This window comes from Acinonyx jubatus, chromosome C1, assembly GCF_027475565.1.
Source record: "Acinonyx jubatus isolate Ajub_Pintada_27869175 chromosome C1, VMU_Ajub_asm_v1.0, whole genome shotgun sequence".
Lineage (NCBI taxonomy): Eukaryota > Metazoa > Chordata > Mammalia > Carnivora > Felidae > Acinonyx > Acinonyx jubatus.
In genome coordinates, this window is record NC_069381.1 from 92,492,272 (window position 1) to 92,562,227 (window position 69,956).

Genomic DNA, 69,956 nt, shown 5'->3' on the forward strand with positions numbered 1-69,956 from the left:
GGAAAGGATGCTGGCTCCTTGACCTGGGCCTCAGGGAGGAAGGGTCAGTCCCTGGCCAGAGCTGGAATGCCAAAAGGGGGTCATGTGAGTATCATTGGAGAGATCCTTGCTTGACAGCAGTGGGACTTGCTCCTAGGCCTGGAACCCTTCAACACAAGTGGAGTCCAAAGCAAGAAGACAGAGAGGATATTGGATGGCTCCTGTCACCCCACGGTGACTGAGCCCCACTCCAAGCCGCAGTAGGGAAAGGGGAAGGGCAAAGGGCTTTGATGTCAGGCTCTCCAGCTTTGGGTTGGCGGGGTCAGCCTCAGCTCTCAGAGACCAAGGGCCTTATTTGAAGGGCTATAGAAAGGCTTGCCAGCCCTCATCAGTGTCACCCTGGAAGCAGACATTGCCCTGTTTTCCTACACTTTTGCCACACCCTTTATTGCTGGTGAGGGAAGCCCACTGTGGCTGCCACTTTCGTGTGAACTAGCACCCAGATGGGTGCTCTTTTCTGACTGCTAGAAGAAACCACAGGGCCCAGGGAAGGAAGGTGGAGAAAAGGTGACACTAGAGGGAACTAGGCTTGTAGAATTAGGAATTTCCAAGCTATTTCAATCTTGCTTCAGCCTGCTGGTTATAGAGGTCTTGGAGGAATGGGAAAAGGCAAGAGAATGCAGGGTCCCCGATGGGAAACTGGAATTGACCAGAAGCCCAGAATCTGTCTTCACCCCAAGCCTTTAAACCCCTTTTCTCCTCATCCCCACAGGCCAGAGGTGCAATCAGGAGCAGGGACTCCTAGTACCACCAGGGGGTAGCACCCACCCATCCAGAGTAGGCCGTCACAGGGCCGGCTGGGGAGGGGGCTCTCATCTATCCTGGGCTCTGTACTTTGGGGAAACAGCATGAGCTCATGCACACAGAACCAACGGAGACAAGCCAGCTGCAACGTACTGAATCCCCCAGAAAATTCCAGAAAGGCTAGGTAACAGGTTAGCCCAGAGCTCTGGGATAAAACCTTCAGCAAAGTGGTGAGGACTGCTCTTCGGGGCCTCTGGCCTGAGGCTCAGTTCCCATCTTCAGGAGCTGGTCAGCGCGCTGAGTCAGGGACGCTACCCCCAGTGCACATTTACTCACTGCCTCTCCCAGGCTGGGCCCTCTGTCTTACCTGGCTCTTCCTGGGTTTCCCTACCCCTACGCCAGCTTCTTGACCTCCCCTCCAGGCCTTTTATTTCCCTGGCAGCTTTCTCCCTCCACCCGTCTCCCCACATGCTTATTACTGTCCACAAACATTGCAGAAGCCCCAAGAGGGCAGAGATTTGCTGGGATGAGGTTGGGGGCAGGGGCAGGTAGGGCTCTGTTTTATTCGTTGATTTCCATTGCCTGAACAGCTTCTGGCACACAGTAGGTACTCAAGAAATATTTACTGGATAAACAAATGACTCAGCTGTGGGATGCTAGGATGTTCGTTTGTTTGTTTTTCATTCCCCCCCCACCCCACTCCCACCAATTTCTCACTCTTTCTGGAATGACTGAGTTCAGCCAGCCTGAAAAATGCAAAGTGGGGGAGACCCCAAGGGAGTCTGCCAGGACACAACCAGATAGCACTTGAAAGCTATTCATCAGTCAATTCTTTAACATCCTTGCTATGGCTCTCCAGCTTCTGGACAGTCCCAGGTCTTCTCTTCCCAGTCACATTTGGGATATTTCTTCGTTGCTGCAGCAAACCCAAAGCCAGCCAAACTCTGAAATGCAGATATTAAGGACTGGACACAAAAGAGGTACCAGCAAATGTGTGTTTCTGGCTACAGTCCAGGATGGTACCCACCTCCTCTGCATATTAGTACGAATCACCAAAGACCACAGTTCCTTTGTTTTTCTGCCCTCATTAATGAGACTTTTGCTGACAATCCCTTGCATTTGCACTGAGCTTTTAACATTTCTTTGGAGCACACCAGGACGTTGTCTTGTTTTCCCACCGTAGCCAGGTACTACCTGATCTGGAAGTTGGATGGTACACAGGTATCCGAAGCAGGTGTCATCCCCTTGTATTTCTGCCTTAAAACCCTCCTTATATCATCCCGGTGGACATGGAGGCAGCCTGAAGCTGTAAAAAATGAGGATTAACTTAAAGATGTAGAAGAGGCTCTGGACTTAAAAACAAATAAAAACAAACGAATCTGGAAATTGCTCTTGGGATGAGGCCAGTAAGATCAGGTTGGTGCCTAATGTTTTGGGTATGGCAGCTTCTCAGTCACTTAGCAAACAGGTTCTCCAGGCAGGCAGTGTGGGAGGTATCAAGATGAAAAAGCAGTGCAGGCTGGAAAGACCTCAGGGTCAGAGAGGGGAGAGGAGACAAATTGCAATGAGTGAAACAACACTGAACCAGGAAGGAGTCACACGGCAGGACGGCAGGCTGCGGCCACTTTCTATGTGCTTTCAGGGCAACAAGGAGCCATGGCTTTAACCTAATGATCTTTCAGGACCACCCACTCCACACCCACAATAGTGCCAGAACTCTGGTTTTCTTCCACCCAGACCAGGAGTCAATTCTGCGCAAGGCCGCCAGGTCCCCCATTCCACCGCAGGCAGGGTCTTTGTTGACTGTGATAGAGGCTGGTATCGAGATCACAGTCATCTTGGGCCTAGTTGGGCCTCACAGGCGCAAGATGGGGGCGGGGTGGTCAGGAAGCCCCAACACGGTGTCTGGGACAGGAGGGGGCAGCCTCCTCCGCTCGACACTGTCTCTCCACCCCCTCTATTCCCCGTCCTCCAGTCCGCCGCAATGAAACCGCAACAAGGAGGGGGAGTTGACTAGAGCGGCCAGAAGGGGCGGGCGGAGGTTAGAGGTCAGGGGTCGCGAGCCCTTCGGTGTCCCAGGGGCTGCAGTGGGAGGAGCTGCGGGCTCGGGGAAGGCGGGGAGCCGGGCCGAAGGGGCGGAGGGGACGGTGGCGGACGCGCGCAGGGGCGGCGCGCTGGGCTGGGCGCTGGCGGTGAGGGGGTTACGCGCCTCGGCTCGGCTCGGCTCGGCTCAGCGGAGGAAGGCTGAGCCCCGCCGCCCGGGCCCTGCAGCGAGTCCGGTCGGCCCCGCGCCGCGCCCCGCCCACCCCGCCCAACGGAGGGCGCGCCCGGGCGAGGCGGGGCCGAGAAGAAAAGGCGCCACCAGAGAGTGGCATCAGCTACCAACGCCGGAGGGAGATCGAGAACCCCCTGGGCCCCAGCCCACCGGCGCCCAGGCTCCCCCGCCCTTAGGCCACCTTTCGCCCGCCTCCTGCCGCGAGCCAAGGCCGGCGCCCCGCCCGGAGATGGGCAGACGCGCGGATGGCGTGGTTCCCAGTGCCGCCAGATCGCTGGAGCCCGGCGCCGGGGCGCTGCGCTGAAGCTCTCGATCCGCGCTGCCTGGGAAGCCTGCAGGTGTCCTTGGCCGCTCGGCCGCCGGAGCCCAGAGCCCCGCGCCCCGGAGCGGCTCCGCCCCCCAGGCTCGGCGCTGCGCAGGACGCCCCGTCTGAGGCCCCCCCGCCCCAGCACGGCCCCCGCTGCGCAGCGCCAGCCCCGCGCCGCTCCTAGCCGCTGCCGAGCCGCGGACGCAGGACGGGAGGCTCGCTCCTGCGGGCGCGCTTGTTTTTCTGCGGCCGCCTCGCCCTGCGCAGCCCCCGCCCGCCTGAACGCCGCGCTCCGCTCAGCCCCGCCCGCCATCCGAGCCCTGAGCTGGATTTATGAATGGGGGGAAGAGGCCACATGCCGCCGCCGCCGCCTCGTGTTGACCGCAAGCAGCCCGGGCCCGCGGAGCTCCGCCGGCTGCCGTAAGAGCGTCGGCCCGGCCCCGGCAGCCGCTCCGAGGACTTGTTGCTGCTGCGCTGCCGCCGCCGCGGGGAAGCCGGCCGCTCCCGGGACTCGGGAGCCGGAGGGTGGCCCCTGTGAGTGAGTGTGAGCGCGCGCGCGCCCCAGACCTTCGCAGTGAGCCTGGACTGTGCGCTAACTCGCCTTTTGAGGGTGAAAGGGGGGGGCGTGTCCGGGGGCCCGAGCATCTGAGTGTCCAGTCCTAGCCGGGGAGCGTGAGGGCTTGTTCCTGCTTCCCCGGGCCCCTCGCTTGGGTCCTCGGCTCGCCTTTTCCCTCCTGCCTCCCTCGCCGGAGCTGCCTGCCCAAACCCCAACCACCTGTGCACCGGAGAAACCCAACTCCTCCTGCTCCGCGCCCCGGGGGGAGGCAGGGGCAGGGCCAAGCCGCAGAGGGGGCCGCCGCCGCCTCCTGCCTCCTCCTCGTCTCCTCCCCCTCCCCCGTCTGACGCTGCCTCCTTGGGAAGGGTGTTTGGAGGGCAGCGGCCGCCCCAAGCCGAAGCCCCGCAGCGCTTCTTATGATCAGCTCGGTGTGTGTCTCCTCCTACCGTGGGCGCAAGTCGGGGAACAAGCCTCCGTCCAAAACATGTCTGAAGGAGGAGATGGCCAAGGGCGAGGCGTCGGAGAAGATCATCATCAACGTGGGCGGCACGCGACATGAGACCTACCGCAGCACCCTGCGCACCCTACCGGGCACCCGCCTCGCCTGGCTGGCGGATCCCGACGGCGGGGGCCGGCCCGAGTCCGATGGCGGCGGTGCAGGCAGCAGCGGCAGCAGCGGCGGCGGCAGCGGCGGCGGGAGCTGCGAGTTCTTCTTCGACCGGCACCCGGGCGTCTTTGCTTACGTGCTCAACTACTACCGCACCGGCAAGCTGCACTGCCCCGCCGACGTGTGTGGGCCGCTCTTCGAGGAGGAGCTCACTTTCTGGGGCATCGACGAGACCGACGTGGAGCCCTGCTGCTGGATGACCTACCGGCAGCACCGCGATGCCGAAGAGGCGCTCGATATCTTCGAGAGCCCGGACGGAGGCGGCGGTGGCGCAGGGACCGGCGACGAGGCCGGCGATGATGAGCGGGAGCTTGCCCTGCAGCGCCTGGGGCCCCATGAGGGAGGTGCAGGCCCCGGCGCGGGGTCGGGGGGCTGCCGTGGCTGGCAGCCCCGCATGTGGGCGCTCTTCGAAGATCCCTACTCCTCCCGGGCGGCCAGGGTGAGTGACAGGAGCCTGAGCCTCCTCTCGGGTGTGTAAGTACCCGTGGTGGTGGGGATGGGGGCCGGGAGGAGCGGGCTGGGCCGAGACTGACTTACCTTTACCACTGCCTCCCTCCCAATTCCCTCTGTCTTCCATGGAACCCCAGGGGACTCACCCCCCTCCCCCGCCCCCTCACCCCCCCCCCCCCCCCACACACACACACATACCCTCTCTCCTGCACGCCTCATCAGGAGATTGCACGCACTTGACTTACTACTTGGACCTAATCCCAGCTGCCTGCTTTGCCGCATCCCCTCCGAGGGAGTGGGTTGCCCTTAGCTGAGCTCTTCCTCCCCCTTCTCTGCACAGGCTGCCTCTCTTCATTTACCCCCCACTCCTCCACAGGGCCAGCGGCCTGGAGAGCTGGAATTAGGCCTCCTGCCTGAGTCAGGGTTTGGGGGAAGAAAACTGGGTGTGCTAAGCGCCTACTCTGTGGCAGGCCCATGTGTTAGCTTCTTCCATGGGTGCCACCTCCTTTAAATGCTCTGGGCAGCCGGGTATGCTGTGAAGTATGAGTTCTGTAGAGGGACACCAGCTCCAGCCCAGGCAGGGCTGGGACCGGAATGCAGGCCTCTCATCCAGGTTTCTGGTGAGCCCTTTTTTCAGGGAGATAAGTCAAGATGTCTGCCCCTTGCCATGCCCCTAAGGCTTCCTGGTCACCTGGGATGTCTTGGCTTCAGTTAGACAGGAAGGGCCTAATGTTCTGGGTGATGCAGGCTCCCGCGGTCAGTGGCCAGCCACAGGCTGCCTGTGATGATCCCAAATTTGTTGCCACTTCTTTTGTTCCTGCTGCGGCACAGATTGGCTTCCCAGAAAGCCCTGGTTCGGGTTACTGCCTGAAATGGGTATGTGGGGGGAGAAGAGGGTGGCATAGATCTAGTCCTATCCCACCACCTCCTCCTCAAGTCAGTCCAGTTTCTCCCACCCCCCTTAGGTGAAAGGGATTGGAGGGATGGGGATATACTTGGACGGCTTAAAAAAAAAAAAAAAAACAACCATGAAGGATGGCTTCAGATTCTTTAGAGAGAGAGAGAGAGAACCCCGGAGGCTGGTGCCTGGCTTCATGGCTGGCAGCCTAAAGCCTGGCTGTTCCTCACCTCTGGCATCCCAAGTCATCCTATTAATGAGTCTCAGAGCCCTTGCCACCCTCCCTGGCCCCTCCTGTGCTGGGCCTCAACCAGGTCATGGAAGGGAAAGTTCCACTTCCCCACCCAGGGGAGGGCAGGAGGCTGGGAAGTGGGGCTGCAGGGCGGGCCAGGCTGGTGTTAATGCTAGACCAGGGCAGACACATCCCCGGCCTGGGAGGAACAGAGGTCTTGGTGGCCAAGGCATCCCAGGGCAGCCCCCGGAAGTCAGACCCCTTTGTCAGGACTGAGAGGGAAGTTGGGGCCAGGAGCTGCCTTTGTTTCTTCCCTACAGCCCTTAGATCAGCCCAGATGACGCCCTGGCCTGGGTCTGCTGTGAGTTCTGGGGGCTTCTCATGCAGTTCACTAACCCTGCCAGTGTCTGCTGTTGGCTGTGGGTACTAGGGGAGAGCAACAGGTACAGGCTAATCCAGTCTCTTTTTAAGTTGGGGCTGTGGGGAAGCAGTAGATTTGGCTTCCTAGAAATGGGGAAAGGGGACAAGGCAGGGAGGCAGAAATGAAATGATCTGGTTAGGGGAGCTAGGTCCTGTTCCTGAGCATTCTGGGGCCTCTGGGGAACTTTTCATCTCTGCTTCTTCTGTCTTGGATTCCAAGGGGCTGTGCCATATATGAGTTTACCTTCTGCTCAACAAACCCCAGGGTCGGCCGGCCTGGGGGCTCGTTGAATAAATGCAGAGCCTAGTTGACCTCTTGAGTTTCTCCAGGAGCCCAAGATACTTGCCCGTTTGATGTGGAATCACATCCGCCAAGGCATTCCAGCCGAGGCCAGGAGTTCGGGGCCGGGCAGGGTTAATTTTAATACTGAAGCAATGAAGAAACCACGATCCAGAGGTGTTCGATGCCGTCAAAGACACTTAAGGGCAGAGCAGGAACCTCCCTTAGATTCCAACTTTCTGGTCGGTAACACTGATGTGAACAGCTATGTGGAGCTTAATGGCACTCATGCCAAAAGTGGACTTGCTTCCTGCTGAGGAGCACCAGGCAGAAGCAAGCCTTCAATTCAGCTGTTCCTGGGACAGACAAGTGAGAATACATAATTGTTAAAAAATTGCTAATGGCTTTTGGTTTGAGTATGCCATGCAGGTACTTACATTAATCTCTAGTCCTCCCGATAAACTTAACGGTGGAGATCTCCTCCCCATTCAGTAGATTGGGCCTGTGAGAGGGTAAACATCTTGCCTGAGATGACACAGCCAGATAGTGGCGTGCTGTGAGTCAAAGCCCCTGCTCCTCCGATTGCAACATGTTCTTTCCACTGAACGAGGCTGTTTTGGAGGTGAAGGGGTGGTTTGTTTCTTATTCTGGCCTGGAAGGTGTTCTGAGGTTCTGTACTTCCTGTGGATGACATCAGAAAACCCAGGGGCAGATGGGGACATCAGCAGGGACATTTACTCTGCCACCCCTCAAGGTCTAAGGGCCTGGGGCGTAGGCGATCTGGGGCCGTGCCCTCCTCACTCTGTTTACCCGCGGCCAATAACACTGCCCTTCCAGCAAGTATTGTCCACTGGGTCTGTGCATACCCTCCCTACTCGGGGCCTGCAGCATCAGCCGTGGGCGTGGGGTGCCCACTGAAGGCCAGTAGGGCAGAGGGGCAGGGCCCGCCCCAGGCGTCAGTTTGCACCCAGCTGGCCAGTTGGTTAGAGTGTTATGACAAGAGCAAAACAGATACAAACGGAAAGTGAACTCAACTGATTGTGGAGCCTGTTGCGTAGCTACTGGCCTGGCCCGCAGAGCTGTTCCCATTCAGGCAGGCTCTAGGTCGGTCAGGGTGCTCACCCCTGCTCCCCTCACGGTGGCCAGGCCCGTGGCGGCGCTTTGGTGGCTCTCTTTCTGTGGCCTGGTGTGGGAAAGCAGGCATGGGGCAGGCTGGTCCTGTCCCCACCTGCCCAGCGCCCACAGTCCCAGCCTCAGCCACAGCCAGGGTGGCTTGCCAGACTGAGGGGGACCAGCAGGGTTTTGGCAGCAAGGAGGTTGGTAGAATAAGACCTTCCTTATTTGCTGAGGGCACACAGGAGGCCCGAGGAACGGGACCCTAGGACACTCCCCTCCCTTCACTCCCAACCTCTTGAGGACCCAGGGGTTAGACTGACTTCAGCTGTTATCAGTCCTGTTAGGAACGATAGTGGTTTGGAGCACCTGGGTGGCTCAGTTGGTTAAGCGTGCAACTCGATTTCGGCTCAGGTCATGATCTTACGGTTTGTGAGTTCAAGCCCCCATTGAGCTCCACGCTGGCAGCACGAAGCCTGGTTGCCTCTCTCTGCCCTCTCCCCTGCTCATGCTCTCTCTCCCTCCCTGAAAATAAATAAAACTTAAAAACAATAAAAAAAAAAAAAAAGGAGGATAGTCGTTCTCCTTTGGCTAAATCAGTACCTGGATTCGTTTTCCCATAATGTTCCCCTTCCGAGTAGAGGATGTGGCCCAAGGATCCCTGCTGTCCCAGGAAGGCAGCTGGAGCTGGGTTTTCACTGAGCACCCACTGCGTATCAGGTCACTTTTGCTTTGTTCTAGTATCTCGTCTGGCCTCTGTGAGGCAGGGATCATTAACCTCAGTCTACACTGAGGGAAACTGAGGCCCAGAGGGGCTTGCTCACACAGCTGGTGGTTGCACTAGGCTCCAAACCCAGATCTTGTGAACCCACGTCTGTGCTTGTGCCACAGCTTCAGCCGCCTCCTGTGCCTTCTTGCCTGGAAAAGGCCTCTGACTTTAGGGGGCCCCAGAGGGGGCCTTCTGCTCTCCTGCCATCCCTCCCTTCACTTCCTCCTCTGAACTAAAGCTCCCATCCCCTCACTCCCTAGAATTGCTCACATCTGAGCTTGCTCTCCGTTTTTTCTCACTGTGGGACTCGCATAGAACAAAAAGAAAGGGGACTTAGTTACGAGAGGTGACGAGGTGTCCCCTGGCCCGGCAGAGGAGTGAAATGGAGGCCTTCTTGGAAGAAAACGCAGAGCTCTGTTCCTACTTATCCTTTCTGAAGGCCCCCCCAGCTTCTCTGACATGGGCATTGACTGGGACTAGCTGGGTGGTGGGCAGGACCCCCTGGTCCCAAGCTGGCTGGGCTAGGGAGAGCCAAGAAGCCAAGCCTGGGAGGCTCGGTGCCCTGGCCTGTCCCCCAACCCTGTCCCGAGGCAGCCTCCCAGTCTCTTCCTGGGTCTGTTTTGTGTTTTTCTTTTTTGTTCTGAACAGACCAACATTTGCCTCTGAACATCTTGTCTCTGGATAATGAGGTGTTTCTGTTTGTCACCATTTGGGGTGGGGTGTAAAGTGGGGGAGGGGCTGAAATAAACTTGGGCTATTTTGGGGAGATGAGGGAAGAATGGGCAGGAACAGAGCCAGGCATTTGGGCCTTGGGAACGGGGAGCCCCCAGGCTCCTTGCCTCCGCCCGTGGACATTGTCCTGCCCTCACTCCAAACCCGGTGTGCTGGGCACCCAGCCTACCACAGCCTCTGGCCCAGCTCCCTGCTAGGGTTTTTTGGGTTTTTCTCAGGCTGGGTGATGTTTACCCAGCCTCTGGCAGGGGGCCCCATCAAGCAGTGGTCTTGGCCCACCCTGGAAAGCCACAGAGTCTGAGAGCCCATGTGCCTGGAGGTATTCCTGGGCATTTCGGTCACCTCTAGCCCGAGTTAGTGGGGCTGGCCACGTCTCCTCCTCGTGACAGGTTCCCCAGGACCTGGAGAGGAAGTAGGCAGTCCCCTTGCCTCCAGTCATTCAGAAAACATTTATTGGGAACTTATCACATGCCGGACACCAGGCTGGGCCCTGTAAATACAGAGACGAGTCAGACATGGTCCCTGTTCCTGAAGGGAGCTAGGTCAGGTGGAGTCGGTGGCAGTTGAAGGAAATTGGGTGACAAGAAATAGTAATAACACAAGATGGATCATGAGAGGTGCCACAGTACTCTTAAAGAATAAAGCCCCACAGGAGGTGAGAGGAAAAAGCCATAAATCCCACCTCTGTGTGAAGTGAAGCGAGGTGGGGGGATGGTTGCCCGGCAGGGAAGCCTCAAGGAGGAAATAGAAGTTAAGCTGGATAGGCCCTGCAGGATAATGACTTAGCTCTCTTAAATAATTTTTAGAAGGAGGCAGGCTATAAATAAATATATAAATAAATAAAATAAATGTTCACCGTGAGTAGTGCTTTAACCATGCGGAGTTAGGGAAGGGGCGAATTTTCTGGCCAGGCGACCGGCCCCGGCAGAGATAGGACAGCACGGAACACAGATAGGCAACAGCCAGGAATCGCATTTGGCTGGGCACATTCCTGGCCGGCGATCTGGGCTGGACTGAATTCCTTCTGGGGCCGGACTCATCAGCTCCCGGCAGCCCAGAGGCCCTGAGAAGCCCCATGTGCTGGCTTGGCAGAAGGGGGGCATAGGTGGCGGCGGGCTGTGGCCCCTGGAACCAGGATAGGAAGTCCCAGGGCCAGGGTCTGCTCCCAGGGGAGCCCATGAAAGGAGAGGAACAGGGGTCGCTAGGCTGATACCTGCACTTTGAGGCCCTCACTCAGGGGCCTAGGGACAGCTCAGAGATGCTTTGCCTGACACGTTGTCTCTCTTTTCCTGCCTCTGAGCCCGCAGGGCTGCTCGCTCCTTTTACAGCGCTGCCTGGGCTCTAGGGCCTCACTTCCCCGGAAGCCTCAGCGCCTCATCCCATCCCCACCGATCTTCTCTGCAAGTGTCTTTGGCTGTGTTCTCAGATTTCTCTTCTCCTACACTTCATCCTTAATATAGGTTTTGGGCATGAGTCTTCTTATGTTTATCGGTCCATCTGTCTCCTTGGCCCTTTCTCCTTGGGCCCCCCTCCCCTGCCCCCGCTGATTGTATTCAGTTCCCAATGACTGGTGTCTGTCACCTCCCCCCTACACCCCCCCCCCCCCCGACCCAGCCTGTGCCAGATTCTTGAGACACTCTAGGCTCTGTGCTGAGTTTTACAAATATCATTTCTTTTAATCCTCAAAACAGCCCTATAAAGTGGGTACTGTTCTCATCCCCCTCAATACATCAAGCACTCTGTAGCCTCAGGTGCTTTGCAGTGCCTGTTCCCTCTGCCTCTCCAGGTATCCTGGATCTTCATATAACTCACTTCCTCACTCCTTCAGGTCTCTGCTTAGATGTGTCACCTTGGCATCGAGGTCTTGCCTAATCACCCTATTTGAAATAGGTCTCTCCGCTCACCTGGGTGGCTTAGTCGGTTAAGCGTCCAACTCTTAATCTCGGCTCAGGTCATGATCTCATGGTTCGTGGGTTCGAGCCCTGCATAGGGCTCTGCGCTGACAGTACGGAGCCTGCTTAGGATTCTCTCGCGCTCTCTGCCCCTCCCCAACTTGCGCGTGCACGTGCTCTTTCTCTCTCTCAAAACAAATTGAAAAAAAAATAGTTTAGAAAGAAAATGAAATAGTTCCCTCCTCCTCATACTCTACCTCCTTTCCTCTTTATTTTTCTTCCTAACACTTACACCATCTGGCATACTATGTATTTGCTTATTTGTTGATGGTTTCCTTCTCCTAGAATGTAAGGCCTAAGGGGCGGGGGTGTTTGTTTTGTTTCCTGCTGTTCCCCAGCGCCCAGAACAGTGCCTGGCACATAGTAGGCCATTTTATGGGCAAAGATCTCCATTTTATGGGCAAAGACCCTAAGGCTTAGAGAGGTTAAGAAATTTGCCTAAGGTCTCTCAGGCAGTGAGTAGCAGAGACCAGCTTGTACCCAGAAGCACGTGACTTGAGATTCCTACCATCGGCAGTTTTAGGATGAGCTTGGTGAAGGAGGCTGATAACAGGGCTGACTCACCAGCCAAAACACCTGGGTCTCCGGACAGGTGGGTCCCCCACAGGCTACAGCCGGCCTGTGTGTGGGGAGCCCATGGAGCAGGAAGCTGGAAGGGGCGGTGCTTTCCAGCACAGAGGCTCGGAACCTCCTGTCCAGGGTGGTGAGACCCTCCCGCATCCTTCCAGCGGGGAGGAGCGTAGCTGCTGGCCAAACCAGATCACATAAGCAATTTTCCGATTGGGCAGTTTTGACTTCCAGCAGAATCTATGTCCCGTGTCCTCAGGTAGCATGGGAAGAACTGACATCTTCCACCATGGGAACCGGGGCAAGTCCCTTCTCCCCAGGCCTCGGTTTCTTTGGTTGCAAAACTAGCAGAAAGGGAATTGAACTGGGTGAGCTCCTGGGGTCCGTTTGCTTCTAAAAAGCAAAGATTTTTGTGATGTTTCTGGCTCCAGGTCCAACTCAGCCTCTCAGAAGCTGCATGTAAGGGTCCTTGGAGACCATGCCCACACCCCTGGCTGGGAGCTAGTGCTGGCCCCATTTTGTAGTGAGAGACCCGTACAAAGTGCAGCATTTACCTAGTGAGTGGCTGGGCCAGGATGAGGGACCCAGGCAGTCTGACCCCAGGGCTCCTTAGCTCTTTGTCCTCAGTCTCTGCCCAGCAGGTACCATGGGAAGGAGGTACAAGTGTACCCCACTAGCTGTATGGGATGGCCCAGCAAGGGCCGCTCAGAAGGCTCCAGCTCAAGGCCTTGATGTCTAAGTTGGGTGCTGTTGCAGCCACTGCCTCCTTCCTTGGTCCTTTTTTGTCCCCGGAAGCCCCCAATAAAGAGAGTGGGAGAAAAAAAAAGCCGTGTCCCTGCTGCTGGAGGTGAAGGGCCTTGATTGCACTTGCTTAGGACCACTGCTTACAAAATAATTCAGTTCGGGAATAACCTAGGGAGAAAGGAATCATTGGGGCCTGACAGGGGAACCTGTAACCTCAGGACCCACCTGGGGCAACACGCCAGAGCCCAGGTGCCTGCATCTGTCCCAGCTCAGCCTCAGGTGGTGTGCCTGTCTCCTTGGGGAAGGGGGGGCTTTCTGGGGCCTGCCTTGCACCTGCTGCCAGCCCTCGAGAGGTCACAGGGGAGACTGAGACCCCGTGAAGATGTCACCAAAGAGGAGTGGACTGTTTGGTTAGAGGACCAAGTGGAAAGAACTCTGAGCTGAGAGTCAGGGGACCTGGCCTCTGTCTGATCCTGAGTGAGTCATTTGTCCTTTCTCATGCCTGGGAAATGGGCACATGTGGCTACCCTTTATCAGCCCCATCTCCTGGGAGGGCTGAGGTGAGTGGTACGAGAAAATAGTTGCAACAGCTATAAGGAAAAACAGCAGAAGTGAGTGGACACCGCGGGAATTCAGAGGGCTGTTCCCTAAGGCAGGAGGGATGGATTGTACTTACTGGGCGGCTGCAGAAGGAGCCCGGGCGCCAGTGAGGAAGGCACCAAGGCTGGCTCCTTGGCCCTGTGGGTAAGAGGGTGGCCGGCACACTGCCCTCCCTCCCTCCCCTTCTCCCCTCTCTGTGCCCTCTGCTCAGCCCCTTGGCAGCTCTTCCTGAACTTGTTTTTCCAAATCACTAATTAACTTCACGCTCGGCTCCCAGGTGGGCCAACTCTTCTGGCTAATTTTTCCTCGGAGAGAGCAGGCTCCTGCTTCCCATGCTTCCTGGCAGAGCTAGGGTATGCCGTCTCCACGCCTTACCCCACCTCTTTTGCTGCTGGGGATGGGAGCAGCGCCCGGAGTCGGTTCCCAGCATCACGGTGGCCACTCAACAGGTGCCACCACCAGCTCATCTCTGGATGGCCACGGAGAGCCCCCAGGCTGGAGCCATTTGCCTCATACCCACATCGGTCTGTATTGCCTTGATAGCACCTTTCTCGGGGAAGAAAAATGAGATCAGGGCTCAGTCGGTTAAGCACGTGACTCTTGATTTCGGCTCAGGTCATGATCTCATGGTTCGTGAGATCGAGCCCCACATCGGGCTCTGTGCTGATAGCGTGGAGCCTGCTTGGGGTCTCTCTCTTTCTCTTCAAATAAATAAATAAACTTCAAAGAGAGAGAGAGATCAGAAAAGGAACTTGAAATTTACCTTCATAGGAGAGACACAAACAGGAGAAGCTCCAGGCAGAGTTGTTCAAGTGGGGAAAGTGGTCTGCTACCTCCGTTCTCCTTCCTTGCTGCATTTGATCAACCTGTCCATGGTCAAGTGTAAATAAGATGTGTTACTGTGCAATGGGTGTCTGTCTTAAGTCCAAGGTACACAACCCTAAGGGTAAAATAGTAGTCATCAAGGAGTTCGCTAGGAACAGTATTGACAGTTCAGAGAGGACTTTTCTGGGTCTGTGAATTGATCGTGCCTGGGAGGTGGTGAAGGCAGTGCGGTGTGAAGAGAAGGTACGGCCTCCAAAGGTAAACAGTTCTGAGTTCAAGTCTGGTTTCCAACCCTTCTAGGCTATGTGACCTTAGGCAAGCATTTAAACCTCTCTGATGCTTAGTTCCTCCTCCTTAAAAGGAGATGATGAGACTTACCTCACAGGGTCACAGGGAGGACCGAAGGCGGTAACACGTACCAAGTGCCCAGCTGTGCCAGGACAAAACAGACAGCTAACGGATGTTCATTCCCAAAGTTCTCTCAGACTTGCTTCTGCTCCAGAAGCCCCGGAGGTGCTGCTGTTTCATTTTCCCAGCTCCCCTTGTATTCTCCATTGGTGTTTTGCAATACTGAGAACAAGGTGTGCCTTCTCCCCCTCTCTCATGCAGACTCTCAGGGAGGAAAGCATCCCTGAGGGGCACCATTAGCCATGGCCAGGTGGAAGTCAGTGTGTGGGGATTGCCAAGTGGCCACGGGGCCACAGTCCTTCCCCGTCCACCTATTTAAGCTCGGCCCTCTGCCCGGGGAGGAAGCTCATCCCCACGCACGGAGCAGGACAGGCAGCAGCAGGGGGCAGAGACCCCAGCAACAGGTGCCCTGACAGTGGTGAATGGCATTGCATGAATAACAGATGAGGGTTCCGTAATTGGTGTTATTACACATGTATTTCATCTCCATTCATAATGATTGGACACTTAAACCTAGCTGTTCCTCTGCCGGGTGCCACTGTTATCATTCTACCCGAGATCCGAGCCGTCTGGATCAGCCCCTGCCACACTCCGATCCCAGTGGGTGCAGTTTATTTTTTGTTGGAGCTCAGTGTCCCAGGAAATGCCAGGTGTCGGGAAGGGGAGGGGTGGTTATTCTGGGCAGACCCCCCCTTGTCTCCTGTTATGGAACATGCTACCTTCCTTCAGACACTTCTCACTGTCTGGGCATTTGGCTGGGACATTCTAAGCTGCAAGGTAGTAGAGAGGGGCTGGGACTTGGGACTTGAGGAGGTGGGGGGTCGTGGCTGGAGTTCTAAGACTCAGCTGGCAGAAAGAGGCCCGGACTCATTCCCTCCAGGCCCTCTCTCTGGGCATATCCCTAACACAGTGGACCTCAAAACTTAGCGTGCATCAGAATTACCTGGAAGGTTTGTTAAAGCAGATAGTTGGGCCCTACCCTCAGTATTTCTCATTCAGTAAGTTTACGGCGTCAAGAATTTGCATTTCTAACTAGTTCCCAAGTGCTGCTGCTCCTGCAGCTGGTCCGGGACCTCACTTTGAGGACCACTGCCCCTAAAGCCTAATTACTCCAAGTGTAGTCTGTGGACCAGCAGCCTCTCCTGAGAGTTTGTTAGAAATGCAGAATCACAGGCCCTACCCTGGCCCTGAATCAGAATCAGAATCAGATTTTAACAAGATTCCTAGATGATTTATATACCCATTACAGTTTGAGAAGCTTTAAGGCACGACCCTTCTACAGGGGCGCAGAGCTAGGCAGGAGGCGGGGCCAGAGTCAGCAGTGGGCGGAGCCAGAGCATTAAGGGCGGGGGGGGGGGGGGGGGGGGCATGGGGCGCATCGTAGGCAATAGTATAGTTTCCTGTCCAGTTGCCTCCAGCCAGAAGCAGCCTGTCTCTTCTGTGTGCCGTGACAAAGATTGGGAAGAATTACCTTAAAATACCCGAGCAGATGGGTAAAGACCCTCTGAGGAGGGAGTTCCAGCCCACGACTACCTTCATCCCGCCTCTCACCATCTAACGTCCTTCCTTCCGGTGACCCATGCCCTCACTCTCCACAAACAGGACGGCGCCCGTCCATCCCTGACAACCGCCCCACTCTCCTCCTCGCCCGCAGGTGGTGGCCTTCGCCTCTCTCTTCTTCATCCTGGTCTCCATCACCACCTTCTGTCTGGAGACCCACGAGGCCTTCAACATTGACCGCAACGTGACAGAGATCCACCGAGTGGGGAACACGACCAGCGTGCACTTCCGGCGGGAGGTGGAGACAGAGCCCATCCTGACCTACATCGAGGGCGTGTGTGTGCTGTGGTTTACACTGGAGTTCCTGGTGCGCATCGTGTGCTGCCCTGACACGCTAGACTTCGTCAAGAACCTGCTCAACATCATCGACTTCGTGGCCATCCTGCCCTTCTACCTGGAGGTGGGGCTGAGCGGCCTGTCCTCCAAGGCAGCCCGAGACGTGCTGGGCTTCCTGCGCGTCGTGCGCTTCGTGCGCATCCTGCGCATCTTCAAGCTCACACGCCACTTTGTGGGGCTGCGCGTGCTGGGCCACACCCTGCGTGCCAGCACCAATGAGTTCCTCCTGCTCATCATCTTCCTGGCCCTGGGCGTGCTTATCTTCGCCACCATGATCTACTATGCCGAGCGCATTGGCGCCAGACCCTCCGACCCACGGGGCAACGACCACACCGACTTCAAGAACATCCCCATTGGCTTCTGGTGGGCGGTGGTCACCATGACGACGCTGGGCTATGGGGACATGTACCCCAAGACGTGGTCGGGCATGCTGGTGGGGGCGCTGTGTGCACTGGCTGGCGTGCTCACCATCGCCATGCCCGTGCCGGTCATCGTCAACAACTTCGGCATGTACTACTCCCTGGCCATGGCCAAGCAGAAGCTGCCTAAAAAAAGAAAGAAGCACGTGCCCCGGCCACCCCAGCTTGAGTCACCCATTTACTGCAAGTCTGAGGAGACCTCGCCCCGGGACAGCACCTACAGTGATACCAGCCCCCCTGCCCCAGAAGAGGGTATGGTTGAGAGGAAACGGGCAGGTGAGATTGGGGGTTGGGAAGGAAAGCCACCTCCCCTCCAGTGGTGGAGGGAGTCCCCAAGTGAACCTCAGCCCTTGGGGCTTGGGATTGTCCTTTATTGTCCCAGGCTGCCCTAAGTATGTAAGATGTGTCTTTAAAAGCAGAAAGTGTCGAGGCCAAATCTCTCTCTCTTCTGGTTTTCCAATAGCTTTCTGAAATTAGGGTCTGTGGAGTGAGTTTACCACCCAATTTAGGCTGCGGCGGGCGGTGCACGGGGCTGTGAATTCAAGTACCATCTTGGCCACGGTGCTGTGTGACCTGAGGCCAGTCACTAACCATCTCTGATCATAGGTTCTTCACCTGTAAAATGGGAGTCATCTCCTACTCCCCAAGACTTTGAGGAGACCCAAATGAATAACATATCTGAGAGTATTTGGAGGAGTGAAAACCACTCTACAAGCATCAGGCGCTGTCGTCGTTAGCTAGAGAGCAGGGCAGCTGTTCTGCCAAGGTGCATCAACACGTGAATCATTTCTTTCCAAACGTTGGAGTCTGATGTCTCTTGGCCTAATAAATGTGATAACGTAACAGCAGTGGGAGGCTGCCTTCTGTTCAGCACAAGCTAGATTGAGCCCTCGGCTCGGGGTTTAACATGGGATGGGAGGGAACCGAGAGGGAGTAGCCCAGACAGTGTCGGGCAGGGGAAAAGGAAGGGTAGAAGAAATGGCTTCTGCACCCTGGAGGGGGAGGGCCTCCGGGTCTGGATCCTGTTCTTCAAGGATGGGAAAGGCCACCCCTGCAAAGCTTGCTTCCACCTGCATCAAGAGAGGGGAAAGGAAATCGGCTTAACCCACAGAAACTTGGAGTTAGGCTGGAGAGCCGGAGCCTAAGTGTGGTGGGAGGGGCTCCGGAGGGAGGTCTGGGATTCCTCGCCTGGGCAGCCCTTGGACGCCAGGCCATTGAGAGGCTGGGGGTGGGCCAGGAGACAAAGGTAGCAGCTTTTGGCCAAGCTCTGGGGGCAAAGTGGGACTCACTCTCCAGAGGGGTGCCTGACTCATAACACTCACCTATGGCCTGTTGGGGGGTGGTGGTAGTACATGCTGGGGCTACTCACTCCCTGGGGTCATTTGGGGGCCTTGATGGAACAACCCCCCTCAGGCTCCCCACTTCACCAAAGTGGTGCCCCTTCCCCCATCCCTGGGTGGAAATCTCCCAGCCAGGGCCTCGGGGAATTTCAGCTGTACCCCGAGGCCGGTTCAGAGCTCGGAGGGAAACCTAATATCAAAATGCGCAAGTCCCTGCACCAGCTCCTGGATGCACACTTACCGCGGCTGCTGTCAGCTGCACCTCAGCCTGACCCTAACTACTTGGCCGTGGTCAGGGCATTCCTGGCCCATGCTGAGGCCGCTGCCTTCAGAGCGAGCCAGCCAAGGGCCCGCTGTGCTGCCTGACGGAGGCAGGGGCTTGGGGCTAAGAGCCCACAGCAGTGGGAGCTGAACTGGAGCCTCCTCTGTGCAGGGTCTTCCCCACACAGGCGAGCCCCAAGTGGAGGGCTCCAAATCCTTTAGGTACTTGACTCTGCCTGAGGTGCCTGGCGAGCAAGATTAACCGCCTACAGGGGTCCAGAGAGATGGCCGTGGAGGCCTATTTATTGGTTTAACCCTGGCAGTGCCAGCCCTCATCCCAGCAAGCCGGGTGTTCTCTGAGGGAATGCAAACTCATCCAAGTGTCAGCCTGAGCCAGCCCCAAGGAGGAAGCAGAGCCGGCCGCCTGCCTCAGGCTAATCTCCTGGGACAGCCTGCGGCAGACAGAATTCAGGAGCCCTGGCTTGGGGTATCTGTGGCTCCTTGTCCCGGGAACGACCCTAGGCCAAGGCTGAGAGGGAAGGAGGGAATTCCGCCCCCTGCCCCCAGGGCCAGGCCCACTCGCTGGCCCTCCCAGGGAGATGCCAGGCCCCCTCAGGTGAGGGAAGTGACGCTCTAGGGCTGGGATTGGAGAGCCCCCAGGTGAGCGCATGAGGAAGGCCCGAGCAGCCCCTCACACAGCCTCCTTTCTGTCTGCTCCCTTTAGACTCCAAGCAGAACGGCGATGCCAATGCGGTGCTGTCCGATGAGGAGGGAGCTGGCCTCACCCAGCCCCTGGCCTCTGCCCCCACCCCTGAGGAGCGCCGGGCCCTGCGACGCTCTGGCCCCCGAGACAAAAACAAGAAGGCAGCCGCCTGCTTCCTGCTCAGCGCCGGGGACTATGCCTGTGCTGATGGTAGTGTCCGGAAAGGTATGGCTCCCCAGGCCGGGCAGGTGGAGAGCCCCCAGGGAGCTGAGTCTCCCCAGTGTCCCCTGCAAACCTTGAGGTCCCCTCCTCCCCTGAGGCCTTGGCCACCATCTCCTCTGCCTTGGATGTGCCCCCGCTTTTAAGATGAGTACCCTGATCTCCCACTCCCTGGACTAGAAAGGCCTCCGGCATCCCCCAGAGGTTCACAGAGCCCAGCACCCACGCCCCTCCCCGCCCCCCACCATGGCCACAGGGAAGAAAGACTAAGTGCTAGAGGCTAAGGGAAGGCCAAATCAGCGGCCCCTGCCTTTCCCCTCCATTTGATCACCACCTCTTCCTCTGGTTCCTGCCACGACCTTGAGGCCTGGCTCCACAGGGTCACTGCCAGACTTTCCCTAGACCTCCCTTAAACACAGCTAAGGTTTCCCAAGTAAGTCCCGAGAGATACCAAGAGCCTTCGGGAGTCAGGATAAGAATGAGCTGCTGGTGTGATGTCTTTGGAGAGCCTAGCACAGGCCTGACCTCCTCATCCTGCCCTGGGGGTCCAGGAGCCCGGGAGGGGCCAGCCCAGCTCTGCACGCCTCTTGAGGCAGAGCCAGCAGGTGACCAAGGGGTGCGGAAGGGGGTAGGGATGGGTAGGGACTCTGTGTCCCTTCTGAGGTGTGCTCTGAAGGATTTGAAGGATTCGGGAGAGTAGCCCATCCTCTCCAGTAAGGAAAGGCTGAAATTCATCGGCAGGCCCCTAGCTGTGGCAGGAACAGGGCAGAAGCTGGGCCGTGGACTTCGGGCTTCCTTACTTGCAAAAAGGGAGTCAGCAATGATGGAGGATGGTTGAGGGTCGGTAGTGGCTGAGAACAGGAGTCTCAAGAGCAGGTGCTCCTGCCTGGTTCCTGATCACTTTTTTGTCATTCTTGCCCTGTCCCTGTGACTTAACCTGCCTAAATGCCCTACCTAGTTCCAGAACAAACCCTGACTCCTCCTGAAACAAAGCTTGTCCCTGGGTTCTCAGGCCACTTCTTAACCAGCCCTCTTTTAACCAAATCCACACCCCCCCACCCCTGCCACTTCTCACTGTCCCAAACTCCAGTCCAGGTCTGGGTTGAGTGAGTCGGGGCAGTGTCTGTGATGCCTCTGTCCCCCCAAGCATGTCTCCTGGCCTGCTCATCTCATGCAGCCTGCATGGGCACCTTCCCAGCCCCTGCCCCCACGGGATCCCCAGGGCACCCTGACCCTAATGAGGCGCTGAGAGGTGTGTGTCCAGCTGTGCTGGGCATATGTACTGTTGGGTGTCACCAGCAGGAGCTGCCATCTGGCAGCTGGAAGGAGATGGCCCAGAGGCCCCAGCTACGGGGCTGCAGGTTGAAGGTACTCAGACCATTTACACTCTCCTGCGTCTCTCTGGTCTCCCTGTCCTCTGCGTGTCCCAGTCCTTGGGCTCTGGATGTGCCTGTCTCTCCTGCCCCCCATCACAAACACGCAGCGGCTTCTGCTGTGTCCTGGTTCAGACCCAGAGACTTGCTGTGGCTGGAGCATGCTGAGTGATGGCCCGGAATGTAGGGCAGAGGGGACCCTGCCTCCCATGTAGGCCTCGAGCTGACTGCCCGACAGCCCTGTTTGCACTCCAGTATTGTGAGGGGCTTGGCGGAAGTAGCAGTGTGGAAGAGGCTGTGAGGGTACAAGTCAGGCGGGACCGTGAGGAGGTGGGGAGCGGGTCACACCCGGGGCAGGAGGGGCACGTGCCTGGGCTGGGGAGCGTGTACCGCACCACCAGATCTCTCTGGGAGCTCGTGTGGCCCGGCTGCTCTATATTCAAGATGCCTCCACACTGCTTCTTGGCAACAAGCATGCAGCTCAGCCAATTAGAGTGACCTTCGAGAGGGAACAGGTGGGTTGCTGGGAAACAGGCCCTGCTAAGCGAGCGTGGCAGTTAGCATCGCCCAACTCCCAGCAAGCACTCAGCAACTTTCCCCATGCCAGACCGTGCCTCCCTTCTCTGCACTGGGGCTACGTGTGGGACCTGGCGTAGGGGGCCCAGGGCTCCTTCAGCCACGGGCAGAGACTCCCTTGTGAGCCTATAGCTGCCCAAGTGTCAGAGTGTGAACTCCCTGGGGGGGGGGGGGGGGGGAAGGTGACCGGTGCTGATCAGGGCTTCTGAAGATGGTGTAGAAAGGTGCTGGAGGCTGGGGGGTGTATGTGTAGCTGGAAGGGAACTTACTTGGGGACAATGACAGGGCAGAGATCAGCTGTGCGGCCCTGGCATCTGTCCTCTGAAGCCCAGGTGACCTGGAAGCCCAAGAACGTCAGGGAGCCTTTCCCAGGCGGGCCAGACCCCTCAACCAGCCCAGGGCTGACTGCCCTGCGGGGTCCCCTGGAGCATGGATCCCACGGAGCTGCTCAGATGAGGAACCAGGCCCCTCTGACCCATGTGCCTTTTCTTCACCAAGGCTGCGCAAAGTCCCGGAGTCTAAACAACATAGCTGGAGCAGCTGGAACCAGTCTGGGGCTGTCTCCACTGGCATCAAGATACAGCTCACCCTACCCTCCAAGAAAACTCCTGCTCTCCCACCCCTTCCACCCTCTCACCAGCCCTCCACCTGGACACCCGGCCCCTTAGCGGCACCCTTGGCTCTCCCCACCCCCCGGGCACACACGCTCACATGCCCTCCAGCCCTCATACCTCCTGGGGCCTGAGGGAGCCGGGTGGGATGCAGGAGAATCCAGGCCCCTGAGCCTCTCCTCCACAGCACCCAGCTCCCCAGAATGTTCAGCTCTGGAGCCTGAGAACAAGGGGGAGATTACACCCAGGGCTTACACCTCCCCGGTCCCCATCCTGAGCCAGACGTGCCAGCCCCCCACCCAGGACCTGTGCCTCTGGGCCTTGCCTGCCCTCAGGGCCCCATCGTAATCACAGCAAATGCATTTTCATTCCTCGTGGCCTTCAGTCAGCAACCAGCCTGCCACTGAATATCTCTGTCTGTCTGTCTGTCCATCCCACACCCAGACCAGCCAAGAATAAGGCTGTCTCGTGGGGTGTCTCTGCTGGTGTGCAGGGAGCTAGGCCCACGAGGGGAGCAGTGCCGCCCTGGGAGAGGAGGCCTGATGTTCCCCAGCCCTGGCCTGGCACGCGGGTGGGGGTCCCTGGGGCCCCACAATTGGTTGCCTAGGCGTGGGAATGCCCTCCTCTCCGGAGTGACACCCGGCGGCAGAGCCCCGCACCCCATCTGCGCCCCAGCCGTGGTGCCTCTCCCGCGCTGCTTTCTCTGCTTCCACAACAGTTTCTCCTCCCTCCTTCTCTGCTCCCCCAAACTCCCAGCCCTGCCTCTGAGTCACCTGCCGCTCCCACCCAGCCTCTGTGCTCTGTATTGCTGCCAGAACCGGAGACTCATCTAATTTCTATAATTAAGTGTATTCATTTACCTAACGAGCCCAGGAGCACAACAGGTTTGTGAGTCATTGAGTGAGCAGGGGTGCCTCCTGGGCAGGGGCAGCTGAGGGGAAGCGTGGGGACAGAAGCCATCCTGCCCCTCGCACGTGGCCACTCCCGGGCCAGGCAGGGCCGGCTGCAGGCGGCCCCTCCCCAGCAGCTTGCCAGGGAGGCTCTCTGGGCCCCCTCAGCTTCAGGAACGCAGAAGGCCTCGGCCAAGCATTTCCTGTTTCACCTGATGGGAATTAGACCTGACAGTGGAGCCGTGCGCCTGGCAATTTTTAGAGTCAGATTATGCAACTTTGTAGAGGGAATGACTAAGGTCCGTATCTGCTCCTTCCAGGGTGGGCAAAGATAGGAATGGAAGGACAGAATTCAGGGACTCGGCAGGAGGCTGGGGGATTGGGAGGCCACCCCGGAAGGTGCACTGGGCAGAAAGGTCAGACCATTTCATGAGGTTGGCTGTTGTGAAAAACCTGTGCCAGGAGCACCCCCATTTCCGTGCCGTCTGTCTTCAGCCTTGGGCAGACACATGAATGTCCCTTCCGGAAAAGTGTGTTCACGATGGGTACTGGCATACCCCAGCCCTGCTGTGTCCTGTGGGGCCTGTCTCCTGCTTGTTCTCAGAATGAAATGTCCCGCTAAGAGATGAGAAAATACAGCGGCATCCATGTGGCCTGGACAGGCCCCTTTCAGTGACCGGGGCTGGGAAGCCCTGTGGAGCAGGATGGAGACATTAGGCACTGTCTCGTCGCTGAATCTGAGAGCCCAGCTGCTTTTCCTTCGTGAGGATGGATTCGGTCCTGGCCCCGCAGGGCTCCTTGCCTGGGGGTCCTGAGTCTGATGGGGATGTGATGAGCTAAGTGTCCAGTTTAGCCTGGATGCCACAGCTATTTTCTCCTCTGACTTGCCTTTCTGGTTCGGGAAACTGAGTTGGCTATTTCTGTGGCAGCCCTCAAGTTGTCAGGAGCCCAAGTTTCCACGGTACCCACCTCCTCCTTCCCTCTCCTCCCTCCCACAGGGATGGGCATGCTCATGGCACCCCTCCGGTGGGCACAGATGTCCCTGGGCGACATGATGCAGGAGTGCCAAGCTGGAGCCCCTGGTGCCTTGGGAGATGGGCTCCCACCTGTCCCCCCTGGTTCTCTGGCTTCCGTGGGGGAAACAGAGGACCTAGCTAACAGGACGGCTGAGTAGGCTGCTACTTCTCAGGACCTCTGGACCTCCCAGGGCCCTGGGAAGGGGCAAAGTGAGTCCTGGAGTTTGCAGAGACCCACTGTACACGGGGCCCTGCCTAGGAACGCAGCTGCCTACGTGGGCCCCAGCCTGTCCAGACCTTGGGCCTCCCTCCTTAGGGGAAGGCTCTCCCTTCCACCTGTAATCTGAGAGCACAGTTGGCTTCACGTTGGGTGTAGACTTGGACCTGTACCCATTACTTTGTCTTCTAGAAGCCTTTCCCTCACAGCTGGGGCCCACCCCCTCCCCCACAGAGCAGGGAAGCAGCCGGGGTAGGAGTTGTTCACCTTATGAGTTTGTACCAGGCCTGCTGACAAACTTAGAGGCATTTGTCAGCCCCCAGGGCTTCTGGGAAGAGCTGCGAGCTGGAACCAGAGGTGGAAGATGTCTGTTCAGTGTAGGCCGGGAGTCAGAGGGGAGACTGAGTACCAGCCCGAGGGCTGGGGCTCCAGGAGTCACCCCCTTGGGCCCAGACTACCCTGTCACAGAGCTTCCTGGGAGAGGAGGGCCTCCCCTGCCCTGGTCAGAGAGTATCACCCCCAAATCCCTGCCCCCACAGCAACCTCCTTGCCCGCCCTGCCTGTGCCCCCGCTGGGAGGGTAGGGGAAGGGAAGACCCAGGCCACTGACATTCCAGGCTGAGGCTGAGCTGCCAAGAAGGGCTCACTGAGAAGGGTTGGGTTTCTCAATAAGATGCTCCTTTCTGGCCTTCTCTTCTGAGATGGACACGTGCATCCTCCCTGACCCTCCCCTTCGGCATCCACCCTCCAACTGCTAGAACTCTGTTCCTGCCAGATTGAGGAACTGTGGCCAGGCACGACAGGGCAGCACACTCAGGCACCTTCTTCACCAGCCACCCCCGTCCCTCCACCCCGGGGACAATGGAGTGGCCCCAGGTGGTAGGTGGCAGGTAGAGCTATGCGGGGGTGGGCCGCCCAGGTTGGACTCCAGGCCACACCAGGAACGTCCCCTACTCCCTCCGTGCCAGCATGTAGGGCTGTGATCCCTCCACCCACAGCACTGGGGTTTTGAAGACCTGAGGGCTTGTGATTCCTGGAGCTCGTTACATGAGCAGGTATGGAGATAAGCTGTAACATGGCCTACGAGTCACCTTGGCCTAGTGCTGGGTAGGCAGAGGGGTGATGAAGGGGCTCACCCCATTCGCTGACCCATCCTTGCTCTTCCTGGCCTCTTAGCCCGGGGTCCCCATGCCTTCCAGCTCTGCTCCTGGCCTGGTCCTTAGCCCACAGGCTGTGGGTCAGCAGCTGGCTTCCTTCTAACATCTCATTCTTTGTTTCTCCCTTTCTTTTGCTGAACTCCTTGCCCCCCCAGACGGCAATGTTGAGCCGAAAGCGTGCGTCCCAGTGTCTCACACCTGTGCTCTTTAAACACAGAGACCTGCCAAGACGCCCTCTCGCCCAGCTATGCCCAGGCTGAAGTCCTCACCCTCTCTTAAGCGGCACCAACATGAGAGAGGCAGGCAGACAGACAGAAAGCCAAAGGCTTAGGGAAACTCTGGAACCCTGGCAAGAATCTTTCGCTGGGAAAGACTCAGAGACCCTTGTTTGCACAGGACTGACGGAAAACCTCCCATGTGACCCTCCAGGCCCAGAGCCATCTGGGTCTGATGTTCTGTTCTGTTGTACACCGAAGAGATATATATGCACATATAGTATCTATATTCGTACGTACTATACTCGTGTGTGGTGCACGTGCTACTGGTGGTCTGTCTTCTCTGTTAGGCTGTGTCTCCCCAGGCCCAGGCCCCGCCCCCAGGCCCCCCTCTTCTTCACTGACTCCTTGTTTCTGCTGAACACGTGTGTGGAATGTCCCAAGAAAGAGCGTCTGGGCTCTGACAGTCCCAAGGGGGGGGGGGGGCAGGCAGGCCAGACTTGGCCCCTCGGGGTTGTTTCCTTCCCCTGTGGCCGGTGGTCTGTGGGGAAGGCCCGGTTGCCCCCCGGGGTCACTGCTCCACTGGTCCCACCCCACCCCAGATTGGGGTTCTACCTCCCACCCCACGCCCCAGTTTTGGGGGACTTCCTCTGGAGCTTCTTCCACTCCTCCTCCACCTTACCTGTGTCCTGGACCGAGGGGGCGTTTTGTCTTTTTTTATTTTGGGGTTTTGTTCTGTCTCCTCCGTCCATTTGTTTTCAAAGATGCTGCTGGGCAGACGGGCAGGGAAGGGGTCTGTCTGCCCCTCTGGCTCAGGGGTCTGAGAAGGGGAAGCCTCGGGCAAGCGGAGACCAGTTGCAATACTGTACTTCCTGGCCGGTGGCCAGAGGACGCGTGCAATAGCAGAGGCCAGGTGACCCCTTCAACCTTGGCCTCTGCCCCTCCCGCGGCCCTCTCACCGCAGTCCCACCCGCCCTGCCCCTCCCTGGCGTTGGTCAGTCCTTTTGTAAAGCTGTCCCCTCGTGTGTGTGTGTGTGTGTGTGTGTGTGTGTGTGTGTGTGTGTGTGTGTCTGAGGCATGCCTAGGCTGGGCCCTGCCGCCCTGTCTGCGCGCCTTCCACTGTCGTGCTGTGCTCAAGCCCCAATAAAGACATCTGGAGCGTCCTGCTGCTCCCGCCTCTAGTGACTGCGTCCGCCTCTCCTTTCTGGCTCTGTGTCTGTGGGGACCTCCCCGGGCTTCCACCCCAACACCTGAGACATGCAACACACTCCGATCCTAGCCCTTTCCCCACCCGGAATCACCGATGCCTGCCAACCCCTGCGTTTAGAGCTAGGCACGAATGCTCAGAGAAGGACAGGCTTGCCCGGGGTCGTGAAAGAGGGCTGACCCGGGACCCCCAGCTCCCAGGCAGTGTTCTGGTCTCCACCGCTGCCACCTGACCCCCTCCGTGACGCGGAAGAGGTGTGTTTGGAAGGCGTACCCCTGTATTCCTGCTTGCTTGTGCAGGACCCCCTCCCCCCCCCCCACCGCCACCTTCCCTGGAATTGCACCAGTGCTATGTGGGCCAAGGCCCTGGGGATGCCAGAGTCATTGAGATGACTGGATGGCTGACGAACTGAGGCCGGCAAGGGACAGGTGGCACATCCGGGACCACTTAGCGATGGGGAATAAATGAATCCTGGGTAAGCGATGGGGACACGTGCCCCTCACTGTTGTTTCCCCGCTCAGTCACATGGAGGCAACACGCAGGGCTGGCTCCCAGCTGTGCTGCCTTGTGCGCTCGTTCCAAATGGCCCCACACCTTCATGCTCAGCTGCCACCGTCTTGAAATGATAGAAGAAGGGGCCCTGCATGTTCATTTTTGCACCGGGCTCCGTAAATCATGCAGCCAGCTCTGGGCACATGTTTGTTCGCCTCACCCTCTTACTCTAGGCATAAACTAGAGTCGTAGGGCCTCAGTTCAAAGCCACTTACTAGCTGGGTGACTTGGGAACAGCTCAGCCAACCTCAGTTTTCCATTCTGTAGAAAGGGGATCACAACAGCCCAGTTTGGGTTTCAAAGACCGTGCGTGTAAGGACCGGGCCCAGTGCCCTCGGTGTGCCTATGACGTAGAGAAGATGCCCACAGCAAGTGTTTGTTCCCTCCTCACCCCTTTCCGGAGCTTTCAGGCTTTTCCCCACAGACTTCTGAGTTCGCTGTGTTCAGTCACGCCAAGAAAGGACAAGCGCATAACAGGGGGCAGGGGGTGAGGAAGGCAGAGGGGACGGAAGAAGTGAGGGGAAGCCTGCTCTTGAGGCACAAGAGAAAATCGGGCTTGGAGCCTGAGCCGGCCGAGGCAAAGCAATGGCAGGCTGCCACTTGTCAATTATCTCGCCCGGCCGCGGAGGGCAAGCAGGGCCTGCGCCCCTGCCCCCCTCTTTCCAGGCCGGAGAAAGCCATTTGCAGCCAGGCTGGCCTCAGAGAAGCTTGGCCAGGCCATAATGGGATGGGATGTACTTCTGGCTCCATAACGATATTACGCATCGGGGCCCACGTCCAAGATGGCTGGGGGTTTTTGTTTTGTTTTGTTTTTCGTAGATGAGTGTGGAACCGTTTCACGGTCAGGGGCCAAGAACCAGCAAACAGCCCCGGGGTACCAGAGGCCAGAGTGGCCCTCAGGGGACCCAAGGAGATGCAGGGTCCCCGGTGACACGCTGGTGCAGACTTCTGGAGGGGAGAGGGGCGTAGAGTTCAGCGATAACAGACTACCCGTCCGCTTTACCTCACAGAAACAGCGGGCAGGGCTGTCAGGAAAGGAAGGCCGTGGCTTCCTCAAAAAAGCAGGGGCTGAGCCCAAACGAGGGGGCTGGTGTCCAAGACCAACTTTGGGAGTCAGACACACTCACACTCAGCTTGGAGTCCTGGCTCCATGACTTCCTAGTTGTGGGACCTGGGGCAAGTCACTTAACCTACTTAACCCGTGTGAATCTTTATTTCCTCACCCGTTGAATGGGAGTATTGATGGCACCTACCTCATGGAGCTGTTGGGAGAACCCAGTGAGCAGTGCCTGTAAAACCCTGGGCACATAATCATTGCTTACAAATATTGGGGGGGAGGAGGAGCGTGGTGGAGCAACTTCCCCCCAGTAACCCACCCCAGTTTGGTTTCTGGCCTCACCTTTCAAATAAGTACTATGAATTAGCATCATTTCGGTAAAGCCCTCATCTTCTTGTGAAGCAGGCAGAGAGAGTGGGGGGTCATAATGCCAAACAACTAACATTTATTGAGTGCTGGGCGATACATCTAATGCTCTTAAAAACTCATTTCGAGACCGGTGTCATCATTATTCTTGTTTCACAGAGAAAACTGCAGGACAGCCATGTTGGGTCACCCAGCCAAAAAGGGGCCAAGCTGGGATTTGAACCCAACTAGTCTGACTCCAAGAGTCCAATGCTTTCCTGCCTTGTAAATGGAATGGGGCTTCTAAGTCATCAGCCCGAGGGCAGGGATTTGTGCTTTTAATGGTTTTCATTTCATTCACCTCAATTGGAATTGAGGAAGTGGGTGCCCTGGTAGTGCCTGACCCCACCCCCCACAGAAAAGGGGCCATTGTTAATTAGCATAACCCCCAACTCATGGAATTCTTGATTCTTTCCTCTGCGACCCACTGAGTTTTATTGTCTGAAGGGAGTGACTGGGATGGGGACGGGTCTGGAGACCAAGTTATAGCAGGAGCAGCTCAGCCTGCAGAAGAAAAGGGACCCCCGTCTTCAGTATTTGAAGGCATCCGAGGGAAAGTGGGTTTAGCTTATCTTCTGATCCTGGAGAGCAGACCTGGGAGCAGTAGGTGGAAATGTTAGGAGGACAGATCGGGGTCAAATAAAGAAGAACCTGGCTTTTTGTTTTCCTGCTATTACAAATTCCCCACATGGTGTTGAAAGCATCCCATACCAAATCAACAGGGAAGGAAGGCCCTGTCATCCTCCCTCAGTCCTACGCTCCTCCCTGGAGGCCACACTATTAACATCTAGCGTTGGGTCCTTCTAGGCCTTTGGTAAAAGACCTTTCTGACAGAACTGCCGAATAGGAATGACCGCCTTGTGGGTACGAGGTTCCTGTCCCTGGAAATGTCCAGAGAGACATTGGGTGGTCACGTGCCAGGGTTTGTGGGAAGAGCTTCCGCCCGGCATGGAAGGTTGAATTAGAAGACCTCTTCCGGTTCTCACACGTTCTGACTGACAGGGGGCCACGCAGCTACTCAGCGGTGGAGGCTGGTCTGGAGCCCAGGTCTTCCTAACAAGACCCAGATAAGCTCTTTTCCTGGCATGATTTTCCTCAAAGTCCTTCGCTCTGGAGGGGAACTCCCTGCTAGACTCCCTGTCTGCCTCTTTCCAGCCAATCCTGGGTGTATGCCAGGGCTGAGACTGGCATCTGTGGTGCATCTGGTTCAGTGACTCGGTTGATACCCTCACTTGGGTTCATACCCTGCGATGTGTGGCCAGTACCCGCCCCTACAGCCTCCCGGGCCCTGACAGCGTTATCACCGTGAGCACCTGCCCTCATTGCCCGGCTCCAGGCCTTTGTGGGATCAACACGACAGGTGGCACGTGAGCTGGCCCAGTCACCTGGGGCCGTGGTCACCACACCTCAGCCCCGGACAGCATGGGTTGCTCTAGGGGCCACAGGGCCGCCAGGGACGCTCGGAGCTGCTTTCTCCCGGGGAACCTCACCTGGGCCTGACCATAGCATCACGGGCTGAGGAGAGGGAGCCAGGAGAGCTGTGGCTCCATGTCAGAGGGGTCAGAGGCCTTCTGCTGTTGGTGCTGGAAGCTTCTCCGTTTCTCACAGGGCTGAGGGGCCAGCCTGCACCCCCACCCCCAAGTCACCATATTTACCTGTCTTTAGGGCTATTCCATAAGAGTCTCCCAGAACGGCCAGGCTCTGCTTTTGCTAAGCTAGGCTCCCTGCTTCGTAAATCAGCAATTTCCGGTGTGGGGACTAGGGTTGGTCTGAGGAGGTCCCTTCCTTTCTCTCTCTACACCCACTTTGCTAGGTGATCTCACCCACTCCTATAGTCATAAACGCCTTCCAGAAGCTGGTGACAGCCATGTTTGTAGGTCCAGCCCCAGACATTCCTCTCAACTTCATTCATTTGTTCATTCATTCATTCATTCATTCATCCAACAAACATATATTAAACTTTTTCTCTATTCCAGGCACTGCTTTCCATGTTGCATGTGCATCAGTGACCAGAGAGTACGACCCCCTCCCCTCCCCGCTCTCCACACCCACTCACCCTGCCTGCTCAGCCCCTCAAAAGCACCCCCACGCTCCCCTGACATTGGACTCTGATTTCACGGTTCTCCCTCCCTGTCCTCCTCTCCCCGTCCATGTGCTACCACCATCCACACTGAGGCTGAGCAAAAACCAGGGTGTCATCGTTAACCCCTCCCTCTCATACCTTAACTCACTCACTCACTCACGTTAAATCTTTATCAAATGCCCATACTGCATCCTGGGGAACCAACAGTGACCCAGTCGGCGGGACCCCTGCCCTCATGGAGCTGACATTCTAATGGGGGGGCTAGGCCAAAAGACCGGTAGACTAAATACACACATAATAACCTCTCCCACCCTCATTCCAGCCCACCTCAATGCTGTCATTCCTAGTTCTGAAATATGCCTCGCAAGCCTTCCATCTCTCACCCCTTCCTCGCTGGGCCCAGCTGCCTGTCTACACCCCAGTGTCCTCCCAGCAGCCAGACAGGCCTTCTGAAAATGGACTCTAGATCACGTTAACCCATCGTCAACCCGCAGTGGCTGGATTCCCACTGCACTTTGAGTAAAATCTAAACTCTGTCAAGGTAAAGGGGGGCCCTCACGGCCCTGTGCCTCCTCAGACCCCTCCCTGCCTCTGTCCGTGCCCCCCCACACCCCTCTTCCCTCAGCCCCCGAACCTTTGTTACACACAGCGTCTCTTCCACCTTTAATGGAACACTGTGCCCACCTCACCTGACCCCTTTGCCTCACCCCTCTGGTGTGGCTTTAAATGTCACTTCCCTGGTGGCCCCCTCCAGTGCCCCGTGTTGTTTTCTATCACTGCAGCGGGCTCATTTTCTTCGGGCTGCTTAGCATGCTTTGTGACCACGTATTTGCCCCTTGCCTGCCTCCCTGTAAGTACCTGGGGCCTCGCACAGTGCTAGGGGCTCAGTAAATAGTTTATGAATGAATGAATGGGCAGACATGGCCGTGCCATAAGCAGCCGCTGAACTGCGTCCTATGTTTTTCCTCCAAGCTGTCTCCAGCTGGCTTCTGCACCTCACTTCTAGGGCATTCCTGGGAGTCCTTGGGGAGTAACGTGAAAGCTCTTCTCTTTGCATTATGCATTTCCTGCCTGAGAAACTGTCAGAATAATGAGGACTGAGAGAGAGGGAGGCGGAGAGGGGAGTTCCCCTAGCTCTTCCTGCTCTTCCTTCCAGAACTTCGGAACTTCAGGAACTTGTCAAACCCCCTCCCCAACCGGTGAGCCACCTGAGGGAGCTCATTCACCCTGGCTCCCCTCAGGGCTGAGCCCTGTGGGGTAAGTGCTCTGGGGAAAAGGCAGATGGGAAGAGGCAAAAGACAAGGCTGGAGAGGTTGGGGGGTGGGAAAGAGGGACAGAAAACAAGTTTCCTGGCCCAGCATGCCCTCAAGCCAGTCCCCCTCACCCATATGCACTCTTTCTGGAACTCTGAGCCTCCTGGTCCAGCTCAGGCCTCTGGGTGGGACAGTGGGGCTCCTCCCGGGTCATCCTGAGCCCTCAGCTGACAGAGCCTGGGGCCACTGGGGTGTCACTACCCCTGAGGGGACCTCTGTAGGGACCAAAGCCTAGGATTCCTTAACCATGGGCAACTCTGTTCTTTATCTCCCTAGAGACCCACTCACCACCTCCCCCCACGGTTTCTCACCTTTAGGCCCCAGGTCCAAGGACAGTCACTTAAAATTCAATATCCGTGATCAAATGTTCAAATCAAACAAACAAGGGAGGGGAGCCTGGGTGGCTCAGTCGGTTAAGTGTCTGACTCCTGACTTGGGCTCCGGTCATGATCTCATGGTTTGTGAGTTCAAGTCCCAAGTCAGACTCTGCACACAGCGTGGAGTCTGCTTGGGATTCTCTCTCTCTGCGCCTCCCCACTCATATTCTCTCTCTCTCTGTCTCTCAAAAATAAATAAACTAAAAAAAAAAAAAAAAAAAAAAAAAAAAGGAGGGGGGCAACAGACAAAAACAGACTTTTCCCCATACCCTCAGTGTCCCGCCTGGCCCAGGCCCAGGCAGCTGGCCCTCGGGAAGACCAGGGGTGATCCCAGGAGGCCCAGAGCCCCCAGAGGAGCGGCTCCTGGCCCGGCTGTTGCCATGGTGGCCCTCCCTGGGGTGGCGGCTGCCAAGTTGCTATGGAGAGCGGAGTTTTGCCACGGCTTCCACTACCGGCACCGAGAAGCTCCCCCAGGACCCTCCCCCTTCCCAGGCCAATACATGGTCAGCCTGGTGGCCAGCTTGTGCTGTCGTCTCAGTGGACCAGGGGGGGCACTATAGGAATAGGAGTCAGAACCAGTTTCCTTCCTAGCACCCCAGCTGCGTCTAGCCTCATGCCTCAGGACTGCCTCCTCCCCCTGAGGGAACGATACTGTTTATACTCCTGGCAGATCCATTAGGGACCTCATTTCTCTCAGGACCTTCCTCCCCCCCCAGGTGGCAACCAGCTCCCAGAGAGCCTGGTGGGGGGGGTGGGATGGTGAGGGTAGGGGGTGTGTGAGAAGGCTCCAATGGCAGCACTCTCCCTCTGGACATAGTGTGCTGCACTGTGACCAGCTGCATTTCCCTGGACAGAACTGGAAAATTGGTTTCTAGAACCCTCCATGTCTCTTCTTGAGTTTGTGTCTATCCTCACTAAATACGCTACACCCTTACTGCACCTCAAACACCCGCACATTTCCCAGGTCCTTCTAGTCTCTCCACCCTCTCTTCATGTTCTAATATATGCAGAGAAAAGTATCTTGTGCCAGTCATCCACACGGTAGTATAAGTCAGGGTCCATGTATATTTCATTTCCCAGGACATAGGATTACTAGACCTCCTCTCAGCTTATGGAGTAAGAGCCTTGTTCTCTGTTATCGGAAGTCCTCACACCAGAGAACTCTAGGGAGGGTAGATATTTTGTTTGTTTGTTTTGACCAGAGGAGAGAGAAAGTAGGAGCTCCTTGTGTGAGTCAAGGTAGAGGCCAGAGTTCTACAAGGAATTTTGGCTTTGCTTTGATTACTGAAAGAAAATGGAGCGCGAAAGGGAAATCAGAAGTGATATGTGATAGGAGTTGCCTCTGTCTCGAAGACCCTCTCTCTCCTTTTGGACCCCCTTCCATATTCCAGTATTGAGTCCCCTGCCTGGCAAACACTTATACATCCCTCAAGGGACTTATACGTCCCTCAAGGCCCGCTCACCTGTCACCTCCGGTGAGAACCTTCCCTGGACTCTTCCTTTATACCCTCACGGTACCTGGTACGCCCCTCTAGTGTAGTACTTAGCACAGGGATAGCCTGTTGCTTATTTACTTGTTTATGGGGACTTACTATTTACTCACTTATTAAGACTTTTATCTCCAGCTCCTGCTCAGTGCTCAGGAGCTCAATGATGAATGAATGAATGAATGAATGGAGGAATGAATGAGTAGACAGGGAATGAGCTAGCCGCTCACTCCTGACTTCTGCCATTCACACTTGTCATTCTAGCCCATGTCTGGTCTCAGAATCTGTCCAGAACAGTTCCCTGGGAGGCTGGGCCCCTCCCTCTACCACCCACCACTGTGTGCCAGCCCAGTCCCCCCCACTGCCAGCAGTGCCCCCTTCCACAGCCCCCCACTCCCCTCAGCTTCCCAGGCTCTGGCCGGCCAGCGGGCCTTTCTCTCCTGGTGCTAATGGCTTCAGACCGTCCCTGGAGTCTATGTGGACCAGCCAAGGGCTCGTGTCCCAGGTTCTTCCCTTCTCCATATTCCACGTTCTCAGTCTTCACCAGTGTTCTTTTATGAGCCTCCTGCCCTCTCCAACTCTCTGAGCACCAATGTGGGCAAAATCCCTGCTGCCCGAGTGGGCCATAGAGAGAGAAGCTGGAGAGGGTTGTTTCCATAGGAGCCTGGCCCAGTCCCATGACATTGCTTGGCCTCAGTTTCCACATCTGTGAAATGGGAATTAAACCTCCCCTGCCCTCATCCACAGGAGGTATGAAGGTTAAATGAGGAAGTGGGTAGACGGGTCTTCTGGAACCCCTGGAGCACTACCTGAGGTGAAAGGTTATCATTCCTCTGACCTTCCCTCAGGGGCTGGGGTGTTCCTCCAGAAGAGGAGAGCTGGTGCTTCTGGAAATAGTAATAGCTCACATTGAGTGCCTGACAGGCCAAGCATTGTCCTAAGCCTTCTGTGCGGATTCATCTTCAGAACAAACCTAGGAGGTAAGAGCTCTTTTAATCACTTCCATGTGACAGATAAGGAACCAAGGCACGGAGATCAGCCCGACAGCAATCTCACAGACAGATTTCACATCGCGATTTTGACCTGAACCCATGCAGCCTGACTCTGCCCCACCCCCATGCCCCTGACCGCAGGCTCTACAGGCTGCAGCTGGCCCCGTGGCACTGGCCCCTCTCCTGTCATCGATTAACTGCCCACACCCAGAATTTTAGCTGCCACTGGCTTTGCTGCTTGTGCCTTTTTTTTTTTTTTTTTTTTTTTTTTTGCCAGGAGGAGCAAAGAGAGGTGAAATAGGTGAAACAGCTAGCCAGGCTCAGGCAGGCGAATGGTGCTCTGTGCACGTCCACCGTGTTGTAGAGACACAGTCAGGGGAGTAGGGCTTGGCAGGTGTGACTTCCACAACAGAAAGCACTAGAAACCCTTTTCCCGAAATCCTTGCTAGGGCCATTCACTAGGGGGATGACAGGACGGAGGCAGTGTCCAAGCATGATGCAGGGCCCCGGGGCATGGATGCTCTCGAGGTGACCGGCTGGTGAGGCCATTTCCCTCCTGGTGGCCGTGAAGCACCTGTGTGATACCTGTGTACTTGACCGTGAGAAGCCAGAGAGAAGCCCACCAAGCTGCCTGCTGCCAGGGCTACCACCTGAACCCCACCTTGCAGTCCTCCTCTCTCCCAGGGCTTGTCTACACACACCCGCGAGCTCTGGGGCATAGGAGCCGAAGAGTAGGGACATGGGAGAAAGCACTAGAGGAGAGACAGAGAGCAGGGATCCTGGAGGGGGGCGGGGGAGAGAGGCAGGGAGGACTGGTGGGAGACGGAGGAGTCGGAAGGGAAGTGGGGCGGGAGGAGTGAGAAAATGCGGGAAGAGGAGGACCGAGAAAGGGAGGAGGGAGAAGGAGGGACCAATCCCGACCGTGGAACCTAAAATGAACTCAACAGGCTGGAAATAGAACAGCTGGGCAAACCCAAAACACTGTTTGGGTGTCTGCTGAGCAAGCACGTGAATGAACAGAACTGGGGGAGCAGTTCAAGGAAGAAATAGATCATTTCATCTCAGAGGTAGGTCCGAACAGGAGGCGTTTATTCCAGCCCGCCCAGATTACTCGGGATTCTTTTTCTGGGGGTGTTTGCTTTACGTAAGCATTATTTTTAACAGGCTGCCTTGGCGGCTGGGTTAGCCTGACGCCACCCCACCCTTGCTTGGCGGATGGAAGGTTTGGGTTACTCTGAGACCAAGACCACTCTGGGTTTTTATTGTCATTGTGGACACTTCTGGCTTCAGGGGAAGAAATCTTTTTTTTTTTTTTAATCTTTTTTTATGTTTATTACTTACTTTTGAGAGAGAGACAGAGTGTGAGTGGGGGACGAGCAGAGAGAGAGGGAGACACAGAATCCGAAGCAGCTCCAGGCTCTGAGCTGTCAGCACAGAGCCCGATGCAGGGCTCCAACTCCTGAACCGTGAGATCATGACCTAGGCTGAAGTCGGACGCTCAACCAACTAAGCCATCCAGGCGCCCCAGGGAGAGAAACCTTAATCCGCTTGCCAAATGGAGGTTTAGAACTCTGAGTTGTGTTCCTGAATCCGTTTGTAGAACAAAACCCAGTTCTGGAATGGGCCAGGACTGGCCTGGGGGACCCTGCCCCCCTCAGCACCCCCAGGGCTCCATGATGCCTTCTGGTGACCTCACTTGATGCCAACACACTTCACCCTGGGAGGTGCCCCGTGCACCTGACGCTCAGCCCAGGGACCCCTTCCCTGGCCGTCAGTGGCCACCTCTCTGCTCCCGCCCTGCCCCCATAGCACTGTTTCTGTCTTCCTCCACCCTTCCAAACCCTGGCTCTCTTTCCCACCTAGGCTCCTATGCAGACTTCCTGGGTCTCAAAGACCATTTCCGGACTCTCAGGGTGCGTGCGCCCCCCGAAGTTGCAGCCAACGTTGTTTGTATGTTATATTCCACAGGCAGGATTCGAATCTTTCATCAGACTTGCTGTGCCCACTTCCCGCCAATGTGAAGAACGATTAGTCTGGAAGTTAGAGGCTGGGCCAGCACAGACTGTGAAAACAGGTGGAGCCAGATGGCCCCTGGTGGCTCCTTTTAGCCAGACGTCACTCTGGGGTTTTTGCTCCATCACAGATCTCTCTAGAGTTAGATCAGCTCTCCTTGGGACTGACCGTGGACAGGAACTGGAGAATCGGAGCTCTAGCCTTGCATCTACCGCTGGCTGTGCTATCTTTGACAACTTGCCTGCTGAGCTACAGCGCTTATAAAATTGGGGATAATACTGCCCATCTTAGCAGGTTCCCCCAAGGCTCGATTAAGATCCTGCATTCTTACTGCTTTAGCCCGGTACCTGACATTTCATTCGTAAAGCTTAACTTCCTTCCTCTCCCCCTTCTTTCCTGGATGAACACTAAGGAACCTTCCCAAATTGAGCAGGTAGACTCTACTAGAGGATTGTTGGGGAGACCTAAACCGGAGGGAAAGAGCCCAGGCCATCCTACAGCCTTTCCAGGAGGTGCCGGGGCAGGAGGGTTAGCTCTGGTGGAGGACGGAAGAGAGGAGGTCTTCGTCAGCAGAAGGTCTCAACCATGGCGGGAAGGCAACCGCACCCATGTCGGATATTCGGAACACAGCCAGCTGGCGGACGGGCCACTTAGAGACACACCAGTTGTAAGGAAGCTGACTGAGGACCCCTCGGCGCCCACCCTCACTGCACACACCACCAAGACAGACACTGATTACCCAGCCATCCCGAAATCTCTCCTTCCCTACGCTACCTCTCACCTTCCTTGGGGCCAAGGCTCTTGGCCCAAAGTGGCTTGTTCTGTGCACTTCAGATAGAACTAGAAATAACGCAGGTTATCTTCCTCTTCTCTGACATTGATGAGCTGGGGGACCAAGGAGGGTGTCTCAAGAAAATTCAGGAGTTCTTCCTGGTTCTTGGAACCATTTGTGCCCGTTCCAGCTCTCCGTGCCCTAGTCTGACCCTCCTCTTGCCAGAGTGAGAGACCAGCATCTTCGAGAATGCCCATGAAGTACTCTGAGCTTCTCAGATGTAAAGGGCAAGAGAAATCAAAGGCAGCCCTTATCTCTATCCAGATGATGGGGATAAACACAGCCCAAACCTGTGTCCTGGCCTGCCTCGCTTGGCCAGTGGCTGAGTGAATGCCAAGCTGAGATTTCTCTTACTTTGTACTCACTTGGCCCCAAAGGCTGCCAGGGTATTGGCTACTAAGTCACTAATCCACAAAAGCCACCTGCAGCCCCTCCACAGGTCCCAGAAGGAATCTTTGCTCTGTTCTGACCTCAGAAGCCACCTTGCCCGCTTGGCCAGTGCCTTCTTCACTCTGGATTTGGGCATCACATCTGTAATTTGATGCCTAGGAAATATTTTTAGCGACCAACCTTGATGCAGACTTCATCCCCATTCACCACTGGGGTAACGAGAGGGGAAAGAATTGGAAAATTCCACCAGCCACACGGCTAACAGCTGTTCGAAGGGTCTTCCTAATAGACAAGTCTGACCATGTCCTTCCCTTTCTGAAAACCCTTCTATGGCTCCCTGTTGGGTAGAGGTGAGATGCCCAAGACCCTTGACCGTCTGGCCCATCAACCCTCATTTCCTGTCCCTCCCTCCCCACACATTCAAGGAGGAGTGTTCTTTGAACTTCTGCACTGTCCTGCTTTAGCAGGTTGCTCGAAGCAGCCCCCACTTGCTCTACCTTGTGAAAAGTACTCATCCCTTGGGAAGTCTTTCCTGATCCACCCATCCCACCAGCATAATTTTCTCCCCGCACAGCCCCCGATACACCTTTACAAGAGCATTTGTTTGCACTCAGTATTTACCTGAATGCCTTGCACAAAACTTTTTTTTTTTTTAGTTTATTTATGTATTTTCAGAGAGAGCATGATCTGGGGAAGGGCAAAGAAAGGGAGAGAGAGAGAATCCCAAGCAGGCTCCACGCTGACGGTACAGGCCCCACCCGCGGCTCGATCTCTCGAAACGCAAGATGGCGACCCGAGCCGAAATCAAGAGTCCCACGCTTAACTGACTGAGCCACCCACACACCCCTGCACAAACTGTGTTAAGAGTCATAGTTTGGACTCACCTTCCCTGTACTTCTGCAAATTGGGCCAAGGAACCTATGTAGATGTTAGGATATTAACTATATTAGGGAAAATTTAAATTATCCAAAATTTAGATAAGGTCAAAAGGATGACTGCATACTCCTGCCCTGTCATAGTGAAGCTTTGTTTAACAGACCTACCCAAAGCTTATTTAATTCTCTAGAACTGTGCTATCAACATAGAGCTTTTGAACACTTAATGTGTTAAGTGCTAATGCCACATGTTAAAATGACAGTATTTTGGACCTGTTGGGTTAAATAAAGTATATTATTAATTTTTTTTTTTATTTTAGAGAGAGAGAGCGAGCGTGTGTGAGCAAGGGAGAGGATCAGAAGGAGAGAGAGAGAGAGAGAGAGAGAGAGAGAGAGAGAGAGAGAATCTTAAGTAGGCTTCACGCTCAGCACAGAGCCCCACACGGGGATCAATCCCACAACCTTGAGATCCTGACCTGAGCTGAAATCAAGAGTCGGATGCTCAACTGACTGAGCCACCCAGGCGCCCCAATAAAATGTATTATTAACATTGATTTCACCTGTTCATTTTTACTTTTTAACGTGACTACTAAAAAAATTTGAATCACACGCATGGTTCCCAGTGTATATCTATTGGATGGCACGCTCTAGAAGACCATTTCACCGTCCAGTAGAGAGTCAAATGATTTCTGGCTGGTAGGAGAGATAACCCCAGTTTAATTGCTCTGCAGGACACTTACCAGATTTGTCTCCAATTTACAAAGAAATTTATTTTGATGTGTCTTCCCTTTGAATTTTTTTTTTCAACGTTTATTTATTTATTTGGGACAGAGAGAGACAGAGCATGAACGGGGGAGGGGCAGAGAGAGAGGGAGACACAGAATCTGAAACAGGCTCCAGGCTCTGAGCCATCAGCCCAGAGCCTGACGCGGGGCTCGAACTCACAGACCGCGAGATCGTGACCTGGCTGAAGTCGGACGCTTAACCGACTGCGCCACCCAGGCGCCCCTGAATTTTTTTTTTAACATCTATTTATTTTTGAAAGACAGAGGGACAGAACGTGAGCAGGGCGGGGCAGAGAGAGAGGGAGACACAGAATCCGAAGCAGCTCCAGGCTCTGAACTGTCAGCACAGAGCCCGACGAGGGGCTCGAACTCACAGACTTTGAGATCATAACCTGGGCCGAAGTCGGACGCTCAGCCGACTGAGCCATCCAGGTGCACCGGTGTGTCTTCCCTTTAAATCCAGTTTCTTAAAGGCTCTTTGAACCAGCGTATTTTATTGGTTACCTCGTTAATGGATGAGTTAAATAAAATCTTTGACACGTTTATTCTGTATCTGTAGGAGACTTACACTTTCAACTTTTTAGAAATTACAATTAGACCTCTATCTCCTGTCCAGCTTAAGAGCATGGCCTGAATTATTAACATGCCTGGTAGTAAGTAAGGGCTTGATAGGTGTTTGTTGAATGAGTTGAAACACTTCCTTGGACTTGGGACCTCATGTTTGAACTGCCAAGCACCCTCTGCAGTGGGATCCCTATCTGCCATATGCCTGAGGCTAGTGGGGGGATGTAGGAAATATGAGAGCTTCTTTTCAGGACCCTAAACTATTTGGGGGGTCCCCATAAAGATTCCCCAACTCTTGGGCCATGTGATCCCCAGAGAATGCTAGCAGAAGCAAATCCTGGCCCTCCTGCACCGACCCCCCCCCCCCCGCCCCCGCCCAGGGGCTGCAGGAAGCAGGATACCCAGATAGGTTTCCCTTCCTTTCTGCCCATGACCTGGGCTCTTACCAACCTCAGCACTGTGACGATCCCACCAGACAACCCTGACTGTTCCTCCAGGTCTGGACACAGAGGCACTCTTGTGTTGAAGGTCAGTAAGGAGGGCTAGCCTCAGGAGCCAGGTCTTCTGGGAGCCCTAGAAAACTCTCTGGGTCCTGAGTCCAGAGAGACAATTGCAAAACTATATCGTTTCCCCTTTCCCCTCCTTGCCATCTCCACAGTGGGGGATGGCCGGCTGGCCATAAGGGGAGAAGTTCCTTGTGAATTCCTTGAGGGCAAAAGCTTGTCATTCGTATGCCTGGCAACTGCTGAGCACTTTTCCCAGCCCACGGTGGACACTCGGTGAATGTTCGTCCGCCTCTCCTCCCTCTGCCTGACTCCAGTCTACAGCCAGCTTCCTTCCAAACAGCCTGACGTATAGACTCTTTGGCCTCGACAGAACATTGATTAATCAATCGCCCTCTCTGGGAGTCTGAGCAGGATCCGTTGATAATGAGGCATCAAGCTCAGGGGGGGTGACCTTTTAGAAGTGTCACACCAAGCTTGCGGTTGTCCACGTCCCTTATGAAGAAGAGAGAAGTCTGTAGAGGCTCCGCTGCTGGAGAAAGAGAATAAAAGCAACATTTTTTATTGTGATAGAATATACATAACAACATTTTCTATTTTTAACTGTAGAGTTTGATGGCATTAAGTACATCCACATTGTTGGCACCCCTGGGTGGCTCAGTCGGCCAAGCACCTGACTCTTGATTTCAGCTCAGGTCATGATTCCAGGGTTGTGGGATTGAGCCCCGAGTCGGCTCCGTGCTGAGCATAGAGCCTACTTGGGACTCTCTCTCTCCCTCTGTCCCTCTGCCCTTCCCCCCACCAAAGTACATTCACATTATTGTACAACTGTCACCACCGTCCATCTCCAGAACTTTCCCATCACCCCAAAATGAAACTCGGCCCACTAAACACCAACTCCCCATTCTCCTCTCCTCCCAGCCCCTGGGAGCCACCATTCTGCTGTCTGGCTCTATGAATGTAACTACTCTAGGTGCCTCATATAAGTGGAATCATGCAGTATTTGTCCCTTTGTGATTGGCTAAGCCTAATGTCCAGTGTGTGTGTGTGTGTGTGTGTGTGTGTGTGTATCACATTTTGTTTATCCATTCATCCAACCTGGGTTGCTTCCGGTTTGGGGCTATTGTGAATAACGGGTGTACAAACATTTCTTTGAGAGTCTCCTTTCATTTCCTCTGAACACACCCGGAAGTAGAATTGGATCATATTAATGCTTGTTTAATTTTCTGAGGTCAAAACCACATTACTGAGCACCTGTGCGGTTCCAGCTCTGAGCTAAGCCCTTTCTATGTGACATCCCATTTAATCCATACAACAATCCTTTGGGGTGAAGAAGATACTCTCCGGTTTATACCAAGTGAAGATTCCAGAAACCAAATGACTTGCTCCAAGTTAGAGACAGCGATGGGCAGTCAGGTGTTGAACCCAGGTCGACTTGATGCCAATGCCACACGCTTCCCGGACAGCAGGCAACGAAAACAAATACGGTTGTCAAAAGGAAGGGCCACACTTTAACGCTGTCGGCGGCTAGCACTTTCTTTAATTAACAACCAACACCTTAGCAGGAATCCGGCAGAAGGATCCCCCTTGCTCAGATCAGATGAAACACTGTCTTCCAGATGTTTCCCAGACCAAACTCCTTTTTTCCCCGGCCTCCTCCCCCTCCTCCTAGCTTCCCTGGCCTTCCTTCCATCAACTAGACCCCCTGCACTTTGTGTTCCTGGCTGACAGACAAATTCCCTCCAGGCCGCAAACTCCCCAGGCCACAGCTCACATGGTCCCTGTGTATAGCCTGAACCTACCAGTGTCCCGCGCTCTGTAACAGTTTGAATCAATGAATCAATGAGTGACTCACTCAATCAATGACGGTAGGGAGGACAGGCACGAAGAAAGAGAATACCAGAATTATCCACTTCTCCACTTCTACTTCACTATTTGTGTAAGACCAGGCTGTGAGTTGCTCAGAATAATCTGTGTGCCATATTTGGCACCACTGCGCAAGCCTGAGCCATTTTGGGGTTGGAAACTCCCAGGGAAAGAGATGGAATTATCCTCTTGGAGAAATATGCCCGCGTGGCTGGCCCAAGGAAGGGGAGGAGGAGTTTTCAGTGTTGGGAGAGATTTCATGTCCTGAGGAAAACCAGATCCTCAGGGGATGAGACCTTTAGCACAATTCTTCCTTCCTTCTTTCCTTCCTTCCTTCCTTCCTTCCTTCCTTCCTTCCTTCCTTCCTTCCTTCCTTCCTGTAACCAGCCCAGTGATCAGGGCCACACTTGCTCTGAGCCAGGCACCCAGCTCAGCACCTGAGGGAAGAGAGGAAAGTCAGACCTGCTCCTGCAGCGCTGTGTGCCCAGACACAGCCACTGGGACAGGAGAGGCCGGCGGCCTCTCTGGGAGGCTCAACCAAGCCCACGGGCAGAACGTGGGTGGCCGTTCCTTCCCGAAGCCAAGTGTCTGCATTGCTGGGAGGCACTGGCCTCACCTGGAGGCTTGGCTAACTCTCCGGCCTTTGGGTGCCGTGCAGGAGGCATGGAGGGCAGGGGAGGCAGTAACAGGTGACAGAGAAAACGCCGGGTGTCCAGGGTGGCAGCCGCTCCCACCAGAGGGTCTTAGGGAGTGCCAGCAAGGCAGGGAGCTCTTGGCCAGAGTCCCTGTGGGACCTCTATGTTAGGCGCGGTGAGGTCCTTCCCCACCACTGCACGCTGGCCCGGCCTGGCTTAGGGGCTGTCTGGTGAGAGGGCTTTAAGCTCCACAGGCCATGAACGTGAAAATATGTAGCAGAAAGAGGGACAGGACTTGAACTGGATTGGAAGGCAAGGGTTTGGGATTATTTACCCAAGAGGGAAGGAAGCATGTAAGCGACTTGGGCATTCATGACTGTCTGTAAGGTGTTAGGATGACAACATTAACCCAAACGGCCTGCACGTGGAACCTAGAGACAGGCAGGGCAGGACACTGTCCCGTCGTGCAGGCAGAGAAAACAAGGAGATTTAATGCTAGCGTTTCTGTCCTGGATCCACGGTTCTTGCTCACACCAGGCTGCCTCTCCTGTCTGCATAGGCCCAAGGGAGGTCCCACATCAGGGGGACTTAGAGACCAAGCCCGTGACGATGAGCTGTCTGGGTGCTCCGGGTAGCGGTCTAAGGACTGGCCACAGGAAGGAGCACCCAGGAGGCACCCCACAGGAAGGGATGGGCAGTTCCGAGTCACCTGGGGCCTGTGCAGCCTGCCGTACCCCACCCCCACTCTTCAGCCAGGCACCCAGGGCCCAGTGACCCTGGCAGCTTGAGCTCACTTATCTTTCCAGGCCTCATCAGGGGTGTCTGGGGGAATTCGGAGGCTTCCTCCAGGGAGAAGATGTCCAGGCTCTGTGACTCAGTGTGCCTGCAAGAAAAGAAATGCACTAAAATGATTTCTTTTTCCTTCCAACAAAGAAAAGAGGTTTACAGCTCACGCTCGGCTGCCAGAGGAGAGCCCTCTCTGAATTCCTTCCCTGCCTCTGCTATAAAGCCGTTAAGTTGATCATTTGGGTCCAGGGTATGAAAGCCTTCCCTGCAGGGCTGTGGTTACTGGCCTGGTTAACTCACTGGCTCAAGCCTGGGAGAGGCATGGAGAGAGGCTTTGCTCCCCACCGGGCTCCCCCTCACATGGAACACTCATGTGGGTGGGAGGCTCGGCTCAAACCCTTCCCCTCTGCTCAAACAACTTCCCGACTCCCCACCTCCCTTGAGTGGTTCTGGCACATTCCGCCATTCTCTGGGCGTTTACCCTATGCCAAATAGTTTACGTACATCAGCTCCTTCAATCCTACCCCCATCCTTTGGAGGAGGTATAATCCCTACTCTAAAGATGAGAAATCTGAGACTCAGAGAAGTTCACTAGTTTGGGTCAGGCAGCTAGTGAGCCGTAAATTCAGGCCCGGATCTAATATAATCTTCACGCTAGCTATTGCACATAATTATGGCTAGCAAGTCTTCATAGGCGAAGAACCTGAGACTCAGGCTAATTAAGCTTATCCAAGACGGGGACGCCTGGGTGGCTCAGTGGGTTGAGCATCCGACTTCAGCTCAGGTTACGATCTCCTGATTCGTGAGTTCGAGCCCCACGTTGGGCTCTGTGCTGACAGCTCAGAGCCTGGAGCCTACTTCGGATTCTGTGTCTCCCCCTCTCTCTCTGCCCCTCCCCCACTCGCGCTCTCTCAAAAATAAATAAACATTTATAAATAAACAAACAAACAAAGCTTGTCCAAGACAAACGACTGCTAAGTGACACGCCTAAAATTGGAGCCCAAAGCCCGACCTGTGTTCACAAAGCCCGACCTGTGTTCACAAGCGTATCTCCCCACTGGGAGGGTTGTCTCCGTCGTGTCACTCAGAGCTGGGCCTCCATACCTTCGCTCACTATGTGCCCCCCACCCTCAGCGCCCTTCTCCCCCACCACCCTCTCAGCCACCTCTCTGAAGCCAGCTCTGAATACCTTCGCGGGCCATCTATGCAGTCTGACTCAAAATGGGCTTCCTTCACCAGGCCTCCCGGATGCTTGGGACCCTGCCCTACATACTCCCCTTTTCTCTCCTCCCCAATCTCCTATTACACTTAATGGCCCAGAAGAGCACGGACTTTGCCCTTGGCCTGTTTCACACGTGTCACATGTCCACCCTGCTCCTGCCTCCTCTTGCCTTTCCTAAAGAACAACAACCATCAGAGAGGTCACACTGCTTGCGGCCCTGAGGCCCTGAGGCTCCCGGCCCTGAGGCCCTGAGGCGTCAGCTCCAGATTATGCAAACTTCCTCAGGGTGGAGGCCACCATTTCTGTGTCTGCCATATCATCCAGCTCAGTGCCAACCACAAAGTAGGTGTTGAATAAATTCACACATCTCCATGTTATTGTTCAAAGCATCTGAATATCCCTTAATTGGATGAATCTTCCTGAAAACCTGGTGAGGTGGGTTACAGATTCGGAGGGGTTCGCCATAGCTAAGGTGGCTGTCTGGTCGCTGGAAGACCAGGACTAGGACCCAGATTTTTGATCCTGGGTACAGGGCGCTTTCCCCAACCAGGCCATGGGCATAGGCTCCGCAGTGCCATGGAATGTTATCCCTGATCAGCTAATTTTGTCCACTGTTTCTTCCCCCACAGAGCTGTGGGAAGGGCCCTGCTGGGACTCTGTTTCTGGAAGGTGTCTTTAGATGGGCTCTGAAGGCAGCTTGAGTCAGAGGATAGAGGTGGTCGGAAGCACCCGAGGTGCAGCCCTAAATGAGACCAGCACCTGGCAAAGAGGTCCTGGTCCAAGAGAGGACCGTCCCGGTGCCCCCCCCCCAACCCCCGCAAAGGGTTCGTGCAGCATCTAAGGTCTGTGGAGTCCCTGCTCCACCCCAAGGCCCTGCAGGAAGCCACCAGTAGGGACAGGTGGTCAGTTACAGAGCAATCCCTTTCTCCAGCAGGAAAGGAAAGGAAAACCATCAGAGAGCTGCTACTCCCTCGGGCGAAGGAGGAAATGATCCGGGCAGAAGGAGTCAGGGTGTTGTTTTGCCCACAGAGTTGCAGGAGGGAACCAAAAGCAAAGATGCCCCCGTCGGGCAGATCTGGAGCTGCTTTGCCAAAAAAAGAGAATTAGGCTGCATGGAATCATTCTCATTCTCCGCCAGATGGCCCAACGGATTTGGGATGCGTCCAGGAGCCCAGCCCCTTTTCTTTGCTCCAGGCCAAACAGCCGGCCACGGGATCTGAGGCCCTGAGGCTCAAGAAGTCAGTCAGGGTCTGGTGGCACCCTCATGTGACCTGGTGCATCATCTGTGGGATCTTCCTGTGCCTGCACGACGCCTGCCGCGTAACCCCGTCTCTCCATCTTGTGGCCCATGTGCCTTATGGCGGAGGCCGGGGTTCGAGCGGGGACTGGGGCCGGGGCCGTGCGGCACCTGCTTTTCCGGAGCAGCCCTGGCACGCACCGCTTGCTCTAAACTCTGCACAGCTTCCGGCTCTGGGAAATGCAGGAGTAATTGAATGACATGTGCAGTGATTACGGGAAGAAGGAGGTGGGGGGTGGGGAGGACTGTCTGCAAATCCTGCCAAGGACACTAGGAAGTAATTCAACCTGTCGCTTTGTCCTGAACTGCCTTAACAGGTGTCGGTGGAGTGGTCACTATCTATCCTGAATGCAGTACCTCACAGCCCGAGCACCCCCTCTGCAGTGCTGGCCAGAGCGCGTGGGAGGCCCCCGGAGAGGGAGGCTGCCCCAGGTGGGACGGGCCCCGGCCGCAGGGGCAATGCCACTCAGCTCCATGCCATTGCAGTCAGCCCCGTGTTATCTTGCCACCTACTCCGTGCCGCGAAACCCTGCCCAGGTTACGAGTGCAAATAATCTTTGAGCCGGGAGGCTCACGGCAGAGCAGAGACAGCATCCAGGAATACACGTAGTAGGCTTGCACTTTCAGGGATAATCCCCATTTCAAACATCCTGTAAACCCGTGAGAGCAGGGAACGTGTGCGCTCTTTTTTTTAAGTTGATGTGTTTTCGAGAGAGAACGCAAGTGGGGGAGGGGCAGAGAGAGAGAGGGAGGGGGAAAGAATCCCAAGAAGCCCCGCACTGTCGGTGCGGAGCCTGACACCAGGCTCGATCTCACAAACCGTGAGATCAAGACCTGAGCCGAAATCAAGAGTCAGACGCTTAACCGAGCCGCCCAGACGCCCCACGTGGGCCCTCTCTTCTTCACGTCTGTAATCCCAGCGCCCCGCACGGACTCCAGGATGGAGTAGAGGCTTAATCCGCGGTGGTCAAATGAGCCAATGGCCAAATGCCGGGATCGTGGGTTGCACTGACAAGTTCACTGGCGCTCCGCAGGGAGTTAGTGCTGTCTGCTGGCTGTTCCCTGGAACGCCTCAGTTTCCTCTCCGGAGACCCTGCTCACTTGTCTCTCTTCTTTCCAGCAGACCCCTCCAGACTTGTGCCCTGTTCCGTGGCCCCCAGGCCTAAGTTGCCTGAGGTAACTGATATTAGCAGGTCAGAGCACAGATGCACTTTAAGATGCTTAGCCTGGGTGGAGAGCCCCAGACAGAACCAGATGTATTTTTAGCTCCTTAGGTATCTGGAAAGGTATTGAGACGCAGCCGTGGTTACAGACACAGGACAAATCAGTATTCTGCTACTGGCCTCCCCACACCAGCAGTTTCCATTCAGTGTCTCAAAAGCAAGGGTTGCTATGGAGATTGAGTGTCAGGGCAACTGAATTTCCTGTTGGGAAACAGCAGCACAGGTAGAGCTCTGGGCCAATGGGAACCAAGGAGCTCCTTGGATGGCGGGAGCTCCTCTCCTGACGGCAAATGATGGCGGGAGTCCTGGCATCCTCAGAAGGAGGTCAGCGGGGAGACGGGCGATGCTGTCTCTGGAACTTCATTCAGGGAGGGATTGATTCTATTTCTTCTTCCTCACATCTGGCATAGGACTGGTTTGGTTCTTTCTCTGTTCCTTCGCCCAGGGACTTTGGCCATCTAAGAAGCAGTCTGGAAGATGCTTGGGGGGGGTGGGGGGAGAGTGGCAGGGTCATCCTGAGTAGAGGTCAGTCCTGGCAAATACCTAGAACCCAAGCTCTGTGAGGGGCAGGGGGAGGCCAGGTCAACCCAGTCCTGGAGGCATTTGAGTTTTGGGGATCTACTCTTGGGACGGCATTGTGCAGGCTTAGCTCATTTTATCCTTGCTATCATCTGGGGAGGCAACCAGACAGGTGACATGGTCCCCAACCTTCCTCATTCATTCAATAAACATTTCCTGCATGCCTGATAAGCGAGGTGACTGAGATTTTTTTTTTTTTTTTAAATCCAGGACTCCAAGAGGCTAAATGACCCACCTACTGCTACAAAATTAGCAAGATATAAAACCAAAAGAGTACCCAGGTCTGTTCAGTCCACAGATTCAGAGAGATAACAGCCAAAGAAGCTCTCAGAGGGGGCATTTACCCTGACCTCGTGCCTCACAGAAAATAAACTGAGACACAGAGAGGGCACGGACTTGGTCACTCAGGGAGCTGGTGACAAAACAGGAATGGGATTCTTCAGCCCATGCTTCTTCTCATCACCCAGAGGTCTTTCCAGAGAACTATGTGGCCCCAGACTTTTACTGGACACTCACTCTGTGTCAGGTACTAAACAAGCTACGAATTACTTTTGTTGTTGTTAACAGAGACCCGACCCTGGTGACTTAAGCAGAGGAAGTCATTCTCTCTCATAAAAGAAGTCCAGAGGCAGGTATTACAGGGCTGTTTGACAGATGGACAAAGTCATCAGGGATGCAGGTCCCTGCTACTTTTCTGCATCACTGCCTTCAACACAGAGGTTCGATTCTAAATACCCAAGATGGCTGCTGGAGTTCGAGCCATCACATCCACATTCCAGGCACGAAAAGGAGGAAGAAACTGGAACAAAAGGGCATGTGTGCCTGCCCTGTCTGCCCCCCTCTCTCCTTTAGAAATCTTCCCGAAAGCCCATCTAAGTTCCACTTATAGCCCATTAGCACTTGCTAGTTGCAAGAAAGGTTAAGAAATGTCATCTTTTACCTGGGCACATTGCTACCCTAAATAAAATTGGGGTTATGGTAGGAATGAAGAGCGGGAACATGATACTTCTAAATTTTCTGCAGTTTGTGTGTGTGTGTGTGTGTGTGTGTGTATACTTCTATCATCTATCATCTATCTGTCTATCTATCTATCTATCATCTATCTATTTGAAAATGAGGGGGGAAAAAGGGGCCCCTGAGTGGCTCAGTCGGTTAAGGTTCCGACTTCGTCTCAGGTCATGATCTCACGGTTTGTGAGTTTGAGCCCCGTATCCGGCTCTGTGCTGACAGCTCAGAGCCCAGAGCCCACTTTGGATTCTGTGTCTCCCTTTCTCTCTGCTCCTCCCCTGCTCACGCTCTGTCTCTCTCTCTCCTTCAAAAATAATAAACATTCAAAAACAATTAAAAAAAACAATAAAAAAAAAGAAAATGAGGGGAAAAAAACACAAAAAACTACTCATCTGTCCTCCTAATCATCCACATAGGTGATTATTAGCTCTGCTCTGTGTCATGTATGTTATGCTACTGTCATGAGGACAGCACAAAAATTCTTAATGCAGGGTTTGAACAAACTTAGTATCAATTCAATTCAGTTTGAGCAAAATCTACAGACCTTGTGGAAATCCCCCTTGGAAGAAAGAGGCTTGGAGCAGAAGTGGCAAATTCACCAAGGAGCTGTAGAAAGTCACAGCTTCATTGCAGAGCCAGCTCCCCAGCCCTGGGCCTCCCCCGCTGCCAGCCCCCAGCTCATCTTGTCTGGGAACGCCTCCCACACAGTCTCCTGGACGCTGAAATCCAGCGCCCTCTGGGGCTGCTGGGCTGCTGGGCTGTGTGCCCCCCTGGAGTCAGGGTGAACGGCAGAGAGGGGATGCTGTGGCTTCACCGGGGAGCCTCAGCCTTTGCACAGCTTCTCACAGATGGCACCGGTTATTTATGAATTGGAGCTGTCCTCAAGTACCCACAAGGTAGGTCAAGGACATGGAGAGCCCCATGGTAAACTAAAGCCTGGGACCGGGCATCCTGACTCCTGCCACCCATACTCGAAGAGTGGACTTCAGGCCAGCACGGGGGCATGATGGGGCACCCAGGGAACCGGTTACAAGTCAGTGTGGTTCTTCCTGACAATATTTCTAAGTCATACATTGCCCAAGGCATGATGAAAGGTTTTTGAGAAGTGGGGAGTGAAAAAGCAAGGGTCAGTCTATTCAATATGAAATCAGGTGGTTCACTCACGACCACCCAGACGCTCCCGGTGCACTTAGAATCCATTCTCCACTTAATCTTTACTAACTGAACACCACTCTGATGTGGGAGCAATGATGTGTTCAGATGAAATACCTGGCCTTTCTGGCTCACTTGCAAATGCCTACAGGGCTGGACAATAACATAGAGGTAAACGTCTCCGGGAAGACTGTCCCTCCCTTAATAAAAGGCAGAGTCCCCAGAGGAAAAGACTACATTTTGGCCTCACCCCTCCCCTTCTTCCTACCTGGGGTGAGACAGAGATACTTGGGAATGAAGGGGGCCATCCCACGACCCTGAAAAGAAAAGCCCCAGACTAGGATAGCAGAACAGGAAGCTAGAAGCATCTGAGTCCTTCATGACTCTCCTGACAACACCCCTCCCCTGCTTCCTGACTTCTTGTTATATGGCAAAACTCAAAGCCCCATGTGGGTGAGCCAGCGTGGGTTTCTGTTAAGGGAAAGCCAAATGCAATCCTAACTGATGCCTAAAGATTGCCAGAGGGCTATGCCTTCTTGAGTGTGATCCTGGACTCGCCAACCCAAATGTAGATCCTGTCCTGGTTCTGTCCCCAGGCTCACTTCCTCAGAGCTTAGAACCAGGCCAGCTTGGAGCAGACCACCCTGTGTATCGGGGAAGGAAACTGGCTGGATTCTCCCAGCAGAATTCCCGGCAGGCCTGGGCTTGCGTCTTGATTGTTCATCTTTATACATCCCTCTGGGGGAAAGTGAAGAATTAAGTCCCATGGACTGTTTTTACTCCTCCCAAGAGAGAGCATGACATCCAGGAAAATGCTTCTTGGCTGAGAAGTCCCTGAGAATGAAGAACTTGATCCTCCCAAACTCAGGAATAGAATCTTCTCACTTCCCATTTCAAACCATTGAGGCCATAGGACTGCTCCCCACAGATGGGATCTATGGGATCCCCATAGATCTCAATCCTTTGAGAACCATCTTTTTTTTTTAAACATTTTTTTAAATGTTTATTTCTGAAGGAGAGAGAGACAGAGTGTGAGTGGGGGGAGGGGGGGTGGGCAGAGAGAGAGGGAGACACAGAATCTGTAGCAGACTCCAGGCTCTGAGCTGGCAGCACAGAGCCCGACGCGGGGCTCGAACCCACAAACTGTGAGATCGTGACCTGAGCCGAAGTCGGACGCTCAACCGACTGAGCCACCCAGGCACCCCAAGAGAACCATAAGATCTTAAGGCTTTGTAAGGAGGAAATGATGACTGTATCATCTGTCAGATTTTTCTCGATTCAACCAAAATCTTTATTGCGTGCTTACTATGTGTCTATATAATCTTCACAAAATGAACAAGTGGCTTTAAAAGATTCTTGCAAAGAGACCTGGATTAGAGATACTATCAATAATGCAAACGTAAGAAACAATAAAAAAATAATCTGGGATGACCTTTCTCCTCCTGAATAAGCTCTTATTATTAGCTGGCAAAAGCAATGACAGTCTAATTGGACCTAAAACAAACTTGATGGGGCGCCTGAGTGGCTCAGTTGGTTAAGCGTCTGACTCTTGATTTCGGCTCAGGTCATGATCTCATGGTTGTGAGTTCAAGCCCTATGTCAGGGGGACTGTTTGGGATTCTCTCTCCCTCTCTCTCTGCCCCTCTCCCACTCTCTCTCTCTCTCACTCTCTCACTCTCTCTCTTAAATCAATAAAAACTTTTTAAAAAAGAAGTTGACAAAAAAACCACAACGTTTTCAAGATAATTCCCTGAAATGTGGTTGACATTTATTATTGTTAATGAAGGTTATTGCCCTAAGAGTTTTTGCCTTGAGATATTAGCTCTTGATCGTAGAAAGCTTCCGAATTAGTAAGACATTTAAAAATTAAGCATCCAGACAATGAATGCAAACTTCCTCAATTATTTCACTGATGCTTAAAGTTATTAACAATACTTACCCCAGTATTTAACAAAATCTCATTAAATGTGATGATAAGTGTATACAGGAGTCTTTTGGTGTTTCTTAGTAATTGCAAAACACAAAAAGCCGCATGCCCTTAGGGAAACGCTTGCTTCTTTACCATGAAAAATGGCTGAAATACTCGAAAAACACCATGGCAACAACATGAAATCTTTTGTCAGCAGACCTTATTGAAAGATGCATAGAAAACATTGCTGAAAATTTTAAGGAATGAACATGGAAACAGAGTATGTCTGATAGGAAGTTTGCTTTGTATACGACTGAACACAGAGAGCCTTCTAAGATCTCAATTAATGGGATTTGTTACTTCGTTTACGTCCTGGAAAGAATAATTTTTGAATCACCAAGGGAAACATGAGTAAATGACTTTCTCAGAAAAAAAAATCGTTTATGGGAAAACGATTGACCAATATGAAAAGGGGAGCCTGGCGTGAGGGTACGAAGGAGAGACACCCTTGCTACTCATTCACTTGGCAGCCGGGAAGCAAAAGCCAGATGTGCACGAACGCTGAGCACTGTCATTCACGTCATCACTTTTATAAAAAATAAGGTCTTTAAAGTATGGGGTCTTTACCCTACTTTGTAATGGGGTCTCGAGTCACCAGGAAGATCTTCCATGTCACACGGGGGTTCCTCGGTTTTCTCATGGCAAGTACTTAAAAGAGCCACGAAATGTAACCATAAATCACACGGTCTTCTTATAAAGACAAAACGTTCCATTTTTATTGCTCTTCTCTGTGAATGACAAATGGCTGTCAGATTTTTTTAATACGCACTCTTGATCTGTGCCTTCAAGATAAAGGTGATGCTCTATCATCGCCTAAAAAACAAACTCATGCCAGGAAAAGAACGCTTGAATACAGGTGTTTGGATGTTGCCATTGTTACACAATTTTATCCAATGACCTGCTTATAATACCTTTCAATCTCTCCTACCTGAACACTGAGAAAAGAATCGGCAACAGAATTTTCTAACTTGTTTTAAAATCTTTTACTAAAAAAAATTCTTTTTAATGTGTATTTAGTTTTGAGAGAGAGAGAGACAGGGCGAGAGCAGGGGAGGGGCAGAGACAGAGGGAGACAGAGGATCTGAAGCAGCCTCCAGGCTCTGAGCCATCAGCACAGAGCCCGACGCGGGGCTCGAACTCACGGACCGCGAGATCGTGACCTGAGCTGAAGTCGGACGCTTAACCGACTGAGCCACCCAGGCGCCCCTAAAATCTTTTAAATGAGAAGTCTCCATAGATTTTGACTACCCTTTAGTAAAATTATAAAAGAATAATTGTATAATATATTATAAATAGTTATAAAAATGATTGTGTGCTTAAAAGAACAGACGTCAGGTGTTACAGCAATCATGTGGTGCTTATCAGACACTGCCTCACGCTGCGGGCTGTCTCATGGCAGGGGAGCGCGCACGTCGTCTTCTGACCCAGCAGGAGAAAGCTCCTTGGCTGTTTCTCAGTCTCTTTTCCCTGCCTCTCCTCTCTCTGGGCCTCCCGAGCCCACCTTGCCCCAAGGCGTAGCATTGCTCTACAGGTTTGTGAAGGGGAAGGTAAAGTTCAGGCCAGCGGGGGATTTCCCAAACCTTGCATCAAAACCTTGCATTTTGACACCTGTTGCTTTAACCTCCTCCGGACTCCTTATCCGGTCACGGCATAAACTCTCGGTTGTAGGCAGCACAGAGAAATGCCATGCTCCTGCCTCTCCTGGTCTCCATCAACCCCATCAAACCCCCTTTTCTCCGTTCTCCGGGAGCCTTCCTCCTGCCTACTCAGTGAGGTCTCGGTGCGCACCGAGCGAGACTGGCTCCGAACCCATTTTCTGCTTGGACCTCTTCCTCCCTGGCCTCTGTGGTCCTGTCTGGGCTGTCCCTCCTCTGGGAGCTTTCCTATAGCTAGCACTTACGTGCCCAGCCGCCACTATCAGCACACAGCATGCTGACAATGTCCTGTCTCTCCTGCTGGACTGCCAAACCTTCGACCACCAGACTGTGGGCCTCCGGGTAGGCCCAGTGCCGAGAACAGAGCCTCGTAAACCACGGACGTGCGGTACGCAGGCCTCGTGACTTACCGTACAACACCGCTGTTGTATACAGCAGATGCTCATTGGTGACAGCGCGACACCTGGGGTCCGCGTGGGGAACTGTCCGCAACTGCCACATGCACATTTTTCTCTGGCGGGAGGAGTGGCCATGCACCGTGACCCTGGAATCACTGCCTGCCTGGCGGCAGAGGGAACCGTGGGCTGAGGAGATATGCGGGCACTCACCCCGCTGCTGGGGACAGCTGGCCACCTCGAGCCCGGGTAACTGAGGGCCGGATGCTGGCTCATCCCTCGGGCAAAAGCTATGGTAATAACTGCTCTTCTGGACCAAAATACATTTAGTGATGCCTGGGAGAATTGAGTGTATGAGGCACACTTTAAAAATACATGAGAATTTAAGGGTGTTCTCCCCCCCCACACACACACACACCTGCTGGGGGAAAATGTCCTCACGTCTGAGCTAATATTAGGGCTGTTTATTTTCTAGGGCTGACATTTCCTGGGCCATCTACAATTGCTGTTGGAGACGGAGTGACTGATACTTACTTTGGCACCCTCGGTCCAGAAAGGATTACCAAAGCTAAGTAGGAGCATGTCTGGGCAACATAGACCTACAGACGCCCAGAAATATGTGGGCCATTCCAAGCAGGGCCATCATCTGACCCAGTCGTTCTGGAATCCAAAGCGGCCCTTACATAAAAGAGTCCAGTTAGAGGGGGGTCATCTCACATGGGAACTGATGGGCCAAAAACCCGGTTTTACACATAGAATACGAAACAGTGTTTCCAATGGGGTGACTGCGTTGGGAAACAAATGAAGGCCTGTAAGGCAACAGTCTCCCTTCCTGAAATGAAGCCCAACTCTTCCAAACTTTGAGTGAGGAGGGGGTGGCAGGAGTGGGGGGGAGGGAGGGGGCGGGGCCTCTTCGTTTGAGAAGTCCTACTTCGTTGGCAAGCATCTCTTTGCCTCTGTTCTATGCCTCCCCTTTGAATACCAGGCTCCCCCACTCTCCTTGCTGAGATGAGTTGGGGAAAGGTCTCTTTCTCATGTTGCCCTTAGTACAAGTGAGGCAGATTGGAATTCTAAGAAGGACTTGACATTAAAAAAAATAAGAGAAAGAAAAACAAAGCACGAAAACAGTTGCAATATCAAAGCATAATTTATTGATGCTATACTAGAACTTCTTTTTTTTAATTTTTTAAAAAGTTTATTTATTTCATTATTTAAAAAAATTTTTTTAGTGTTTTTATTTATTTTTCAGACAGAGAGACACAGAGCATGAACAGGGGAGGGGCAGAGAGAGAGGGGGACACAGAATCTGAAGCAGGCTCCAGGCTCCGAGCTGTCAGCACAGAGCCCGATGCGGGGCTCAAACTCATCAACTGCAAGATCATGACCTGAGCTGAAGCTCAACCGACTGAGTCACTCAGGTGCCCCAAAAGTTTATTTAAGAGAGAGAGAGAGAGCGAACACAGCAGGGGAGGGACAGAGAGAAGGAGAGACAGAATCCCAAGCAGGCTCCATGCTGTCAGCACAGAGCCTGATGGCACGGCTTGAACTCACAAACTGTGAGATCGTGACCTGAGTCAAGATCAAGACACTTAACCAAGTGTGCCACCCAGGCACCCCTCGAACTACTTTTATCCTGTCCCTTCCCCCACACTCTTTAAAAATCTCTCTTTTATAGTGTTTAGGATCTTCCTATGCTGGAAACCTTGGAAAACAGGTTCCCAAGTGGCCGATGAGTAAACGTAGACCGCTCAGGCTTCCTGGGTCTAGGTCCGCAGAAACAAACAAATTCCCCCAAACCACACCTTTGGACAGCCCCTAGCCATCAGACCCTGAGGCTGCTGGGAAAGGACTGTAGCCAGAGCCCAGAGGGGCTGTTAGAGAGGGCTGCCCATGAAAATCACCCTGGCCCCTCTCCCCAGTCAGCACTAGGCGTGATCACTGCACACTGTTCAAGGCTGCTTGCGTTCCTTGGATCACAACAATACTTAAAGTCAAAATGTTACCCCTCACCCGCTTGGAGAGAGAGCTCAAGCCTTTGGTTTAGCACCAGGGAGACTCTTCTGGGCCCCAAAGAACTGAGGGCCAGGAGAGGGCCCTGGGAGGTGGGCAGGATGGGTTAGGTGCTGTCCAGAACTAGGCCCTCTCCTCCTGACTACGGAGAGATACTAGGATGGTGGGGTCAGCGTATTAGTTAGGGCACAGTGGGGACTGGTGCCTGAGCCACACGAGGACAGAAGGAACACCACTGAGCACCTACTGGATGCGGGCACTCTGATGCTTAAGTATGATTCACTCGCCACCCCCCCCCGCCCCCCCCCGTCACCCAGCAGCCCTGTGGAATAGGGGCAGAAGGAAGGGCAACACAGTAAGTAAGGGGGGTCGGTCAGGGATGCAAATCCAGCCTTGGTGTCCTCGGGATTCCCTGCTGCAGGGGTGGGAGGAGGCTCTCCGTGGGGCTGAACTGAAGTGAACAGACCCTGAAAGTCGGCAGGCACAGGGCTGGACACTAGAGGGCTGAGTGAGGAGGGTACAGGCTAACGTGAAGAAGAACCAGGTCTCACAAAGGAATCTAGCCTCAGAACGCGTGTGGACTCCTTGGAGATCCTCAGCAAACGTGATCAGCCATTGCTGCTAACCTTAACTGAGTCTTCACTATTGGCCAGGCTTGCACACGGGACAACTCCTTTGTCTCCCCGGCAGCCCTGGGAGGTGGGTACTATGACTGTCCCCATTTTGCAGATGAGGCAGTGGAGAGTCGAACAGGCAAAACAACTTGCCTTAGGGCAGGAGTCCCTAAGTGGCAGGGCTGGGATTTGAACCCTTGAAGTCCAACCCCATTCAGTCTCCGCTCTTAGCTCCCTGACTGCCACAGCCGTTGTCCCAATTCCTGGCCTTTCCTGGAATTTCTTGCCCTGATGTCCTTAGCATCTCTACCCCAAAGGGCCTCAATACCAGGAGATCCCTGAAATCATGGGTTCCCTAGGCGCCTCCCCCCCCCCGAGAACCCCGGGCCTTGAGGCACCGTTGTCACGGGAATGTGTTCTCCTTTTTGAGGTCCCCTCGCCATCTCCTGGCTAGCTCCCCTGGGGCACTGGACTTTCTCTCTTTGGTGCGCTGGGCCGGCTGAGCAAGCAGCGGCTGCTGCCTGCCGAAGGGCCTGCAGGACAACGGACGCGGCAGCCGCACAGGTCTCTGGAGCTCCCACTTAGCAAGCAGCCTGCAAACCTCTGCAGGCGTTGGCCTCGGGGAGGGCTGTTGTTCATCACTTGTTTGCACGGTGCACAGCGGGCTTTGCTGGGGAGAGGGGCACTAGCTTGCCGGGGGCCGAGGGGTTGGGGACGCCTGGGGCGGCCGCTCAACCCCACGTCAGGCCTTCAGGCTGCGTTCAGGCCAACATCCCTGCTCCATTCTGGCGCAGAACAATGTCGTGTTTGCTTGTTTGCTATTTATACTGCAGTTGCTGTCTGGGGGTTTTCTCTGAAGCAGACTGGTAAGCTCCCAGGCCCGTAAGTACATTTCCGGCTCGGTGCTGCATGCACACGTGGGTTCAGCCGGTAGGAGGCCCGTCCTTACTCCCCCACGGCCTGCGTGTCCTTCCTGAATCTCTACCTTCCAGACACCTCCACTGCCCCTCCCCTCACACACGCCTGCACAGAAGCACACTCCTAAATATATTTAGAATCTGGCTCCTGCTCCTTCGCTGGCCAGTGCAAATCCCTCTCTGAGGGTTAGGCTGTACCCTTAGCCACGGCCTTATTTTCTCCCTTTAGCAGAATGTGGCCCTCCACGTTCAGTCGCCATCTTTAACCCTCCTTGCCGCACTTCCCCCAGGTCAGGGCCACCTTCTGAGGAAGCCAGTGCCCCCCTAGGCCTTCCTGTAGCCTAGTATGGAGACCACACGGTATTTTGTTTTTCCAGTCAGTTTTATTGAGGTGTAAATTACACAGGCCAAAATATACCTTTTAGTGCACACTTCAGTGAGTTTTGACAAATCCGTAGGGCCATGTAAGCACCACCACAGTGAGGACACAGAACACTTCCGTCACCCCAAAATGTACTTTCGCACACCTCTGTAGTCAACCCCGCCACCCAGCCCCAGCCTCTCGCCGCTGCCAGTCTGGACGGGTTTAATTCCTGCCCTGTCGTTTTGCCTTTTCCAGACTGTCACATAAATGGAATCTGGAGCCTGGTCTCCTTCCCTCAGCATAATCTTTTTTTTCTTTTTTTTTTTTTTTAAGCTCAGCACAAACTTACTAGGCTTCATCCATGGTGTTGCACGTTATCACGAATCTCTTCTTTCTTAATGCTGGGTAGCATCCCCAAGTAAGGATGGACCATAGCTTGTTTATCCATCCACCAGTTGAAGGACAATTTGGGTTCTTTCCAGTTTTAGGCAACTATGAATAAAGTTGCCATAAACATTTGTGTAGAGGTTTGATGTGGACATACGTTTTCATCTCTCAGGTGAATACCTAGGACTGGGATTTCTGAACGGCAAGGTACGTGTCTATTTAACTTCCCAGAAACTGCCACACTGTTCTCCAAAGTGGCTGGATTCTTTTGCATTTCTACCAGCAATGTACGAGAGATCCAGTGGCCCCATGCCCTCATTGGTATTAGGCATCACAGGTTTCCCTCAGCCTTCTCTCCCCAGTTTCCACAGGAGGGGCCACGTGGTAGTCTAATGTTCCATTTCTGTTTCTTTCCCTCATGTGGCATCCTAGAAGGCAGGGAATGGGGTCTGTTTGTTTCTATTTTGCCTACACAGAATACATCAGGGGAGGAGCTCACTAAATCTTTACCACCTACCCGAGTGAATGAATGAATGAATGAATGCTTTCCAGGTTGTTAGGCAGTTCCTAGAGGACAGAGCTACTCACGCCCCACCCATCTCACCTGGAAAAATCCTGTGATTCAAAAAACAAAAACAGAGGCGCCTGGGTGGCTCAGTCGGCTAAGCGTCTGACTCTCGATTTCAGCTCAGGTCATGATCTCACAGTTCACGGGTTCAAGCCCCGCATCAGGCTCAGCGCTGACAGCACGGAGCCTGCTTGGGATTCTGTCTCTCCCTCTCTCTGCCCCTCCCATGCCTGTGTTCTCCCTCCCTCTCTCTCTCTCTGTCTCAAAATAAATAAATAAACTTCAAAAAAATAAAAACAACCTGTGATTCGACCAACTCCCCTGCAGACGGTGAGGCAGTGCCCACTCTTCTCACCCCTCTTGGTGTGCCCTCAGAGCCTCTCTCTGATCCCCTTCTCTTAGGGCACTGCCTACTCTATTATCTTCACTCCCTTCCCCACAGTGATGGTTGCAGGCCCGTGGGTCCCCAGGGGCAAGCAACTGGGGAGATGTAAAGCCGGCAGGATTAAGAGGGATCTGCAACAAAGGATAGTTGTTTCTATCTGTAACATTCAAACCGAAGCCAAGGAGTTGGGTGAGGGGATATTGACACCCAGGGTGGACTGAGAGAGAGGCAGCCCAACGGCCTGATGGCCCTGGATCCCCATGCTCCCTGAGGGTCTTGTGAGTTGTCCGTGCCATGTGCTGGGCTTCTTTAGTGGGATAACCGCTCATGGCAGGGGGTGAACACAAATGGGAGGGGGAGCAAAGGAACCCAGAGAAAGAGCTCTGGAGGAGGAAGGCGAGCAGAGGCACTACGTGATGGGGGACACACGGCTGCCGGGCGGCAGCGGGTGCCTGCCGGAGCAGGCCTGGCGCCTCTGATGCAGCCGGACAAGCGGAGGGCAGCCGCCGCCGACCTGATGTCAGGAGGCCCGACCCGGCCTGGTGGCCACACTGCCTCCCACATCCCCTGCAGACCTGGCTCTGCAGTGGCCTCAACTCACAGTTACACGTTCTGGAACAACGAAGGGGTCTATTGATGTGGAAGTTCAGCCCTTCAGGAGATTTACACGTTGGGGTGCTGAATGGAACTCTCCTAAAGGATCTTTTCAGGAGAGCTTGGGAGCTAGTGGAGGGATGCTGAGGACTATAGTCATGGAGGGGGGGGCGGTAGAGATAGGCAGAAAAACAAATTGATGACTGGCCCTCCAGAGTCTAAGGTATTCTGTTCCCCTTATACAGGCTGACAAGGGCCAGAGGTGGCCCTTTTCCACCTGAGAGCTGGAAAAATTTTGCAAAGAGAAGAGAGAAATGAAACCCTCAGAGAGGGGGTGGCGGTGCGTTCAGCTTGTATTCCTGCCGAGGGGAGGCTGGCTGAGTGCCGGTGTGTGCCCTGGCAAAGGCTGGGCAAGAGATGGTCAAGGAGAAAAGAACCGTAGAGATAGATCATCTACTCCAAATTCTCTCTTCCTACAGGTGAGCTAGCTGAGGCCCAGGGCGAGGAGGGAAGGGACTTGCCAATGGTCACACAGTTAAAGTAGAAGAGATAAACTGGAACCCGGTCTCTGGGCTCTTTCAAGAGCAGTTTTGAATCCAGAATCCTGGCAACTCATCAGGAAACTCTAGTCTAGAAAGCTCTTAAAGAGCAAAAAGCTAAAAATGAATCCGGATCGTTTTGGACTGGTATATTTCTAGCCAAAGCAGCTACACTGGTATTGTTTCCGGCTCCACGGATTTCAGCCGGAGAGTGTGGTGAAAATGGACACCTGTCTCCTTCTTTAGAAAAACCGGTCCAACAAAAAGTGGGCTAGCTGCTCCTGGAAACAGTCAGGCCCGGTTTTGCCAGGAAACACACAGCCACGTGGCGCTGTTTCCAGTTTAGGGTATGGCAGAAGGGGGTGGGCTATGGAGTGGGGGAAGAGGCTGTCCCGCCACATGCTTCTGGAATCTTCCCTGTTGCTGACAGCTGTACAGTGACTCAGGGAGGCAGCCAGTGGCGGAGGAGGAAGCTCTGCTTACATATAAACGGCTAACAGTGACCTGAAGCTTACACCACATAATCACTCATAATTCCCCTACGTTCCCCTGACTTATGAACATCAGGACCAGGACAGATCTCCGCTTCCTGACACAATTTTCCCTAAAGTTCTGGGCCTTTGATGACCTCCATAGTAACCAGACATAGTAATTTTGCTGTGGGGTACCTGGATATATCTCTCTCTGTCTCTGTCTCTCTCATCTGTCCTAGTCTATCAACTCTACTGGAAGGACAGGCCCCGGCTGCCACATTTGTTCCCTGAGAGCCCCAGCTACAGCTGATTGGATCAGAATCAGATCCTGTCTCAGTGTTGAGCAATCTATTGGCTAGTCAGTAACCAATCAGATTCCCCCGTTCAAATCAGAGTTTTAAACAAGGGCTACAGAACCACGGTTCAACGGTTATGGAGAGTTGGGGACTTTACCCAGGAACGAAAGCTGTGAATGAGCGAAGGTTATGGGGAGGCAGAGACGCTTTCTGAGTAAGCTGGAGAGACTAAAATAGCACACCCATGTAAATGCATGAGATGCCATCGAGGCTTCAGAGAAAGAGAATCCGAAAGAGTGTCTGCCTGGAGTCCTAGAGTTCAAACTTCCTAGAGCCAATTTCCAAGAGACTGGGCTATACTTTGTGTCTACGAGCTGCCCTGTAACCTTACAATAATTACATCCTCTGTTTTGAGCTGCATGAGTGCTTTTCTTCCTTTGCATCCAGCAAATCCATCTTAAAATGCCTTTATCTTTATGTAATCTGATTTCATGTATTATAAAAATGATCACTCCCAACTCTCCAAGGGATGGCCCTGGAGTTGGTGATGCTGTCTATCTATGTCTCCCCGTGGAGATTTAGAACGAGAGACCATTAAGAATCTGAGTGCAGAGAGGAAGGAGGAACGCTTTACTTCTGTGACTGCACAGAAAGTCTCCCGGAGAAAATGAACCCAGGAGCTGGAAGGGGGCATCTAGTTAGAGAGAGAAGTGTCTTTCATGGACTTGGCCTGGCCCCTAGAGATGAAGTGCTCCATGTTTCCTCAACCAGTTCCTTAATTCTTTCCAGAAACATTCATTGTGCACAAATGTGAGTCTGACCCTCAGCTTGGGGCCGAGGAAACAGGGAAATAAGACACAGTTTCCTCTCACAGTTTAGTGAGGGAAACAAACACGTTAGTACTTTGTGGGTTGGTACGACAACTAAGCCTTTATTATGGTTTGTCTTCCGTGCGAGTTATTTATCTCGGCCAGTTTCTTCTGTGAGGGGAGGTGTCCAGAAAGAACAGAAACTCTGGAACATCACCTCTTTTCCCCCCACAGAGACTCGTGATGAGCCTGGCACTCGAGAAGTGACTGGAGAATTAATTGGCCAGAGGGTCCAGGCTGTGGATTTGAACTGTGTCGTTCCTCTTTGTCCACTGATGGCCAACATGACCATGACCAGTAAATCTGGGGGAAATATGTGCTCATGGAGCTCCTGGCTCACAAAAGAAGACCCAGGAAGGGTGGGAAACGTGGGTAAAACCACCCAAAGCCATGAAGGGAAAAGAACTCAAAGCACACCCTCCGGGTGTGGGTGAGCGATGTCTGTAGAGAGGTGCCCTAGGACTTACAGATAAAGCCACTCGTCTGGAAGTACAATCAGTAGCAAGGCCTGTTGTCCCAAAGTTCACTGGATGCTCTAAGTTTTCTGAGAGAACCACCCACATTTGAGAGTCGAACCAGTTGTAGAGAGGACTTGAATACTCCCAACACTAATACGTCACTAAGAACTGAATGCATGCTTTGTGACCTGTGTCCATGAGGAATGAGTTAGAAGAAATTAGTGGTTTTTATGGCATTCAGGCAAACAAGGCCAATGAGCATCACTGCCTCTAGCTTTGTCAGAAGACGAGGGAGCCCTAAGCAACTCCCAGGGGTACCTGGACTCCTTGGCAAGAGTTCTTCTAGACCGGAGATATACGTGCTCGGCTCCTGTGGCACAACATCTTGACCGTTAAAAGCATAAACACATCTGCCGCCCCACATTCTGCCTCAATACCATCCAGGCGACTCCTGATTCCAGGCTGTTGGGAGAGTGACATTTCTGATTTACCATCAGGCTCTTAGGAGGTCAGTTGGCATGAGTTAGTCCTCTAGTGCATCTAAATGAAAGCGCAGCATCCTCAGGCAGAGAGGGCGGGACATCTTGTACTCAACGCAGCGTAGAAGCAAGCGTCCTAACGGCCCCAATAGCGGGTAGGGGGGGCTGCAAAAGTGAGCTGATAACAGGCTGTCCTCCAGTAAATTCTCAACAGTGCTGAGACCTGGGTCATGTGTATTTACCAATACAGCTCACACGTTTGTAATTACGTAGAGACTCAAGTCTAACTAGACTGCAAAGGACCTATAAACTCTCCTTTTCCTCTGAAGCCTCTGTTTTCAGCATTACCTACCCACGCCCCCTCCCAACCCCCAACCCCCTGGCAAAGACTAAATTTAGCCATCCGTCCTCACTTGAAATGGTTTTCATAGGGGCTCAGGCTCACTTGATAGGGGTGATATTATAAGTGAAGTCAAGAAAGAACACATCATTAAAAATGTTCAGGGCCAGCAAAATGCCTTTGAAATTGCTTGCTTTTTAGCTGGCAATGTGAACTAGCATAGCAGGAACACGTCTTGAAGCCTGCATTAGGAAGATAATAGAAATGTAATGCTATTTCTTGTGGTACTTTGAATGCCACGGGCAGTTCCGAGCTCTAACAAATTAACAGTGGGATGTTCTTTTCTTTAGGAGAAACAAAACAGGATTTATTGGTGAAATGGACGGCCCACCACATTTCTGACTCAGTCACCTCCTCCCCCCCCACCTTGAAATAACTCAATGGCTACTAACCTTGGAGTTCCTCCTTTCCTGGTGAAACCTAGGTCCTGCTTCCCCCCAATACCAAGACCAGTCAAGTCGGACATTCAAAGCAGCAGGGCCACCCTGGGGGGTTGAGAGGGACAACGTTTCCATCTTTAAAGCCCGGTACATTTTGCTCTAAACTGGATTCCAGGAAGGGCTGAGTGGAAAGCAATGTTGAGGATGGCCTGGTCCTAGCCACACTGCAACCCACCCCCCGCCCCCAGCCCCCAGGAGAAGGTGCAGACTCTCCTCTTATTAATGTAGGTCAACTCTAAAACTTTTTATGTGATTGTACTATACGCCGTATGATTACATTAGGTGCATGTGAACAAGATGCACTGTGGGGGGCTGTTACAGACAAATTCTCTAGGGAGAATCACCAAAGAAGAAGCCAGAATTTCCTTGGGCAGGCCACATCTTGGACCTCAGTTTCTTTATCTATAAATCGGGATGATCTGAGTCAGTGGTTTTTGACCAGGGGTGGCTCTGTTCCCCAGGGGACATTTGGTAGCATCTGGAGATACTTTTGGTTGTAACAATATGGCAACGGTACAAGCTACTGGCATCTATAGACGCTGCTAAACGTCCTACAGTACACGGGAAGTCTCGTGCAACAAAAAATTATTTGGCTCAAAATGTCAGTAGGGTCTAGGGGCGCCTGGGTAGTTCAATCGGTTAAGCATCCGACTTCGGCTCAGGTCATGATCTCACGGTTCATGAGCCTGAGCCCCACATCGGGCTCTGTGCTGACAGCTCAGCGCCTGGAGCCTGCTTCGGATTCTGTGTCTCCCTCCCTCTCTGTTGCTCCCCTACTCACACTCTATCTCTCACAAATAAACATTAAAAAAACTTTTTTCAAATGTCAATAGGGTCTAGATTGAGACACCTTGAAGTAGATGATCTCTAGGCTCCCCTCAAACTATAAAAATATCCGCCTCTTTGCATGAGTACTAAAAACCCACATGAGCATGTCTAATTGGGACCTCCTAAGTTTTGATGGCAAGGCCCCAAGGCACGTGTCTCGGGGATCAAGAAGGAATCTGCTTCATCCCTACCTCGCGGAGCTCACCTTCTAAGCCAAGACCCAGCGCCGTCTGCTGCCACCTTATCTGTCATTCCCAGTGTCCTCAGAACATGGCTCATCAAGGAATCCATTCCCAGTTAGGGAAACTGGAAGAGGGCGGGGACAGAGTCCTTGATGGCCTCGCTTCATCAGTCAGCTAGGCTATCATTGTCACCGGACTTTTCTCACTGCAAGATCTCTCTCATTGTCCAGTGACCTCTGTTCCCATCTGTCAGCCAGGCCTGTCAGGCGCCCAGGAGCACAATCTTACTTTACTATCCATGTCTGTCCTCCCTTGGGACTTAGGTTTGCCTGCTCTGAAGATACATCTTCCCCTGAGCTGGGGAACTCAAGCTCTTCAACTCCTTCTGGAGAATTTGGACTCACAGTCCTAAAGAAGATATCAGATATTCAAGCTACAAGCTTTTGTCCCAGGGTTCAGAATGCAAGGAGATGTTCAATGTTCATGTCAATGGCCCATGTGGTATCACTTCTTCCCCTTGCACCCATGGCAGACATTACTAATCAACCACAAAACTTACCCCATTGAACTGGAGCATGACTAAACACAGCACAGCCACTTCCCGTGGATCAGACTGCATTCTCGTTTTAACCAATTTGCTATGCCAGTCTCTGAACCATTCAAGTAAAAATGGCAGGGGTTGGGGGGCACTTGGGTGGCTCACTCGGTTGAGCATCCGACTTCAGCTCAGGTCATGATCTCATGGTTCACGAGTTCCAGCCCCTCATCCGCCTCTCTGCCGTCAGGAGAGAGCCCACTTCAGATCCTCGGTCCCCCTCTCTCTCTGACCCTCCCCCACTTAGGCACACACACCCACACTCTGTCTCTTTCAAATACAAACATTAGAAAGAATTCTAAAGACGGAAAGGGTTGGGAGATGAGATCCTCAACTAGATTATAAATTCCATGAGGGCAAGGACAAGGTCTGTTTCATTCACTATTCTATTCCCACTATATACACACTCAATAAAAGTTGTTGAATGAATGAAGAGCTCCCAGCTTGGGGTCTCCCTAGGATGCACACTGCCTGCTTGGCAGTAGGTGTGTGTGGCCCCTAATCCGAAGCTCATCTTCTGGGCTAATGCAGAATGGAGCAGCCCTGGGGAAGGAAAGGAAGGAAAGAGGAAAGGCACTCTGGTGAACCCTACTCTCAGCTATAAAAGGGGACTGTGTAATGATGGTTTCCATGATTTCTTTTTTCTTTTTCTTTTTTTAAATGTTTATTTAATTTTTGAGAGACAGAGAACATGAATGGGGGAGGGGCAGAGAGAGAGGAGAAGGAGAGAATCCCAAGCAGGCTCTGCAGCTGTCAGTGAGAAGCCCGACGTGGGGCTCGAACTCATGACCCGTGAGATGACCTGAGCCAAAATCAAGAGTCGGAGGCTTAACCGTCTGAGCCACGCAAGTGCCCCCGTTTCCATTATTTCTGAGAGAGACGTGATGGCTATGAGTGAGCACTTGCGGAACTTTGCCGTGTTTGCTCTTTGTTATTATCCCTTTCCTGGTTCCCCGGAGTCATCAGAGGGCTTTATACATTTTAAGCTATCATTTACTGAGTGCTAGGTTCTAACAGCTTTATGAATATTAACCCACTAGGTGATCACAGCAGGTTGGCTCTCATTTTACCCCCCCGTTCTCAGACACCAAAGCTCAGAGTAGCTTAATTACATGCCCAGATGCACAGCTAGTGGGAGACTCAGCTCAGACTCACACCCAGGCCAGGGTGCCTCCAGAGCTGGCACTCACAAACCCTTCAAACAGCAGGAGTTGGTACTTGTGCTTAATGGCTGGGTGGGAGGAGATAGCAGTCTGGCAGTCCGTCGCTCTGAGTTCGGGGAGAGAGGAACCCCAAGGGTGGGAGTGGCAGGGGAGCAGCTGAGGGCCTGAGACCCTAGGGAAGGCAGAAAAAGGTACCTGGGAGTTGGCCTCGATGGGAAATAGGCTCTCAGTACCTAACTCCAGGATGGAGTATATTTCTAGTCTACTGGCCCGTGATCCCTGGTTACTACCCTCCCCCCATCCCCTAGTCTACTGTCTATCATTCTCCAGTCCGCCGCCCCACCATTTCCCACCCCCACCCCTACCCCATTAGGGCTGACAGATTTAGCAAATAAAACAGTCTGGCCAGTTAACTTTGAACTTCAGATCAACAACGAATGATTGTTTTCAAATTATTTATTTATTTTGAGAGAGAGAGAGAGAGCGAGAGAGAGAGCGCGCGAGCAAGCAGGGGAGAGGGAGACAGAGAATCCCAAGTAGGCTCTGCGGCGGTCAGTGCAGAGCCTGACGCGGGCTTGAACTCACCAACTGTGAGATTATGATCTGAGCCAAAACCAAGAGTTGGACACTTAACCAACTGAGCCACCCAGGTGCCACCCCCCGCCCCCCCACCAAATGATTTTTTTTTCTTTTTTTAGCGTTTATTTATTTTTGAGACAGAGAGAGACAGAGCATGAACGGGGGAGGGTCAGAGAGAGGGAGACACAGAATCCGAAACAGGCTCCAGGCTCTGAGCTGTCAGCACAGAGCCTGACGCGGGGCTCAAACTCACAGACCGCGAGATCATGACCTGGGCCGAAGTCGGCCGCTTAACCGACTGAGCCACCCAGGCGCCCCTGATTTTTTTTTTTTTAATATAAGTATATGTTCCATGTTCCATGGACTATTTCAGATGTATTTATACTAAGTTATTATTCATCTCCCACTAGTTGTGCATCTGGGCATGTGATAATTTCGTGGGAATTATTCACGGTCGTGAGTTCAAGCCCCATGCTGGGGCCTGCTTAAAAAAAAAAAGAAAGAAAAAAAAGGAATTATTTGTTGTTTATCTGACATTCAAATTTAATTGGTCATTGTATATTTTATATAACAATTCTATCCATCATCTCCTAGAGAAGAAAAGCTAGTAAAAACAAGATAAAAGGGGCCAGCCAGATGCCCGAGGCTGGATACTCTCCTTGCATACTTTTGGCTTCTGTAATCTTGCTTACCTCCTGCCTCCACCAACTGCCCTGAGAGCACCACCGATAAGGGCCCCCTTCCCTTTTTCTTTTGTCTCTCAACCCCGTGCCCTCCGAGCCATAAAAGAAGGCTGATACCAAAGTTCGGGTCCCAGCCCTTGGAGGTGACTTCGCTGGGCCCGCACCCGCGGGCAATAAACAGTCTTTTCTGATTTCCCAAGCGCGTGTGGCTTGTCTCCTCCTGGGGGTCGAGTATTTGCTGTAACGTCCTGGCTTACTGCCCCAGCGTCTCCTGGTTTATTGATCTGTCACCCACCCCCTGCCCCACTGCCCTACCATCCCCAGTGGGAACTCCTAGCCCCACACAGACCCCTGAGCTCCTGTGTCGTCCTCAGCTTAGCCTCTCCTGGAGCCCTCCTTGAAGCAAACAGCTGCAGCCCTGAGGACAGCGCCCTGGGCATCCTTGCCCGGATCCTCCCGAGGGCATCGGACTGAGGTGGCAGACTCAGGCTCCCCTGGGGGTGGTGAGGGGGCTTCCGGTCCACAAAGTAACGAGGCTAACGAGCCACATGAAATGTCAACTTGTGGTTTGGAAAACTTCATCACTTCCCTAGCTCTGGGCCAAAACAATCATTTTAAGATGTTTGGGGGCAGGGGGATCGAGAAGAGGGTGGTTTGTTGCTGGTCTCTTGCCCCAGACTTGCCAACTTCAGACAGGATAGGTTAACGAGCTGTGGAAGTAGAATTCATCCAGGAAACCACGCAGGGCCGCCCGCTGGGGTCCATTCCCAAAGACTGTAAAGCTCCAGGCGGGAGGCTGAATGGAGTGGGTGGAACCTGGAAGGTCATTGCCTGTTGGCGGGGCTCCCTCTCCTCCTTCAGACATAACCATAGAGATGGGGAAGGAGTCGGCCTTCCTTCTGGCAGGAACCTCAACAACTGAGGAACACGCGAACGGGGCCGGGAGGAGGAGGAGTAGAGCAGCCCTACTGTCTGTATCCCCTCCCCCCGATACGTACATGAACCCACGTGTGCGCGCATGCGCTCTTAGGACACAGGAAGTTGGTTCTCACGCCTCTTCTGCTGCTCACGGTGAGCCCGTTGCTTTCCCTGTCTGGGTCTCAGTGTGTTCATCCATAATATTCAGGAGAAGTACTAGAATCTCTTAGGCCTTGCCTGTAAAGGCCCAGGACTTTGGGATACCCACCCTGCCATACATTCCCTGAAGGCAGGCAGTTGGGTTCAACCGCTGGGTGACCGACTGAGCACCCAGCACCCAGCCAGCCGCGGGGAGGGTCCGCCATGCCAGCTGCTTGGGCGGCTGCTGTCCCTAGACCTGGAGAGCTCTCACAAACCAGAGGCCTTTGTCAAAGCATGAGCCAGGACGTGCCCAGGCTGCTCTGGCAGAGGCCGCAGGAGGAACCCGCTCCTGAAGCGAGCATCCTGGATCCCTAAGCAGGCC

General features: G+C 53.9%; 1 protein-coding gene across 5 annotated transcripts; it reads left to right on the plus strand.

Moving 5' to 3' along the window:
• Nucleotides 1-3,147: 3,147 nt before the first annotated feature.
• Nucleotides 3,148-49,304, plus strand: KCNC4 (potassium voltage-gated channel subfamily C member 4). 5 transcript variants are annotated; one of them, XM_027058382.2, is made up of 4 exons: nt 3,148-5,027; nt 16,233-17,169; nt 19,219-19,422; nt 21,864-26,651. In XM_027058382.2, exons 1-4 carry the CDS (start codon nt 4,338-4,340, stop codon nt 22,031-22,033), a joined length of 2,001 nt encoding a protein of 666 aa, XP_026914183.2. In that variant the 5' UTR covers nt 3,148-4,337; the 3' UTR covers nt 22,034-26,651. The 5 variants fall into 5 exon arrangements, with proteins under 5 accessions (XP_026914183.2, XP_053070560.1, XP_026914186.2 ...); XM_053214585.1 differs by lacking the exon at nt 21,864-26,651 and adding an exon at nt 34,800-35,163 and having other exon boundaries at nt 3,149-5,027; XM_027058385.2 differs by lacking the exon at nt 21,864-26,651 and adding an exon at nt 48,724-49,304 and having other exon boundaries at nt 3,151-5,027.
• Nucleotides 49,305-69,956: the final 20,652 nt, after the last annotated feature.

Bases quoted from the DNA above. Each gene is read 5' to 3' on its own strand.
- KCNC4 (XM_027058382.2), top strand. From the start codon at position 4,338: ATGATCAGCTCGGTGTGTGTCTCCTCCTACCGTGGGCGCAAGTCGGGG. The intron at 5,028-16,232 runs GTGAGTGACAGG...CCTCGCCCGCAG, and splicing joins ACTCCTCCCGGGCGGCCAGG to GTGGTGGCCTTCGCCTCTCT. The intron at 19,423-21,863 runs GTATGGCTCCCC...TTCTTCACCAAG, and splicing joins TGATGGTAGTGTCCGGAAAG to GCTGCGCAAAGTCCCGGAGT.